The sequence below is a fragment of the Diachasma alloeum genome, unplaced genomic scaffold, assembly GCF_001412515.2.
Source record: "Diachasma alloeum isolate Michigan unplaced genomic scaffold, Dall2.0 Dall_scaffold_00521, whole genome shotgun sequence".
Classification (NCBI taxonomy): Eukaryota; Metazoa; Arthropoda; class Insecta; order Hymenoptera; family Braconidae; genus Diachasma; species Diachasma alloeum.
The window spans coordinates 29,866-96,489 of NW_021680653.1; the positions used below are offsets into that span (position 1 = coordinate 29,866).

Consider the following 66,624-nt stretch of genomic DNA (forward strand, 5'->3'; position numbering starts at 1 on the left):
CTCAAAAGGGGAGGAACCGTTTTATTTCGAGATTACGGACTTTACGATATGGCTCAGTTGAGATTCAAACCTGGGCATAAGATTGCAGATAACTTTTACATGAGACAAGATGGAACAAGGTAATGAGATATTTTCAGTAGTAATACCACGAGACCTCCAAAATTATCGGATATTTCCCGATTGTTTTGTTGCGTATCAACGAGACGGAGCAGTTTTGCAGATTAAAATTTTTGTGCAAAACTTACCCCGATAGTTGATACGCAGGAAAACATGAGGAAAATGTTCGATTAATTTTGGAGGTCGAGTGGTATTCGATGGATTATTTTTGGTAATCGGATCCTTCCCAAACCGACTCATTTTGACTTTCTTGATGACTTCCTTTCACTCCACAGGATAATATTTGGCAGTTATTTGGTTAGAGAAACAATTGCAGAGCTAGAGGGAAATTCTCAAAAGCTAGGGAGAAATAACTGTTATAATTTTAATTGGGAAGTACTTCATGTTATTCAATACTGAACTCTGATTGGCCCAGGGAAGGCCAGATCCGATTACCAAAAATAATCACTTGTAATACTACAAGAGCTTCAAAATTATCGGGTATTTTCCGATAGGTTCGTTTGTATGCAGGGAACCTTGAGGAAAATGCCCGATTAATTTTGAAGCTCGTGTGGTATTCGGGGGATTATTTTTCCAATCCAAATGTCGGGCAATATAATTGGACCATGAGACGAAACTCACAATTGAGAAACGAAAATTGTATAATTAACACAACGACACAATTGAATTCATTGTGTCAGTTCGACGAGGGGTTAATTCGACTGCATGATGTTTTGTTTTTTATATAGCAACTACCAGGGAAAATTATCAGTTGAAAACCCTGTAGCTTGTACCACGATGTCGAATGGGCTAATTATATTGCCCGATATTTCGGTTGGAAAAATAATCAACTGAATTTTTTAAACATTCAATCAACAGTTATACTGACAAATTGTTTTATCGTGAATTCTTAGAAGTTACTATTTCGCAACATCAGAAGTCGCAGGAATATTCAAAACATGTGGATTTGAAGTGGTAACTTGTACATACGTTCAAAGACGAACGATAAATCTGAAGGAGAAAATCGATGTACCGAGAATCTTCGTTCAAGCAACGTTCAAGAAGCCCTGAAAATCCTATCATAGATAGAAGTATGTAGTAATTTAATTCATTCGAAAAATAGCCAAGTGATAATAGAAGATGAGTCAGCTCAATCTCCAGTTGAGTTTCTAACGAATATCTGCAAATTCAACCTTTAACTGATCGCATCTCTTCACCTTACGTAGTTCGTCGCGTAGAAAGAGAATCCTCCTCCCAATATTTTACGATTTCATGAAAAAAACGTTGGAAAACATAATTCGTTACGCATTTACAGATAATTTTGAATCTCCAATGGATAGTCAATGGGGAAGAGAGAAACTATTGTCAAATAAACCAAAAACTTGATCTCATTAGGTGCAAAATTTTCAGTTTTTTTGGGTTTTCAAAAGTTGTTAATAATTTATTGTCAAAAGGCTGGACCAAAATAAACGGTTAATGTGTTCAATATATTTGCAAGTAGAAATACCATTTTTTATGAATTTTTCACTCACGAAGTTTTTGTGTGAAACGAACCAATCGAAAAACGGCGATGATTTCCTAATTGTGCGGCCACTCATGGGTTGATGAAGATATACTATTTTTTTTCACAACTAACGAAATCTTCCCCTTTTCCAGACAATGAATCTCAACTTAAGATTGTATTATCACATTTTATTTACTAAGCTATTTTTTGTATTTTATTATAAAAAACATTGAAGTGATGATTTCATAGTTCAGCTGAGAAACTTTGATGTTATACTACAACAATGTCTTTCGCTCCTATCTGATTTAATATTAGTAACAAATCAAGAGTAATTCAAAATGTTGAAATATTCGAATCTAAGTTGGTCGTCTATTCATTCCAGATTGGTTCGTTTTGAATGTTCTGAAAGCAAACTTGATGGAATGGCAACAACAGAAAACTGCAATATCCTGAGTATGTATTCATTTCTTTAAGTTAAAAAATATCTTAGGGATGAAAAATAATGAAGTAATGTGATGATTTCATAGTTCAACTGACGAACATTGATGTACACACGTAGCAATGTCTTTCGCTCCTATCTGATATATTTTTTAGCTAATATGTATTTGTCATCACTATCCAATAACTATCAAAATATCTGATTTAAGAATCCTTTGTTCCAGAATGGAGGGAATCCTCATGATTGAACAACTTCAATACTGCTATTGACTTTGCCACGCATTCAATGGTAATTTTGATTTTTTATTGAAACAACGGGATTAATAATTTAGGCATTCGCTTTTTCTTGGGACGGAATTCTCACATACAGAGTTTCAGTTTTTGAATGAATATTCATACTATTGTGTCGCCTGAATATAATTATTTATGGGAAAAGTCCTATCCATCACCGCTCAGGCAATGATCTGTACTAATACTTAAAATGACTAAAAAATTTCGTTTGTAGAATATTTTCAGATACTTTTAGAAAAATTGAATGGTTGATTTCTGGCTTAGAAGCAAGCAAATCTCATTGACTGGTTTTATAAAAATAGTAGAAAGGAAGGAAATAGCAACTCCCTTGGGAAATTAAAAAATGTCGTGGTCCAATGTGTTGAGTCTGTTCTATCTTAACAACGATCATGGATTCCACCGCGTTACTGCAGAATGATTCTCTGATCTATTTTTTTTTCTTTTCAAATGATGATTTCATAGTTCAACTGACGAACATTGATGTACACACGTAGCAATGTCTTTCGCTCCTATCTGATATATCTTTTAGCTCATACATATTTATTACTATCCAATAAGTATCAAGATATCTGATTAAAGAATTCTTTGTTCCAGAATGGGTGGAATTTTCATGATTGAACAACTTCAATGCTGCTATTGACTTCGCCACGCCTTCAATGGTAATTTCAATTTTTTATTGAAACGAAGGGATTTATAATTTCGAGATTAGCTTTTTCCTGAGACGGAATTCTCATATTCAGAGTTGCAGTTTTTGTATGAATATTACTATTCTCATTATTGTTCCGTCTCAATGTAAGCGTTTAGGGGAAAAGGCCTATCCATCACCGCTCAGACAATGATCTGTATTAATACTTAAAATGACTGAAAAATTTCGTATGTAGAATTTTTTCGAGATACTTTTAGAAAAATTAAATGTTTGATTTTTGGCTCAGGAGCAAGCAAATATCACATTAATTAATTTTATAAAAATGGTGGAGGGGAAGGGAATAACAACTTCCTTGGGAAATTAAAAAATGGCGTCCAATCTGATGAGCCTGTTCTGTCTTAACAAAGATGATAGACTCGACTCATTATGTTCTACCGCATTGCTACAGAATGATTTCCTCATTTTTTTTTTTGTTTTTCAATTGATGATTTCATAGTTCAACTGACGAACATTGATGTACACACGTAGCAATGTCTTTCGCTCCTATCTGATAAATTCGAAAAAATATTGGTTTAATCATTTAAATCTTTGAACTGTTTTGTAATCCACTCTAATTATTTCCAGGAATGCATTCATCTGTCAGTGGGTGAATTTTTCTAAATGTACAGTTACGAAAGAAGCAACTGAAACTGAAGGTATTTATCATTTTATTCAATATTTTTGTATTGAATTAATAATTACTATTCGTTGGGTATGTCACCTTCTTTAATTATGTGTTTATTTGAAAACTTAGTGAACTTGGGATAAAATTTGAAGAGATCTTCATGAAAAAGGATTAACCTCATAATTACTCATTCAGAAGATGCATGGTTAACAGAATGACATATACACAGAGCTATTACACGTTTACTTATTCTTGGAATATCTGCAATGATGCATTACTAGTATTGAATCCATATGTGTAAAATTCAATGTTTCGTCACTACCACTGAGTTGAAATCACAAATTCAGATTCACATTTTCCCAAACTATTGCAAATCCAATTGAACGTAATTCATTTTCAGACGCTGATCGGTGACACTGGCCTAATCACGTTCACCAATTGAATACAGGTGATTATTCTGTAAATATTCAAACTGTTTCAAAAATCTAATGTAGGGTGAACAGGTCAATTGTTGGACGGTGAAGGGAAATTCTAGTTTCGTGGTAGGATCTAAATTTTAATAACAAAACAAAGAATACAGTGGACTCTGGTTAGAGTCGACTGTTTTACGGGATAGGGGAAGCGAATTCGACTCTATTTCCCTGCCCCCACTACGCGCTCTCGCCGAGCCCGACTTCCGAGAACTGGGAACGATAAAATGAAAAATACTATTTCTTTTCTCTCTCAATTCAACACTTTATTTTAATGATAAACTTTAGTTCACAGCTTCAACTATAATAGCAATATTCATATAGATTCAGACGATTTTTTTATTATCAATATTTTTAATTTCATTGACTATATTTGATCACAGAAGCTTTGTACCTAACATTCCATAGAACAGATATTTCTTCTGGAGTTAACGAACCATGTGAATTAAAAATGTTACAGTCGTTTTCTTTACCTCGCTTCATTATTTTATTTAATCCAATTTCGAATTAATTTTATGCCAACAAAACGAGATCCTCCCCCCATGACAGCCAGAAGTGGACTAAATTTTTTGATCGACAATTCAAATGCAGAATATTTTATTTTTCGTCTTTACTCGAATCGGAAGACAATAGCAATTTGAAGAAAATATTGGAGTGTTTACTCTCCGGCTTGCGTGGGGACAGAGTGGGGGAAGCGCTCGAGCGGCGAGAAAAAAAAATGGAGGGAAGTTTGACACTAACCAATATGCCTCTAACCAGAGTCCACTGTAATTAAATTAAGAAATAGTTGAATGCAACTGAAACCCCTAATTTCTGGACGATTGAGCCATATTTTTTTTATAATTTATTAAATGTCCATCAATAGAAACAAGTAGGGTAGAACTCCTGTTCGGTAGAAGCCATGTAACTGTTTCTTCATGTGTTTTTAGGCTTTTTTTCTACCAATTCCATTGATAATAAGCTTCCGAATGGATCCGTAGCAATTCCAATTTCAAAAATTAGAATTGGCAATTCCACGGATGCGTCACGCCTTTTTGTATTTCTTTTTATTATCTTTTTCGCCACAAAATCTTTGATAAATATTCATTTATTATGAAACCGACTAATATTTAACAATATGATATAAAATAGAAATGAGCATAATTTAATGTTGAACGACTTTTTTAATTATTCAGACGTGAAAATCATCGATAAAGTGACGATGTGTCATTTTTTAGAAAAAAACGATTTTTAGATAAATGGCTTTATGCCACGATGTACTGCACCGATCGACCAAAATTTTGTACAGAAATGAGACCCGATAATACTGATTAGTAGCCAGAATATTCAAACTTCTACGCGGATTACGGGACGTCAAATCCATTATGAGATGAAAAAATTGAAAAACGTGAATATCTCGGAAACTTTATATGGATGGGTATTCATATTATGATTGATTTCGATAGGTGCCAACAAGACGAGTATTTTGAAAAAAAAATTGAAATCGGACTAGTATTTTAGGAGATATTGAGCAAAACAGTTTTTCACAAAAAGTGGAATATCTTCTAAATCACTTGTTCGATTTCGCCTACTCACGAACTCATAATGTAATGTCATAAGAGCTATAATCTCACCGAATTTCAATATCCTATCTCAATTTTTTCGGTAGTTATCGTGTATACATCAATTTTATCATAAAAATGACAAATGTCAATTATTATCAAACTGTCCCTAGTTTCGTATGGATATTATGGCTTGATTTGATAAATATTATCACAAGAGACACCTTGACGTGACAAAAATTAAATTAGGTCGCGTAGTTTTTGAGATATTGAGGAAAAACGATTTTTGAGAAATTGCTGTATCTCAAAAACTACTTGACTAATTGCACTGAAACAGCGCCCAGAGCTGCTCCCAAATGATAGTAATTATGTGTCAAAATTTCAGATTTATAGCTGCAACTTAACTTGTTTTTGCTTCCGAATGGAAGCATTGTAATCGTGCTGTTTTCACATTCACAGTCAATGTCCATCGCCACCTTTCCGGTGGTCAATTTTTGGAAAATTGAGTAATTAATTGGCTAAACTTATTCCAAAAAATCTGAAATTTTGTCAGATTATAAACCTTAACAAGGACTATGTGCAAAAGTTTCACCCGATTGATCAAATAGTTTTTCAGAAAAAGCTATTCGTTTTTAAATCGTTTTTCGCTAATATCTTCGAAGCTAGTCAACCGATTAAAATTTTTTTTTTCAAAATATTCGTTTCGATGCCTTCTATCCGAATCAATCAAAACATATACCCGTTCATACAAAGTTTTCGAGATATTTCCATTTTTCCGTTTTTTCATTAAAAAAATCCTTATAATCACTCTAGCTTGTGCAAAAATTGAGATATCAACTTGAAATTTGTACAGAATCTTCCTCTCGTGATAACAATACTTCCTATTGAAAATGAACTTAATCGCATAGGTAGTTTCCAAGATATTCGACTTTCTCTGAAAACCTTTCATGTGCAATAGCTTAAAAACTACGCAACCGATTTCAATTTTTTTTTTTCAAAATATTTGTTTCAATGCCTTCTATCCCATTCGGAAGCTTACTACCAATGGAATTGGTAGAAATGAAAGAAAGAAAAAGAGTTATAACACATAAAGTAACGGTCAAATGGCTTCGGCCAAAAAGGCTCGAACCCCGGCTTGTTTTTGTTGAGATTTATAAAAAAAAAATGCGAAAAATCTGCACGCACATGCGGACATACATTCACACATTTTCTAAAAACATCATATCTTCACGTTTCATGACATTCTACATGATTTACAAACAAAATTAGAAGATCGTAAAAATGACCAATTCAAGGCTTCCATTCGGAAGCAAAATTAATTGATCACATGATTATACACAAGTAATATTATTGAAAGGTCAAATAATCAGTAAAATTTTCATTTCATTTATGGAATATTCAATCAATACAAGTTGAAATCGTCCAGAAACAAATCCCCGTCCAGAAATTGACCTGTTTACCTTATGGAACCTTTACTGATGAAATATGCAACTGAATCTATCATGATTATTCAATTATTAGCTCTAACTGATATACTTATATCATTAATGATTATACCATAGGGGCGCAACTATTGAAAGTGATAAACATGAGTTAATTTACTGTTTCAGATCAAGGTGTTGCGTGCTGATGTTCATGTTCATCCGAAAATTTTTTGAATTCAATGAATTTGATAATAAAGAAAAGTTTTTATTGTTAAAAAAACTTGAAACACTAATTTTTATTTACTTGAATTTTCTATTATATTTGTTGATTTTCAATACTTTGTACATGTTATATCGTTTTTCAATACACAAAATAGCATATTTCTGACCTAGGAAAGTAAATTAAAGAAGTCATGTACACAAATGGTGTTAAGTCTCGGCATAGGCGCAGCTTTCCCTCCCGTAAAGCCTTGCGCCCGCGCGGGGTAAAATAGTATATTTCGTAACGAGTGCAAAAAAGTGTTTAATCTAAAAAACTAAAGCTTAAACTAAAAAACATTTTTTCACGAGTTACGAACAATATTTTTCATCACAATGTGGCGGAAATTGGACTTTTAGGCACGCGGAGCGTGCCGAAAAGTTCACTTTTCGTCACAGCGTGATGAAAAAAGTATTAATTGATTTTATTTGTAAGTTGAGATTTGCATTCTAATTTCCTACTTGATCTTTCAACGGAAGAATACTGTTCGATGTCACGGTGGCTTGGTTACTGACCCCTGCTAACCAATACTTTAATGACTGAACAATGGTTTTGCTTTTGGTTCAAGTCAAAAAGCGAGTATGGTTGAAAAATGTCTGTCAGAAATTGGGGGTGGAAAAATTGTGTAAACAAAGCTAAAAGAAGGGATCTTTGCAATGACCGCGGAGGCCCTCGTTCCGTAGATTTCCCATCATTGTAAAATTTAATAAAGCGAATCTCCGACAAACAGCTTCGGAGTAACATTTAACATGTGATCGGTGCGTAATCGTTTTTCTGGGTCTTTCTCCTCCGCTTACGCAAGTTTGTATTATCAAGCAATTAATTGACAAAAATAACTGATATTTCTGAATTTGATTTAAACAATAGAGGAATTTTTTCTACCGTAACAGTTATAATGCCGATTATTTGTTAATAGTTTATCACTGGAATCCTTTTTTTTCGCAAACCTGAAAAAATGAATAAATAATGAATTTCAAAAATGCTTGATTTGTTAACAGGAGACCACACTAATATTTTGAAATCGCAAGTGCCTTTACCTATCGCGCTGAGTTTACTTCTTCAATTTTAATGTAGCGATAAGCAGAGGTTCGAGCTTTTTTGGTAGAAGCCTCCTGACTGTTTCTTTATGTGTTATGGCTTTTTTTGAGCCATAACACATAAAGAAACTGAACAATAGGTTCAGCTGTTGAGCTTCCGGTGCTAATGGAACCATTGGTACTAATGGAATTGTACCAATTCTATATTAAGAAAATGGAAACACTAATTCCGTTCACATTAGATATCACCAATATTGCAAAAAAAATCTGCCTGCTGATTCGAAAACAATACATCCCAATATATCTTTACAATACAATATATCTTTTTCATCCCGGCGGATGCAAAGTACACATTTCCCTCCCGCTTAGTGTAATTCCGCATGTGAGCACGACTCCTTTATTTTACCTCCTTAGGTTAAAAATATACTATTCTCGAGAATTTGAAATGGTTTCCATGTATATCACATAAAGATTCGTCACTCCATTAGATTGGAATCTTTTTTTATCAAAAGATTCCAATCTAATGGAGTGACAAATCTTTCTTATCTCGATTTTATTTTGACTTATCGCACGTACAAGGAATTTAGGAAAAATCGGAGATATCTCGACAACTTTGTACGAACCATATTTTGATTTAGATGGAAGACATCGAGACGAGTATTTCGAAAAAAATGAACCGGTCAAGTAGTTTTCGAGATATTGACCAAAATAGTTTTATACAAAAAATTGAACATCTTAGGAACTATTGGACTGATCTGGCTGAAATTGTGCCCCGAACTTGAGCATAATAGTGCCAACTATGGGTCAAAATTTCACATCCACATCAATGAATTTTCCCTTATTAATGTGATATTTTCTAAAAAGTGATAACCCAAAAACCGAACTATCAGACTTGGACTGTATGACATTTTCTAAAAATATAATTTCTTCATGTTTCATAACATTCTACATCATTTCCAGGCAAAATTAGAGACTATCAATATCCGACGAATACAATGCTTCCATTCGGAAGCAATCTGTATACAAATATAGCTGAATTTTCTTAATGTTTACTTTTTCATCACGCTGTGACAAAAAGTGAACTTTTCGGCACGCTCCGCGCACCTAAAAGTCCAATTTCCTCCACATTGTGATGAAAAATATTGTTCGTAACTCGTGAAAAAATGTTTTTTAGCTCGTGGGATTATATCACGCGCCTTCGGCTCGTGACATAAACCTCCCACTTGCCACAAAAAAACACTTTTTTGCATTCGTTACGAAATATACTATTTCAGTTTTTAGATTTTTTTTCTCAACATTAGCTGAAAAACTCGAAAAACAAATTTTTTATCATTTACTTACATTCATTTTATAGTTAAAACTGAAGTGTGGAAACTTATCAACACCATGGATAAAGGCCCCTGCGGTTTCTAAAATTCAGTGCGATCTGCCCTTAATTTTATAGAATTAATTATTTTAAGCATGGATAGCAATCGGATAGAGCAGGAAGTCTGCTGTATTCTTCATTTAAGTATGTGATTGATCAGGTGAACGATTGTTGAGCTCTGCTACTCCTAACAGCACCACGCATGGAATTTCAACCGGAAAGTTCCAAAATATTACTACCGGGAGAATTTTCAACGGACTATGCTCAATTTTGAAAGACCTCAATCGGGAAAGGGACTCCTATATTCCTGATGGATATATCCAGAGGATATGAGGATAGAAAATAAACTATGAAATAGTTTTAAAAATAATAGTTTTAGAATAATTTATGAGAATGCAATAACTTAAGTTATTTAGAATTTTTTTCGTAAATTCATAGATAAACCTTCACCAGTCATTATGCGCGCATGCCATTTTCTCTCAAGTAATGCTAGTCAACCTATAGGTCGTCTCTGGAGTGCGAGTGAGATACTAAAAAGAGCGCGCATACTGACGGGTTAAGGGGTCTCCTCAGTAGCGTAAAACGGTGATAGGCGCGCGGGTGAGTGGAGCGTAAAATGGTTAAGTTAGTGAGGTTATTTTCGAGAGAGACGAAACATCAAACATGGCGTGCGTTGGATAGTGACAGACATCACGCCAGTTATTTTTATCGTTAATTTATTCAACAAATTACTGGCAAAACTCGATGAGACTTCATTCCCTTATTTTTGAGAGTTTAATATAAATTAATATAGCTTCCTTTGTAGGCTAGCACATTGTCAACAGGGTGAGGGGTAAGGGACAAAATTTCGTTCTTAAAACCCATGTATAAGCAGAAATTCGAATGATTAATTGAAAACGAATGAAACAATAAAACTACTCAGAGTTTTATTACAATTTTCCTTTTACCATTTTTGATTATTATATTACATATTCAATTCGCTAGCACATTGTCGTTTTGTGGCGAAAATTACTGAGGAGACCCCTTAACCACTTCGGCCACCGTCCTCGGTACTTGGGGGCCTATTCTCGAAATATTTCCGTGCACGGTAGTGGCTTCGTAGACGAATTGCGTATAGGAATCATATAGGCGTTCCGTCAACGGAGTCGATTCCGCGCACGAAAATATTTCGAGAATAGGCCCCTTGGCTGTTTCTCTGTACCTATATTATAAAAATCCACATCGATTTCTGGGGATAAAAATTTAGTACTGAAAGTGAAAACACCAAAATTAAGGGTCGCAACATTCAGAGTCACGAGATGAAGGGTCACAAAGGTCAGATTAAGGGTCCAAATAAAGGACATGGCGGTCCAAAACCAAGGGTAAAAAACTAAGGATCACAAGGGTCCCAATATCTGTCTATTATAGTAAAAATCCAAGTCGACTTTTGGTGATGAAAATTTGCTGCTTAAAATTAAGACTCCAAAATTTAGGGTTAGAAATGAAGGGTCAAAATAAGGGTCACGAGAGTTAGATTAAGGGTCACAAGGGTCAGAAGAAGGATCATGGGGGTTGGCGAGCGGAGCGAGCAGGGGGCGGAGCCCCCTAGTATTTTATAAATTTAGAATTCCATCACGTTCGCATGAACTCAACAAAATCAATTTTGGTTGGTTCAAAATAGACAATTCTTGAGCGAAGAAAATCGGCTGATAAGAAACTTACGGATTGATACTATCACATAGACGTTTCAATTTTTTTTGCTCACTGGATGCGCCTGATTTTGAACCAAAAAATGTATGAATTCAAAGTTTCTAAAAAAAGTTTTTCTTCTGACATTACTGTCGCTGAGCATTGTCGATTATCAAATACTACCGCTTTGCTAGAAGGAAACAAAACATAACCCTCTATTGGTTGTCTACCGACCAATCACGATGACCCCCTAACACAGTGAAATCTCCGGCGTCTCTACCCGGTACCGGCCAATAACGATCCTCGTAAAATGCCAAACCCAGCCAATCCCATCTCCCAAATGTGTAACAATACCATCTACTGGAAGTTATTAGATTGAGCCCCGACTATATTATTACAACTTTATGTTCATTTGATTAAAACCTGTCAAATAATTGCGTGTTTTTTTCCATTGTTGTTCCTTGCTCCACTGCAATCGTGACTCACTCGTCACACCCTTGCACTACAAACCCCCGCAGTCACCATACTGCGTAAAAAAAGCACGGACAATCGACAGTGACGAATAAATAAAAAAATAACAGGGAAGGGAATGAGTTACATGGATACATTTGACGTTTAACGTTATCACGGAGATTGTAGACAGGTGTGTTCCAGTATTGCAAGCGATACGAGGGTGATACGCCGTCATTGTAGACCCTAGTCATATGATCCAATGTGCAAGGTGTTTCTTTCATTCTCACTAACACCATTACCGTCATTATCGTAGAGACAACGTTGGGGGTCTAAGAACTTTCTTGCTGGAGTGAAGAACGAATCGAGCAATTTATTGTCACTATGTCGTTCTTCGGAGTCAATGTCAATCCGTTCTCGACCCCTGTGGGTCAGAGAATTGGTAAGTACATAAATAATAATTAGATAAATGATTGAATTCTTTGGAACAATCGCCTCTTCCAAAAAGTCAATTTTATTTTGTTTCTCATCCACTGAATTTTTTGAAGAACAAGCAACCGATGGAAGTTTACCGAGTGAAAATTGGGCCCTCAATATGGAAATATGTGATATAATAAATGAAACCGAAGATGGACCGAGAGATGCTATAAAAGCGATAAAACGAAGATTAACTCAAGCAGCTGGGAAAAACTACACCATTGTCATGTACACACTGACTGTGAGTAATCACTGAGTCACTCTTCTCTTCAATTATTACCTCGTTAATATTCATAATGAAAGATAAATCGTGGAATGTCATGAGCTGATTTATCTCATTCTGTTCATTGAATATGAATTCACGTTAGACCTTTTATTTTAGGAAATTCTCCAGTTATGAAAATAAATTATCGACATATTTTCCTAAAATTATTCGTTTCCGAAGTCATTAGATAATCAAGAAAAATTCTGAAGCATTATGTTTGAGTAGTATTCTAATGAACGTGCGTTAGAATTCAGAGTGTCCAAAAACTTAACACATTCCATATACAATTACAATGGAATAAACCTGAACTTTTCTGATATTTAATATCTGAGAATTATTCAAGTGAATGATCCCGGTATTTCGTGATATTTCAGCAATGTCTTGTTAATTATATGTGAATAATTTACTGTGAGTGTTGTAGAAAAATGGGAAATTTCATTCGTCTACAAGTAGGTTATTAATATTTAGCTGTGCTCATAAAATTGACCAACTCCAATTTCCCTACTTTATACTAATGTCCAGCAAGATCTTGCAAACTCAATGACTTCATCTAGGGAAAAAATCGTATAGGGATGTTCTATTGGACAGTCTTATAGGGCAATTCTATAGGGAACTCTATAGTTTGTTGTATGATATCCGGATAATTTCTATACACTGTTAATACAGAGGAACTCGTATAAGATGTCTATAAGAGTTGACACTTCGGAATTTTCACCGAATTTTCAAAAAAAAAAATGCAAAACTTGCATTTTCAAAATGATGTAACTTTTTTTTCTCATCTTTTTTTTCAGTAAATCTTAGAATGAAAACAAGTATTTTGAGCCGTCATACAAGTTGAGTTTCGTCCTGGATCCATTTGACTTTTAATTTTTTCTCCTCGAAATTCTGCGAATTTGGTCAAAACACCGCAAAACAATTTCGATTATGTACCAAAAAAATATGTAACATACAAGTATACATTTAAATTCATTTCATACTGTTTATAATCAAAGTCAATCAACGCCATTTTAGAGTAGGTTAACCAAATTCGTGGAATTTCAAGACTAAAAAATTGAAAACAAAATAGATCTAAGACGAAACCCAACTTCTATGACGGCTCAAAATACTTGTTTTGATTACAAGAGTTACTGAAAAAAAGATGAGAAAAATAAAACGTTACATAATTTTGAAAATTCGGTATTATGACTACCTAGGGGTTGGCAAAAAATACTCAAAATATTCTTATAGATGGTAGAAAATCGGAAATTTTGACGAGTCATAAATCTAAATCGGATAAATAGAATTGGAATTATTGAAAAAAAAAAAAAAGAAATAACGAAAAAATCATATCTCCGAAATCGGCTGTTAAAAAAATCTGAAAAAAATTGAGAGATAGTTTTTTTAGTCCCCCAATCGTAGAAAAAATCGAGATTAATTTCCAAGCGGGTGAGGGTCAGCCGTTGACTCATTTGACATGGAATACCTCATATAAATGTCCTATGAAACATCTCTATGCGATTTTTTCATACGTGTTCCCTAGAATTCTGGGAATTTTGTATTGAAAAATACGAATAGAAGTTTTGAACGGTGCACTATTCTTCAGTTTTAATTGTAATGATTTATTTCAGGTACTAGAGACATGTGTGAAAAATTGTGGCAAACGTTTTCATAGCTTGGCGTGTTCAAGAGAATTCGCTGGGGATTTGGTGAAACTCATTGGACCAAAGAACGAACCGCCTACTGCAGTGCAGGAAAAAGTATTGAGCTTGATTCAGACGTGGGCTGATGCTTTCCGCCATCAGCCTCATACGCAGGGGGTAGTGCAAGTTTATCAGGAGTTGAAAGCCAAGGGAATTCAATTCCCCATGACTGATTTGGATGCCATGGCGCCTATACTCACGCCTGAGAGGGTGAATAAAATTTTACTGTTTAATCCGTATTCTTCATGAACTTTGAACAAATTGTGGGTTATTCATGAATTTATTCATATGATCTGTATGTTGTGGACTATAAATTTCTCGCGAAATTTCGAAGAAATTTTTTAATTTCGTAATTTCAACGTTTACCAATTCATGGGAATTCGATATTTATTCTGACAACTTTGGGTACTAATTCTTCACCACACAATGTGTATTGAGATAAGAAACATATTTATCTTATGTTTCATGCTCAGAATTGGCTGTGACAACAGTCGACATTTAGGAAACCTGAGACGCAATATGAACAAATTCATTATAACTTCCGCGTTTCCAAATATTTTTATATACATTTTTTAAATACATTCAGTTTCCTCACCACAACGATTAACGACCCCACTGCTTTTAGCCCTGATAGATGAAACCCAAAGTTAACTCTCGGTCATCTCTGGGTTTATGGAAAAAACCCAGCGAAGAAAGAGAGAAACTCTGGGAAATTTCCATCAAGCCAGAGTTAACCCAGAGTTAACTCTGGGTTTGATTCATCAGGGAAGTCATAGTTGTGTAAAAATTTCAGGAGCCCTGAATCAGTTTTGACACTGTAAAGTATTGATCACATATTTGTTCAATAATTCCAATTATGCAAAGGCTGTAAAAGCTAATTTCTTATAGATTTATTGAGTGATTCCAATGAATCTCGAGTGTATTATCATTTTGAGCTTTCGAGTATTTAAACCATTCTTTCTTTCACGTCTAGAGTGTTCCAGAGGTAACAACAGCTGCTCCTCTCCCCCAAGAGCGTCCAGCCTCTGCTACAGACTCAGCAGCAATTCCCATTCCGCCCACAGTGCAACCCCAAGTGACATCTCCAATTCGTCTCAAAGATCAGCATATTGCTAAACTACGAAGTGAACTCGAAGTTGTACAAGGAAACATGCGAGTTCTAGCTGAGATGATTCAACACTTGACTGAGCAGTGTCAGAATAATCAGCAGCCAGAGCAGGCTGATCTCGATTTACTCCACCAACTGTACTCTACATGTCGAGCCATGCAGGAACGAGTTGTGGAGCTCGTTGGAAAACTTGTTGACGATGAAATGACTGCTGAGCTGCTCCGCATAAACGACGAGCTAAATAATTTGTTCTTGAGATATTCGAGATTCACGAAGAATAAAGCTATACCTCCAGCTAGCGCTATTCTGGCTCAGGCCATTGGACATCCGCCAACAGGTAGTGAAATAACAGGAAAAAGGTCTGAACCCTCGCTTATCGATCTGGGGGACGCCGAAATTGCAGCCGGGCTTGATAAGCAAGTGTCAGAATTGGGTGAGCAAGGATAAATTCAGTGAATATTAATGACTTAAGAATATGCAAATTGTCAAATGATGCATGAAATTATTGAGGATATTATCATGGAAATATTTCGCCGCGAACAATTTCAGGGAAAAACGTCAAGAGAACGATTTTCTCCCAAACTCACTAGTTCTCTAGATGAATGCATAATTGAGCGGAGGAAAGACAACATCTAAACAAGCATGAAAGTGTGTGGGATTACGTGTTCTCTTTCCGTTCATAGTATTTTAGGAATCAAATACAAGTCATGCAATATTTATATTATGAAATAAGAATAATATGAAATAAAATTCTCAAATTTAATAGTAAAAACGGATAGAAGGGTCCAAGTTGAATGTAAAATCTGCGACGAATATCTGTGTGTTCATCTTGAAAACCAAGGATTCGGAGAGATCATGTTAAGAGATATTTTCTCTAGCTGCAGAACAGGCCTCTTAATATTTGCTCGTGAAATCTGTGCGATATAATTACCACATCATTACACGGATGAAAAATTTTAGGTAGAGGGATTGAGGTTGAGGAATTTCCATATAGAAAATATCGCGATAGAATACGCTGTAGGAAAAATCAAATCTCATTCATTTTTCTTATGAAATATTTTCCATTAAACATTTTTGTTGAAAAAAAACGCACAAAAGAAACACATTTTTCCAATAGAATCTGCGAAAAATTAATAGAGTTTACAATAGAGGTCATATAGAAATTTAATAGTATTTTCTAGCGAATACGATAAATTATCCAATTAAATTTGTTCGTACGGGTATTAATTACAAACATGATACATCAACTTTGCCAATCTTATGATTTGACTACTTCACTTGGAAGCATCGTGAATTTAAATTTTTCTCTCTACTTTAATTAATTCTATCAATACCATGGAGGTTTCTCTCTAAGTCTCTGGATTACATCATTCTTCACTAAGAGATTTTTTAAAATTTAAATTCACTTAAAGATTAATTTTTCAAATAATTTGGAATAGAAATTAAAGGCGATGACACTAGGACTAAAACAAAGGACAAAGACCACCCTGATAACGACGAATTCGACATGTTTGCCCAGTCTCGTAATGCAACATATGAAACAACGAAGAACAGGTAAATACAATTACTTTTTTCACACGTTTTTGGTATTGATAATTTCTTCCAATAACGACTGATTTGATCGGAAAATGCTGAAAGATCTTTTTCTGTATTGCTTCTCACGATTCCTCATCTGGGAATTAGTATTACATACTTCCCAAACTAGGAAACTTGGAAATCATTGTAAACAAATCTTGTCCCGGGGCTGTTGCGATGGGGTTCTTTGCTCGTGTGGTTAGCCAGTTCTCGCCTTCGGCTCGCCAACTCCACACGAATAAAAAATCCCATTGTAACAACCCGGAAAAATACTATTTTGAACCTGACGTAATATTCTACAAGATGAATTCTTTACTATTTCCTTTGTGTATCAGTCGTTATCGGAATGATTTCCTATCTAACAACGTTCAACTCCTAAAAAGACGAAAATTGTCTGAATTGTAATTTTTTAACGTTCCAGTGGAAGTAGATACGAAGATAACATGGAGGAATTGGATAGTAGTATAAGTACAGCACTAAAGAACCGTAATCTAAACCTTGGAGCATCTGGAGCCTCAAATTCTGTAGATTCTGATGTTGCTGCCCCCGTTGGAGCAAGAACTGTTTTGGTAAGTGAATAATTCATAATTTTATGTTTCCAAAATTTCAGACTTTCATAATCACTATCATACTGTGATATCGTTCTTGCTTTCACCTGTTAATACTTTCCATCACCACTTCTGCAAAAGAGAAATATTTTTATTATTTTCAATAGCCATCAGAAATAGGGGTGAGTGAGGTAAATTCGTCATTTTAAGATTATTCATATCTTCATCACTGAAGAATTCAACAAATTGAAGTTCCTTCATAGAATTTTGTGGTCGATTTTAGAAACCCCATTATCTCAAGAACAAGACATAACACACGAAAAAAATTAATCGAAAAACCTAGCGAAATCGCTAGAAAATTCTATTGGATTTCAATTGAACTTTCTATTAGTTTTTGGCCGATTCTATTGAAATGTTCAATAGAAAAGATTCAATCGAAAGTCAATAGAATTCGATTTTTCTATATAAATTATTCTCTTGGGATATTTTCTATAGTATTTCCTCGGGTCAAATTTTCCAAGTTTTTTCATTCTATTTTTTTTTCCTTCTCATTAAGAAAATCAAACTTAGAAAAACTTGGAAAATTTGAGCCGAGAAAATTCTATAGAAAATATCTCAATAGAATAAGTTTTACCGAAAAATTGAATTCTATTGACTTTTTCTATTGAATACTTTCTATTGAACATTTCCATAGAATCGGCCAAAAACTAATAAAAAGTTCAATGGAAATCCAATTCGAATTGTCTAACGATTTCGCTAGGTTTTTTTATTAAATTTGTTTTTCCGTGATTTCCCAAAGTAATTTTAGGAGACCTATTTTATAACTGACAAAATTTGTTATAAATAAATATCCGTATACTTTGCATTGAAAGCACTCATTACTGAAATCATTTTCCAGTAAAGGTTCCTTTTTAATGCGAAAGTGATTAAAACTAGAATGTCGTAATATAATGATCCAGAGTGTGTTAAATTTTTTATTATGTTTTTATATCATCTCTTGGAAGCCAAAAATTTCATTTCATTTTACCCCACTCTCCCCTGATATGTCCGTTTAGAATGGTGAAACGTCATACGTTCAAAATGAGTGACTTCACTAGAAAATACCGAGATACGTGTTGGAGAAATGTCGAACAAAAATGCCTCATGGCATTTTCTCCTAAAAGCCCTCCCTATTGACATAATACCATATGCAACAGAATGTGAAGAACTCATTTGTTCTGTATCGTTGCATCACTCCCCTTTCGATCTGCTAAATTTGCTCTTTTGTTTTGTTGACTTATTCATTATTTGTTTTTTTTTTAATTTCACAACGAACAAAAAAATGTATATAGCCAAATCGAGAGTCAGAGTTCACAGAAATGGCAGCTTGGCTCGATAATACAGTGAGTATCGTCAATTATGATTTTTTTTATTCAACTTTGGTTGAGTCTAATCATTTTTCATTACATGTTTGTTCTCGTTTCTCTCCGTCCACAAAGAACAATTGATTTATCTTCAAAGCAAAACCTGCAAGTCATTCATTGTTATTTTGTGCCCATTTAGATTATGAAGTGGTCAAAGAATCAAATGTCATGGAGTCGAGAATGCACTTGACGATTATTGAGCAAATTAATACAATCAACAGGTTCAGAATTGTTTTTTGCTATTTTTACCTCAAATTATTAATTTCCAGAATATTCGCAAAATGGTTTATAAGACATCAATTTCTATATACTTTGGGAGGAAGGGGTCTAGGAAAATCAATCAAGAGTTGTTTCTTTTTTGTCTCTTGACATTTCTCCTTCCTGCAACCTCAGATATTCACTGCTTTTTTTTCATTCACTATTATCCATCAAGTGTTTATTCCCGTTCCCCCTCGAACCATACAGAACAATTCCATCTATCTCAAGGAAAAAAAAACCGTAAGTCATTGATTGTTACTTGGTTGCACATTCACAGACAGCCAAAGAACACACTGGAGATCAAGAATCCTTGACATCATCAGAATTCGAGAGATTTTTGGCGGAACGCGCAGCAGCCGCTGACGCATTGCCAAATTTACCAACAGTTACAACTGCCCCAAGTACAACAACAACTGGAAATACAAATATTCAACGACAAATTAATAAAGATCAAGACAAATCATTATTTGCCCTCTAAACAATGCAATTTTATTTATCCGTCTATTGACTATTGTTACAAGTTTAAAAAAAAATATTATTTATATATTTTGAGAGAGAGAGAGAGAGAGAGAGAGAGAGAGAGAGAGAGAGAAAGGGAGGAAAAAAAATTGTTGCTTTCTGCTTTTACGTACTTATCAATTTTATTGTAATGCGCCCTATGACTAAAAACCAAATTAAATTATGAAAACAACTATGAAGGAAAAGTTAGTCTAATCATGAATCGATCAGTCTTAAATGATGAATTCTCTGTAATGTCATTACTATGAATAATCTAAGAGAATGAAATCTTTACACTTACCTAAAAAACCCTGGAAACAGGGGCAACACCCCAAAACTTAGTGGATAGATATAATACAAAATGGAAGAGCATTGTTTTTAAGTGTAACTGCTATGATTAATTAATTGTATATAAAAGAGTCTGCTGGACTACTTTTTATATAACTCAGTCCACTTATACCAATGCATAGCATATATCTCAGTAATGAAGTGGTAAAAGGATAAATGATAGTAAAATTCACAATGTACTTGATGATGATTCTGCAAATATACCTAAAACTGGTAGATTTGGAACGAAATTTCGAGAGACCTATTTAAAAGATCTTAGAAGTTCAAATCCAGTGGATTTTGAGATGTTGGCAAAAGAATCTAAACTGCAAATTCAAATTTTCAAATTATCACCTTTTACAATTTCGCTACCGAGTTTATTTCACGTGGAGTATATTTCAAAACCATTGTAACGTTTTGATTAATTAATTCGTATTTCAAAATTGTTGAAAAACATGGTAAAATGGAAAATTATTGTAGAAAAATAAATATAATATTATATTGAATACAAGAAACCGATATTTTATCATTAATTTATTGCTCAAATAGTGACATAGTGATCAACTATGTTTACCATCCTATCCCCCACAGTTTTGAATCTATTATTAGCCACTGAGGGCAAAGAATTTCGAAAAGGAAAATGTTATATAAGGGAGCAAAAAGTTGTAGGAGTGAGAAACGAAGAAAAAAAGTCAGAATTTCGAGGTCTGCGGCATTTTATTAGACTTTGTACCGTGGGAAACAAGGTTTTTCTTAATGGACATGCGGGCCAAATGAAACTTCACATACACTTACTACTACATGTACCGGATAGAGAATAAGACCATAGGATCCCAACGATTCTAGAACCTTATCAATCGTGTGTTTTACGCTTGCGTCAGAAAAACTCAAATTTTCACGCTCTAGTATAAACAGTTATTTTCGGGAAATTCTTTAATTGTTTATTATATACTCTGGTGTTTCATATAAAACATGTATACAGTGTCGAAAGGGCCAAGTAAAATTGTCGCCAAAACTCGGAGAGGTAAATTGAGAAAAAATGAAATACCAAAAAATGTTAAAGTGCAGTTGACGAAGAATTAGTGATAACAGCGTAGTGATTCGGGTGATTTTTCATGGTTTATTGCAGGAATTAATCAGAATTTGGAGAGACTCGAGACGTTGAGAGATTTAACAAGGAAGGCTGATCCTGCTGAGGAGGAAATCAACGGTGACGAAATTCCCCGGTGAGTTTTCGGAACTTATCGTAACCATAACCTCAAATTTTCAAAGTTTTTTCGTTCTAGAGGATTAATTAACAAGTTTTGAATGGTGACATTACTTAATTTATGTTTTTTATCGTAGACAAGCACCAAAACCTGTATTCAATGTGAATGGCAGATCGAAATTGTGCTCCACGAGGCAACACAGGATACAGGAGGTTATCACACCTCAGCACGAGGAGCTCATTAAATTTGTGTATGAGTGTAAGTTCAAATGATTTTTCAATAGTGAAGCAGTGGAAATAACTAGTTTATATATTTTCTCTTTAATTATTTCATTTTTCTTTTCATTTACACATTTTGAAATTTGTACAGAAGTCATACTCCAATTTTACTCATTTTTTTTTAACTTTAAACTGAAAGTTGTAGTTTTGTCAATGCACAAGTCTGTAACTCTTTTCTGTTTCATGACTGAATTCTGTAATGATCATTTTTTTTGTAAATATCTTGAGAATTTTCGGCGTTTTTTTGTTAACCTGGTATAATGCTAGAGCTATATCTAGAAGTCCTCAATTATACAATTTCATTCATTCGACATTGAATCAAGAATTATCCATTTATATTCATTCACCAGCTTGGAGCCAAGTGGATGGTAATCGCAGTAGGAAAGAGATAACAGAGCAACCTCACGAGTTGGAGGGCTCCTCGAGCCTATACTACAACGATGGTGAGCCTAACGGTATTCTACAAGGTAATAATTACTCATTCACTCAGTAAACGATAACGAATTAAAATGAAAATGATTAAAAGTTATTTATTCTGGTTTTCGCAGACTTTAAACCGTTCGACCTCGAGTCATGGTGGGGTAAAAGGTTGTTCAATAACATCACAAAGTCTCTGTGAGAATTAAACAACAGGGAGAGCCATAGAAACTCAAAAATAAGTCTTCGTGCATTTTTTTCAAAATATGCCACAAGGACATCCTCGAAAGAACAATTGTTTTTTTTACCAGACTATTAATGAGAAATGATAGTGATTATGTAATTGATGTGTGCTCCAGTTGCATGATAGCACAAACGAGAGATTTTTTTATATATATATTTGAATAATTGTAAGATTACATCCGTTGCTGTATTGTTAGTAAATGAGTAATCATTATTATTATTTCTTCTGTTATGTTGACGATATCAATATGATAAATGAATCGAATCGAATTACATCTGGGGATTGCAGTTCTGAAATTATCTCGTGTAAAAATTTACTTGAGGATCAATCCTTCAAGTCATAAAAAAATAGCTTTTGACATTTATTCTTAAAACCAATGGTTTTTTAAATGACTGAATAATTTTGAAAATATCTTTGGTGATACAGAGAAAAATACAAGAAACCTTTGTGAAAAATTTCATGGCCTATAACGGAGGCCTGAAATTTTCTTCCGAACCTACTCTTTAACGAGATATCTCCTATTTTATACCAGTTCACTGCTGAAATATCATCGATTTAAAATGCGAAATGGTTCCAATTAGCTACCATACCTAATAAAAAATTACTTATCAAATTCAATTGTCATCAAGTCTGTAAAAGCTGCGCAGTTATAAAAACGAAAAAAAATAGAAAAACAAATTTTTTTAGTATATCTTTGTAGACTGAATATTTTTAAGATTGTTGTTATATCGTTGAGAGCATCGAGCGGAAATCTCGATGAATGAAAAATAAACTTACCACGTGAGGAGAATTAATTGCGATTGACTCGCAACGCAAGAAAAACCATTCATTATTGTAGTCCATACTTAGTGCAATATATTTACTATAAAACAGCAAGAGATGTCAATTTATCACTAATTCATGGAGTTTCATTCGGTTAGATTCTCCAAAAAGTCAAATGAAAAGTCCCCCAGTTGTTATTTCAATATAAATATATCTTTGTACGCTGGAAAAAAGTGTCTTACTATACTTTTTGAGTCTGTGAAATGATTTTGCTAGTTTTGATTTAAATTATTTGATTGGCTAATTTTTTTTACTGGATGTGAATGTCATTATCCTATCATAATAATCTGTAGTCATTTGCGAACGACAGGGTGGGGGAATGAGCTGAGGTGTAGTTTTGTTTATAGGTTAGGTATGAAAAAACCTTTTGGTTTATTGTTAACAATGACCTTTGATCTTTAAATTGGATAGATTTTTCTTCAATATTTCATTGAATTAGGTGCCGAGGAATGACAAATAGGTCGTCTCGATGAGAAAGAAACGTAGAAAATATCGTGAAAATGAACGCAGTTATTGGGATGTGCACATTCTGTGAGGTGCATGGACCGAGGGTCATATTTACGACGCAAACTTACAAAACTTACGACAAAGATGATAAAGAGAGCAGGAAGTTGAAGTTTTATGGACCCAGAGAGATTCTAGAGGAGACTGACAGGAGAAGGTTGACAGGTGCTGGAGGTCAGAGGAAGGAGTGCGATGGATGTGAGAGCCTAGGGAATGTTAAGTACTTGAGCAATGATCATGAGAGCAGAACGTCATTCGTGTCTGCCAGACAGCCACTGACTGCGGACGTTACTAATCTGCTTGCACATGCTTGCATCAGGTATTTTCACGATGTTTCAAGAATTCTGATGAGGTTTTTAAACACAGAATGAAGGACAAGAGGGGGAAAATGACAACGACATTTCAGTAAGAGTTCTTCATTCATTTATTCATGTTGATGATTTATTTTGATTTTTTTAGAAGCTTGAGCTGCGAACTTCATCTGGGAAAAAATGGAGTTTGTTATTTTGGGGATGAGGCGCGAGGTCATGTGCTTAGTCATGCCTTTACTCTGAAAGATGCACAGGTAAAAGCTTCTATCGATTTGAAAATGGAAAGTGACAGAACAATGGAAGTATGGAGATGATCAGAAGAAAATCTGTCAACATGTCCTGTAAATAGCTTGAGAACTGTTGGATTTAGAAAAACTTTCTTTACCTTGAAGAATTTATTCGAATTTATCTCTTTCCACACTGCGAGAAAAAAGAGAGAAAAAAAAGATATTCTTAAACAAGTTTTGTTTGAATAACAAAAATTGCAAGTGGCAAATTACCGCGTTCAAAATTGTTTCGTTTTAATTTTAAGAACGAAATATTGGGATTAAGGAGCGGATGTCGTCACGCGAGAAGGTATATTTTCGATTACATGTCAAAATGACACATGTAAATGTTAACTCAAACAAATTCAATACACATTTATCACAATTTCAACACACTCTTGGAAATCAATAAATATTTGTCTTCTGCATGAGAATTCATTTAATGAAAAATCAAAATAATATGAACAACAAGACAGTAAATTTTCTTAATAAATGAGAACATATAAATCAGTAAATCGGAACATTCAATAAATTGATATCAAATTACAGTTAAACTAATCACAACAAAATAATATCTCATACTATACAACCCTTCACAGTTTCTTTGAAATCAACTCCCAATACTCATAATCACAAAAAATATCATCAAAACAATACTAATTCGAATCCCAACGAACGCGCTGCCCAAGTGTCCAACAATAAAAATAAATACGATGAAGAACTACAACACGTTAGAATAAATCAACGATATAAACCTCTCAATCGTCTTTGTGTCTAATCAAGCCACAAATTCAAATATTGCTGGCTTGAGCAGTTACTAATCCCTCAATTATTATCACAAGTAGGGATTATTGAGGTGACACAAAACTTCAAATACACACACACACACTACTACACACGTGTTAAATTTGTATAGGAGAGAGTGGAGCAAAATGAAGCAGTCGAAAAACAACTGGTTAACGCAATTCAAGCAAAACAATTTTTTTTTATTAAATACTTTTTTTTATTAGTTTTTGTTTATTAACTTTTTTAGTCTTGGGAGTATTAATGAGAGTAATAATTTTCCATTCTACTGAAAAATATTAAGAATTATAATTATTATGATTATTTTGAATTATTGAGATGTTTTGACGGGAGAAGATTTTGTCAATGGATTAATTGAAAAGAAAATGAAACAGCAAAATTCAAAGTCCAGAGCAAGGCCCAGGGGGAGACTCAGAGGGTGGAAAAGAAAAATGTGAAGCTGAATTTCAATTTTCGGTGAAAAAAGAAAAGTGTAATCGGCCTAATCTAATGATTGAATTGTAATCAATTTAATTATAAGACAAATAAAAAATTATCGTTCTCATCCGTACTCCCGATAGTAAAAAAAGTTGATAAACAAAAGTTAATAAAAAAATTTTTTTTTGCTTGAATTGTGTCAAATAGTCGTTTTTCGGCTGTTTCATTCTGCCCCACCCTCTCCTACGTTAAATTGTCAACTGTTGAAAATGCATGTATTAAATCTGTGTTGAAATTTACGTGTGTTATTTTGACTGGTAACCGTATTTTCAGGATGAAAACATCTCTCATAAAGTTAAGTTAAATCATCAAGAAATATGTCATGTTTTGATATGTAAATGTTTTTTTTCATGTTCAAGGAAAATTCTGTAATTTTTTCGGGTGACAGCAGAACATACAAAACCAACTTTTCTAACGTTGCAAAAAAATTAATCGCAAGAGTCTCGGCAGAAATCAATAAACTAATTTTTCCTTATACACGGGCTCTTGTAAAATTTATGTTCAAATTGATAATTCACCTACTAAAAGACTCTAAAAGTAGAAATAAAAACAAGCAGGAGTTCGAGCCTTTTTGGCTGAAGCCATCTGACCGTTACTTTATGTGTTATAACTCTTTTTCTTTCTTTCATTTCTACTAATTCCATTGGTAGTAAGCTTCCGAATGGGATAGAAGGCATTCGGATAAAAGGCATCAAAACAAATATTTTGAAAAAAAAATTGAAATGGGTTGCGTAGTTTTTAAGCTATTGCACATAAAATGTTTTCAGAGAAAGTCAAATATCTCGGAAACTACTCATGCGATTGAGCTCATTCTCAATAGGAAGGATTGTTATCATGAGAGGAAGATTCTGTCCAAATTTCAAGTTGATATCTCAATTTTGTACAAGCTAGAGTGATTACCAGGATTTTTATGAAAAAACAGAAAAATGGAAATATCTCGAAAACTTTGTATGAACGGGTATATATGTTTTGATTGATTCGGATAGAAGGCATCGAAACGAATATTTTGAAAAAAAAAATTTTAATCGGTTGACTAGCTTCGAAGATATTAGCGAAAAACTATTTAAAAACGAATAGCTTTTTCTGAAAAACTATTTGATCAATCGGGTGAAACTTTTGCACATAGTTAGTCCTTGTTAAGGTTTATAATCTGACAAAATTTCAGATTTTTTGGAATAAGTTTAGCCAATTAATTACTCAATTTTCCAAAAATTGACCACCGGAAAGGTGGCGATGGACATTGACATGGACAGACATGGTCGCCAAACTTCGTATTTTTACGTTTCAGACCATTCTACATCATTTCCAATCAAAATTAGAGAATGTGAAAACAGCACGATTACAATGCTTCCATTCGGAAGCAATAGAAGGTAATGTGTAAAATCATACTGAATCCAATGGCCATAGAAAAATCTGGGGTACCCGGGCAAAAAGAGGAAATATTTGAATGATTCTATCCCATATAAGTGCATGTTAGCGCATGCATTTGGTGCATTTTGTCTATTTTATTTCTAAATAATGAACATGGGTTGGTGGATTGAAATTTGTATCAAAGTGAAGGGAATATCTTCATCTCTCAGTTAAAAAATAAATAAAAATTTTTCTAAGTACTTGCGATTTTGGATATGTTTATCCTTAAGAATTAATTGCTTGTATTTGAGTATTGGATAGCTTGAACGAATAATTACTCTTTCTTTGTCTCATAAAACACACCTTCATCGGGAGACAATCTTGTGTGGTAGTGTAGTATTCTGCCGCTGCACTCCTTTCCATTTTTGATCTCAAACATTCTTCGAATGTTCAGCACGAGATTTTTTATTCTTGATAATTTGTGACTTTTTTTGACCAAATAAGAGTTGTTTGAGAACATGTTTTTGTTTCTCCCCGTGCACTATTTATAAAATAGTTTGAAAATTAAGTGTGGCCCCCTTTTCTCTTCTAATTTTGAAATTCAACGTAAATACAATTAAATGAATTCCTTCTAGGCTAGAGGTATACGAAGATCATGCAGTTTCATTGTTTTTATGAAGGACAAACAATTCTTGCTCAATATGTGGCCTTTTTTTGTGGATAATCTTCGGCAAGTTATTAAAGAGCTTCAGGACTTTGCTGAGAAGAAGTATAATGCTGATGAGAAAGCTAATCCCCAAAGAGCTGCCAGACTATCCTCAGCGAATGGGGGACTACATGCTAAGCGAGAAACTGCCAGAGGCATGCCTAGGGGTTTGCCAGAAATTACTAATGAGAAACACATTTTCGTTAGGTGATTCTGATTTTCAATTTTAATATCAAATCTGCGTCCTTGTGGCGATTTGTGATTTCTTATAAAGTGGTGATTCCGGTAAATGTATCTATGCTCGTTCAGATGCCCTGTCACTATGCTCGTTCAGATGCCGGGAGCTATCACATTTTAATCATTTTGACAGTCCCAAAAGTCTATCAAGAGTGACATACGATTGAAGTTATTATTTTAGACACCAAGGAACAATGATTTATTGAAGAATAAGAGAGAAAAATCCTATTTACATCAACTTGTGCTGCGACAGAGTGAATTCTTCAGCCGCAAATTAAGAAACAATTTTTAAATGTTGATATCTCCGTTATAATAGTAAAATGAGATTAAAAATCCCTTGAGATGGTAGAAGATGGTTAACAAAACAATAAAATTGCATAAATTATAGTAATATCTTAATATTTCACGGAAATTTCGGCAATTAAAAGAATAGATACAATGGAAATGGCAGTGATCTTATGCTCGTTTTGCAACCAACTGTCAACTGGTAACGGACTAAGCGGATGGAAAAATCATTTGAAAGATTGAACTGTTCAATTGAAATGTAATTTTGTGCCTCGAGATATTGTTTAATGTTGTATTATTTCAAAAAGGATAGAGTGACAGCTCAAAAAGTGGCTCTCTTTAATTTTATAATCTTTACAATCGATTGCCCCTATTAAAACAAAAATCATAATCAAGAAGAATAACGGCCAATTTTTTTCTATACTATCTACCTTCTCATAAACGAAAAGTCTCCATTAAAAGGGATAACGGCCGGTAAAACCTAGAAATTGGACGGCCTCAAAAGCATAGAACATAGAACCAAATAGGATGCTCATATTGTAATTAGTTCGGATATAACCTTTCCATATAATTCAAATCACGAGACGAGCGAGCGTAGGGACATTAATTATCATCATTAATATAAGTGAATTCTAATCCTGAAATTTTTACTGTCTGATATGTAATTTAAAGCATCGCATCTTTACATTCATTTCAATAGAAATATTGGACTAATGAGTTAACCTTAGCTACACGAGCCGAGGATCATTTACCTTAAAGGAGAAATTATCAAGAGGCTGTTCATGTAGATGAAGTTTTAAAGCTGCAAATTAGCGTCTTTATATTCTCTCCTAATATCACTCTGCCTAATTCCACCTCTAAATATTGCATTGGAAGTTATTATCAGAATTTATTACTGGACAATTTATTAGTTTAGTCTATCCCAGTGCCGAAGCATCAGTTCTAATTCATTTCAGGACGTTTCATCACAAATAGGAATAGGGTGAACTGTACCAGTGTTCGAACGAATAAGAATCGTCAAATACCAATGATCGAAAGACCAAGATTCATTAATACGGGAAATTTTCAGCAGGTCTCATTGAACTCTTGAACATTAATATTCATATTAATCGTTCAATATTCATATTGGTTTTTAAAAAAGTCCCATTTCATTGCATTGAGCATTTATTCTACGATAAATATATACATTATTTCAACCACTGGGCGAGTTCTGACACTGTTGCTTTTACCCTATCTATACATATTATCGCGACAAAAAAGTACATGATCAGAACTATGAAAAAACAAAATATCATCATATTTTCGAGTACATCATAATCATTGCAGAGATAAGAAATATGTATTACAATAATAGTATTGCTACAGTCAGTAGTAGTAAACTAATAGACGATACACTGTTGCAGCAAATATGTTTCCAGTATACAAATATGTTTGAATGCATAATGACAATGATTAGTGGTCATTACAAAAATTGAATAGACACGATAAACAAAGATCACTGCAATAAATTGCATCGTATGAATATATTCCAATGAAATAAAAATGATAGTGAATCAGACAAGTAAATGATAATTCAGCGACTAACAATTACAACCCGTTATTGCCAAAAATTCCGAGTCTCAATTAATGGAGCTGTGCCAGAAAATAAAATTTTACAATATAACATGTGAAATCCCCCAATCAATAATAATTATGACCCGTCAAGCGCGAACATTCAAAAAATCTGATAAACAATTCTTTATGTTCTACACACACTAAGAATATATTTTCAAGTATAGATTGAAATTCGATGGAAAGAACACACGAAAATTCTAAGAGAATTAGAATTTAGAGAGAAAAAATTTCCGCTTCACCCAGCCGGGAATCGAACCCGGGTCTCCCAGATACGCGCCGGGCACTCTTACCGACTAAGCTACCGGGACACACAAAGGGCCCACTTTGTCGCTATGGAGTTATCTGTACTGCGATACTCTTAATAATATTACGCACATTTTAAGGGGAGATTACTATGAGTTTCAAAAATCGTGGGCTTTTGGAGTGAGATTTCTTATGAATTGAAGATCGAAACGAATAATTAGCGCAAAAATATTAATTATTTATTGTTATTTGCCCCACAGACGCTTAAAATGTTAAAAATAGTCCAGAGCCTACAATTTGTGAGCTACAGAGGGTTTTTTTCAAAATCTTTGAAAAAATGTATACAATAACAATTACGAGTTAGTTTTTTGAAACTCGAATCCTACACGGCTAATTTAGTTTTTGTTTAATATAAAAATTTGTGTCATTCATGTAAAATAGGCAGAAAAATTATCGCTAAAATATTTGAAATATATTCTTGATTCTTTCAGAAACATTTTTCGGGCTATTTTACATGAGTAGTGCAATTTGTTATTCCAAAAATTACGAACTTAGCTGTGTAGGAGTTGAATTTCAAAAAACTAATTCGTAATTGTTATTGCACACATTTTTTCAAAATTTTTTGAAAAGAAAATAAATCTCTGTAGCTTAAAAATTGGAGGCCCGGGACTATTTTTAACATTTTAAGCGTCTGCGGGCAAACCAGCAATAAACAATTTTTTTGCACTCATTATTCGCTTTTAGACATATATAATCGATCTTCAATGTATGATAAATCTCATGCCAATAGGCTGCAACTTTGAAAACTCATAGTAGTCTCCCCTTAAGTGGAAACGGAACCCTTGCGTTTATATGAATCTTCAGAATTGTGTTTTCTCCTGCAATTATTATTTTTTATTCATTAAACTACTTCATTGACTCAACAATGCGATAATCGAGTCGATAAAGTAATTTCATAGATAGAAATTAATAATTGTAGGAGAAAACACAATTCTAAGATTTGATGTAGACAAAGGGGTTCCGTCTCCCCTTAACCCTAGTCTGGTCACCAAACGCGACCTTGCGACTTGGTCACCTCCGCGGGGATTCGCCGCCGTGTTATTTAAGCTTTAGCGTTGCCGAATTCACTCTACACTACCCGGGCGCGTTTAACGAGTTTCCAGCAACGTCGCCTCATGGGCAATTTGATTTAACATGGGAAAAAATAATTCATCTGTCTGAAATAATTGGTTTTCTTTAGGAATTTTGGGAAATATATTGTTCTGAAAACTATTATAATTTTTTAGACACTTCAATTGACAAAGTCATTTTTTTTTCAATTTTTCCGGTTAGCCAGTCAATTGTAATTAAAGAAAAATGACGCGCGATGGGGTTTTCCTTATAGGGTGACCAATCCAGAGTTAAGGCAAAAATGACCATGAGAGTGAATGTTGCAGAAACAAAAACGTCAATATCTTTGAAAGTAGAATCGACAAAGTGGTTCCTTTTCATGCGGACGTTCACAAATAATGCTGTAATAAATTGTCCACACGGAGAGAAAAATACACCATAATTCCGTGAGAGTCCCTCCAAAAATTGGTGTGCTACTCACTAATGCTGGGACATAACAGGGGGTCACCAGAAAATTCGTATGTGGCACCCTAAGTTTTACGGGCATCGCGCGAGTAGTGGCGCAAGTCCCTCTAAAAATTGGGGTGCCACATTCGAATTTTTCGATGACCCCCTGTTATGTCCCAGCATCGATGAGTAGCACACTAATTTTTGAAACATTTTTTTCTCAGTGCATGTGATGAATATTTGTGATGAAATGACCAGTAACATCATAAACCTGTAATAAGTAGAGGTGATAGTACTTTCCATGAATGCATGATTAGCAGAACTATAAATTGCAAAATGTAATTAAACCTGAACAATTTCTTGATTTAGAATCCACATGTGGCTGGTCTGGATCTTAAGTGCAGGTGCTCGACACTTCGTTGAGTCCTCAGCAACACTCGACAGTGCACTATCAGGATTTCTCATCAGATATCAAGATTTTACTGAAAATCCCGAATTTTCTGAGATCTCAAAGAAAAAATTTGTTACTACGATTCTACGAGAAATTTCACAGCAAATGTCGAGGGAACACTTCAGACAACTTCTGTTTGCGTGTCTCACTGGGATTCAGATCGTTGTGAGAGGTCCAGATAGCCAGGCACGAGAGATTCTTTATGCTTTGAGCTCTCTGATTCCAAAGTCCTGCAGGAGGATCCAAATCGGCGCAGAGGAATATAAAGACATTAAAGAATGCAATTTCCTGGGTAAAAAAATTATTATCTAATGTAGAGATCATTTTACAAATATTTTGAAAAATATTGAAAGACCCGCTATGATTCAGAGATTTCTCTTCTGTGGATTAAATGTAATGTTGAATAGCGAATTATGGAATTCATAGAGAGCTATTCTGCGTATAGATCACAAAAAACTCTCGGTCTCCTCACATATCTTACTTTTCTCATTTCGTTAAATTTCTTTTGGCTGATTTTATAGATTTTATAATTTAATGACTTCCAGTGATTTCATGAAGCTTAATATTTATTTTTTTTATAATGAGGATTGGTAGAAAAATTCTGTGAGCATATTGGGAATCAGCAAAGTAAAGTCTTCCTAATGCGGGTAGAGTAAACAGGTCAATTTCTAGACGGGGGTTAATTTCTGGACGATTTCAACTCGCATTGAATATTCCATAAATAAAATGAAAATTGCACTGATTATTTCACCTTTAACTAATATTACACGGGTATAATCATGTGATCAATGATTTTTTCAATTGATCGACATTTAATAAATAAAGAAAATATGGCTCAGATGTCCAGGAATTAGGGGTTTTGGCTGCATTCAACTATTTCTTAATTTAATTATTCTTTGTTTCGTTATTTTGACTTCAGATAATTTTTCTGCTAATTAAAGTATTCTTGAAGGTATGGAAGCCGTCATATCCCCATGTAGGTGATTCTTTTATTTTAGATCCTACCACGAAACTTGAATTTCTCTTAACCATCCAGCAATTGGCCTGTTCATCCTAGTTTCGTCCGTTAAGGAAGGCAGGGGTGAAATTTTGTCGGATTGTGTTATGCAAATATTTTGAGAATAAATTATTTCAAGGAAATATGTTGACAGATCTTCTCCGTACTTCAATTTGCCAAAAAGATATTTTGGAATTTTCTGTCTGAATCCATCATTATTAAAATACTTGAGACTTGGTTGGCTTCCGGATGGATGCCGCGTTGCGTTTCAACATTGCGCCGACGTTTCGCAAACATTGCAGTCTGCATCTTCAGGGCTATGAGCTCCGATTCTGAGCTCCGATGTGTGGGGGCAGTCCTTATATACCTTCCCTTGTGGTGGTGGGGGAAGGGGAGGAGGGGGTCAGCCAATCATCTTTTTAATTGATCAGCTGGTCAATTCAAAAACCGGGAGGACGGTTTTCCAAATGGGGTTCACTTGATATCCTCTGTCCCTGTTGAGGTTGTTAGGGTTTTTATGGATCTCCAAACCCTCTCGGTATTTCCTTTCGAAATACCCTTGAGACTTGGCCAGCATTTTGGCTTGGTCGTAGTGGATAGTATGTCCAGTATCCATCCAGTGTTCAGCCAGGGCAGACTGTTCTAAGTGACCGTATTTGGAGCACCGCTGGTGTTCTTTGATCCGTGTACTGATCTTCCTCCCGGTTTCTCCAATGTACACTTTCCCGCATGAGCAAGGGATCTCGTACACTCCTGGTGTACTCAAGGCTGGTCTTGGATCCTTCGCGCTCGGCAGCATCTGTCCGATCTTCTTTGGGGGTTGGAAGATCGTTCGGATGTTATGTTTACCGAGTACTCTGCTGATGCGTTCTGTTGTGCCTCTCAGATAGGGGAGGAGGGCCATTTTAGGTCTTTCCTGGTTTTCCTCAGGAACAGTCTCCTCTTGGAGAGATGAGAGCTTGCTCTGTAGCTTTTGCTTGACCTTTCGAATTTGTTGGATGTTATACCCATTCGTGGTCAGAGCTGTCTCAAGATGTTCAACTTCACTGTCAACGTTTGAGGGTTGAGAAATTGTAAGTGCTCTATACATGAGAGAGCTGATAACGGAGTGTTTCTGGGAGGGGTGGTGATGGGAGGTAGCATTGAGATACCTGCCTGTGTGTGTTGGCTTGCGATATACTTGGTGGCCCAGAGTGCCATCCTCGTTGCGCCGAACCAGAACATCCAGAAAAGGAAGACATCTGTCCTGCTCAATTTCCATGGTGAACTTGATGCTCGTGTGCTGATTGTTCAAGAACTCCAGGAATTGAGTTAGACCAGTCTTCCCATGTGGCCAGATGACAAAGGTATCGTCCACATATCTGAACCACACAGAAGGTTTCTGAGGTGCTGACTTCAATACTTCGTTCTCAAAGTGTTCCATGAATATATTTGCAATAATCGGGGAGATGGGAGAACCCATTGCTGCTCCTGATTTTTGCTCATAGAATTCTCCTTCGAACTGAAAGTATGTAGAAGTCAGGCAGTGCTCAATTAAGGGAAGGAATTGGGAATAAATGTTATTGGAATTCTTGATGATTTCCAAGGTTTTTGAGATTGGGACGTTAGTGAAGAGTGATTCTACATCGAAACTAACTAAGATATCATCTGGAGAAGTCCGAAGATTTCTAAGTTTGTTGACGAAATCTAGTGAGTTCTGAATGTATGAACCGTTCAGGCCAGTCAACTTTTGGAGTGGTTTCGTGAGAAACTTGGCCAGCTGGTAAGTTGGCGCTCCAATGTTACTGACAATGGGACGGAGAGGAACAGACTATTTATGGATTTTGGGGAGTCCTTAGAGTCTAGGAGGGAAGGATTCTTTAGGAGTGAGGAATTTCGTCAAGTCAGCGGAGAGACCAGCCTTCTTCAGGAGATCAACAGTTTTTCGCTCAATTGTACGAGTAGGATCCTTCCTGAGCTTGACGTAAACTCTGGAGTCACCCAACATCGCACTGAGCTTACCGGAGTAGTCGTCCTTATCCATAACCACCGTGGCATTGCCTTTGTCTGCCGGAAGAATGATCAAATCATTATTTTCCTTTAGACTACGCAGTGCAAGGCGTTCCTCCCTGGTGATATTGTCACTAGGGGGGGTGGCCTTGTGGAGGATGTTGGACAACTTTCTCCGGATCTCGTTGCTGGTCTCCTGAGGAAGATGGTAAATCGCTGTCTCGGTGCGACTGATGATTTCCTCGGTGGGGATCTTTTTGGGGGCAACAGCGAAGTTGTGTCCTTTTGCCAACACAGATACTTGTGCTTCACTAAGCTCATATGTGCTCAGATTCTTCACAGTGTGAGTGAGGGTCGGGACTTTCTCCTGGGGGATCAACTTCCTGAACTTACCCCTCTGACTCTCAGTTCTCATCTCAGCTGTTCGGACTGCTTGTTCATTGGTAACACGATCAAGAGTCTCCCACAGCTGAGGTTCCAACTTCTGAGCCAGAAGCAGGTGAAGATCGAGGAGTTGTTTGGAGACTAAAATACTTGAGACTTTATTTCCAATTAATCACTTGAATTATCAACTTTTTATTTATCCACAGGTGTTGATACTCTCGTAGCCGTTCCAGTCCCGTCTCCCCATATCTGCAGACTCGACATAATCCCTGACGAGCACAAAACCACACACCCACGATCTCCAATTCTGAGGTGGACAGGAGAATTGCCCCAAAAATTGCCAACACTTGTGACTAAACTCGAAAAATATATTTACAATGAGAAACTCGAGCACAATGTATTACGAGCACAATTTATTGCTCTCCAGGAGGAATGGGCGAAGTAAGGCATATTCTTTAACATCACAATTATTATACAATTTCAACGATGAATCATAACATAATTAATTTATCATTTTTTGTTCTTTTCAATATGTTATCTAGTATCGCTAAAATTGTGCATGCAATGCGAGGACGCGGCCACCAGGGCGATCTCTCTGGTCTCATCATGAGTTTAGGTGCTGACAAACACGATCTAGGACTGATTGATTCTTGGTCGATGGGTCTTCCCTCAAATCCTGCGTGAACTGATGAATATATATAAATTTTTTTCGTTTCTATTCATTCTTTTTTTTTAATTTGGTTGTAATTATTTATTGAAGAAAAATATGATTTAAGAATTGAGAAGGCAAATTGTGCGAGCTTGTTAATACTTTTTCTCACGTTGATGCACACGTTGGAACTCTTGATTAAAGTTGGTTTTAAAAAATTTCAAGTCACATTTTTATTGGGAAAAAATGGCAACCTATTCACTTATTGTTCTTTAATTATTCATTAATTATTCTTCTCATGCGATAGGACATCAGCAGCTGCCTTCACCGCTGTAAAAAAGATTAATGATTCATACGTTATTACAAAAATCACAATGAAGTGGTAAAAAAAAGAGGAATGAGAAATAAATTTCCTAATTATGTCGCAAATACCTTCAAAAGTAACAGATGTAGGAAAGTTTGTCAGGAGACATTTTTTGCAAGAAAGTTAGATGTCTCGACATTGCAGACCTCTTCATTCCAGAGGTATTTGCGAAATAATAAGTTCAACATTTTCGAACATCTATTATCCTGTTTTTTGCAACTTCGTTGAAGAAATAAAAATTATAAAAGATAACATTAAACTTACCGGCATCACGGGCATTTGTCATGATGTTATCGACCTGTGGCTGGTATTGAATGAATTTTGGTCTGATGAAACGATGGTAAATGATGAGGGATCCATTGTAATCTATTGGGGCCATCAGCCAGACGTAGAAAACACACTGGATGAAAAAATGTATCCATTTATAAACAAATGCTGTTAATCAAAAGATGATTTAAAATAACAGAAATGAATGAGAAAAAATGGTCCGATGGTGGATTGGTAAGGTAGAAATCTCTAGAAAACAATCCTCCTATGATTATGCGAAGGAATTGAATTTGAATTCAATTCAACATCAAATAATTCATGACAATTCTCTTTCATTGAAATTTCTCATTTTAAGCGAAGCGATCATTTATATTTCAATGACGACTTGATTTTGAAAACTCATGGCAAAGCCTGTAATATAGTAAGAGCTAAAATCATAATCATAAGTAAAAAACAAATTTCAACTTTCTATCTCAATTGTTTCAAGCATTATCGTGTAAACATCGATTTTATCACAAAAATGAAAAATATCAATTACTAAAGGACTCCCCCTAGTTAGCTAGGTATATTATGGCCCAATTCGATAGATATTATCATAAGGAATATTTTGACGGCAAAAAAAGTTCATTTAATGTAGTAGTTTTTGAGATATTGAGAAAAAAATTTTGCAGAATCGTGGCATCTCAAAAAGTAATGGACCGAAATTGAATTGAATTGAAATTTCGCACAGATGTGTTCCTAAACAATACCAGTTGTGAGTCAAAATTGCAGATTTGTACCTATCACTTTAGTCCTTTTTGCTTCCGAATGGAAGCATTGTTTTTGACCGTTTTTTCGATTTTATAATTTTGATTACAAATGATCGAGAATGTTATGAAACGTGAAGAAATGATGTTTTTAGGGTCATGTCTGTATGTATGTATTCGACAACTTGGGTTTTTGGTGATTAATTTTTAGAAAATTCAACATAAATATGTTGAAATTTGTAGACAAAAATCTGAAATTTTGGCTCATAGTAGCTGTTATTGAGCTCAACTTTGGCGCGCTGTTTTAGCCCGACCAGTCTAGTACTTCCTGAGATATAACAACTTAATTAAATTTCGTTCTTCCTCAATATCTCAAAAACTACTGCACCGATTTCAAATTTTTTTCTTTAAATACTCGTCTCGATGGCCTCTCTGTAAGTGATTTAGAATATATAGACTCTTTAATACACAGCTTGGCGATACTGCCGTTTTTCCGTTGTTAATGAAAAATTTTGTTCGCACGATAACTTGAGCAAAAAAAGAGATAGCAAATTGAAATCTGGTATCATTATAGTTGATACAATATCAAGGTTGGTATTCTGGATGAGCTCAACCGGCCGAGCAATTTTGGAGATATTTAATCTTTTCTATAAATCTATTTAATTAAAAGATTGAATATCTTTCTGTAGACACTCTGTAGCATGTGGTTACAGTTGTATGCCTGTCATAAAGACAGGGAATTGCTACGAATCCATTCGGAAGCTTATTACCAATGGATTTGGTTGAAAAAAATAGACTAATAACGCAAGAAGTAATGGTCACATGCCTTCTGTCGAATAGGCTCGAATCCCTGCTTGTTTTGTGAAAATTTATAAAAAATTTCCCAGAATTTTGCACACATATACGGACGTACGCACAGACATTTTCTAAAAACATCATATCTCGACGTTTCATGATATTCTAAATAATTTGCAATCGAAATTCGAGAATCAAAAAATCGACTGATTACAAGCTTCCATCCGGAAGTAAACAATAATGCTCAGGTGCCCCAACGCCATATGTTACCTTGAACAGCCAATAAACAGGGAACCACCCAACGATGAAATCTGAGAAGAATTCAATAATCGTGAATACAGCGAATACAACCCAGTAAGTCAACCATTTCGTATCATCATCCTTCTTTGGTGTCTCCAATGCTTTCATTGAGCAATAAGCTGGGTAGAAAAATCCAATGATATTGCAGACAAGTTGTTGACCAAGTCCAAACACCAAGTACAGTGCCAGCAACGCAACAGATGCTTTACAGAAGATTGTATCCGTAAAATAAATATCGCCACATTTCCGATATTTTTGGTCATTAATGTAAAACGTAGAAAACAACGAAATGATGACATAACTAATTATTACATACCTCCTAAGATGTAAAGCCTGTCAACACCTGTTTTAGCCTCTGCCATTGCGAATAATTTAGTCCAGGGTTTACTCTCGTCCCTCAATGCCTTCTCCACTGTTTCTTTCGTCGCCATTATACGAGCCATATTTTTAAAAATTTCCTTATTTTTTCAAGTGATTGATTACGTGCGATAAGAGTATGAGTAAGTGATAGTGACTTTAGCCGGAGGAGGAAATACCACACCGGTAGACGAGTCTGGCGACCGTTGAGTTTTGATGGGTCAAGGTTATGTTGCCAATCACAAAGTTTCCGTGATTTTCAAATTAGGGACAATTGTACGCACGCGCGAGGCTCTCCATTGTATTTTGGCGCCACTGACACTATCGCCTTCTTCAATTTGAATTGGTAGCAAATAACTTCATGAAATAGATATTATATTGCGGTAATCAGAATGAAATCTAAAGTTTTTATTGTTCATGACAATGTTTTCCCCGATGATGTTCAATTAATCGATTGATTCCAGGTAGGGTTTTCTCATTATCTTGAGGAGAAAAGATGTGTTTGGTAGAACCGAATATTCCAAGCTTCTCGTAGGTGGTTTGGAAGCGTTACAGATGGTATATATATAAAAATGAAGCGGATGCGCTGAGACCTACAGGTAGTCATTTTCGCCAGAAGATGAAGACAAAATTCAGCGTGATAAATCATGAGTGCAAACCATTTCGATGGGACGTAATTCTGATTCTGGTGATTCATTTTGCAAGCAATACGATAGAAATGACGAGGAATTGCACATGAGTCGACAATGAATTTCTCTCATTATTTTCTGGCTATTTTCAAAGGAAGAGGTCTAAACCTCTTCCTCTGATAAAAAAGATGTATTAGAAAAAAATTTCCTAAAGAATTAAGGACTATAAAAAAAATATGTGGGAATTCTGCGCTAAATATTTCATTGGCCACTGAAAATTTTGTGTTCTTGCGGTATTAAAAAAAAAATGTGATCCAAAATTAATACAAACCATTTATGAGAAACACAATTCTGTTACTGATGATTTATTTAGGCTTTTTTCGTACATGTCTTTTTAATTTCAGGTGTGATACTCCATTTCTTCAAGCGTATTTCTGTAAAGATCCGAACAAATGAATAAATTACTAACGTGGCATATTTTCTCCGTTCTATGGGAAAAGGGTACGTACATTTCACCGATTTGCATTTTTTCAGATGTGAGGGCTAATTTTCTGATATTTCGAATGGTAGTCGCTGCTGCGATCTGTACTTCAGGATCTTCAGACCCAACAAGACGTAATACATGCTGAAAACATTATATAATGGATTTAGTTAATCTAGTAATAGGCGGAGGTGAGTACAGCACAACCTTATTTATCCGACCTTCAATCAACCAAACTCCCGCGTTATCCGAGGCACCGAAAAATCTCGAATAAAACGAATGGAGTCGCATAAAATTGTTACAATACGTTTTGTGCACTCTTTAGCTGCGAGCTGAAATTAACAGTTGGCCTTCAACAATCAATGAACGAACATTGCCATGCTACAAAAAAGGAACAAAGTCGTAGTCGCCACTAAATTTCATTGTACCCTTTCAAATATATACAAAATTATTAAGATTTTCGAATTTTTTATTTCTTCCGTGTTATCCGAGTTTTTGCTTATCCCAGGTACCCTTTCCCCTACATTGCCTTAGATAAACAAGACTGTACTGTACAACAATTTGAAATTTGCTGCAAAAATGACGTTTATAAATTTTCCCAAGGCTCTGTCTTCCAAATATACAGAATGTCGCAAAACTTATGGGATATATGATGACGATAGCTCGGGAGGAGGGATATTATTCAGAGACGAAAAGTCTGATGGATGTCTTCTCTTTGGCGTTTTGCTAATAAGTTGAATTGAGACAGAAACTCAAACAATCAAAAATAGGAAATATGATCTGGTAAATTATGTTCGAAGTGGGGAAATTATCTAGATTTGTAAACTCATCTGCTTCACAAAATTTCATTTTATCAAATTTCTAATTTAATAATTTGAATAAATTCTGGTTTTCTTCATTGTTAAAATTTAGTTCTAACATTATTTCAACAATTTACCCGAATCCAATCCCAAGCCATTTCCCAAAGATAGGCTTAAAATAGGAGACATTCTTAAAAATGTGATGATTTTAGGCAGCGTCTAGCCACAGCGTCTAAGGTATCTTATCCGTTACTTTTTTTACCTTACATCTAAGGTATTTGTTGCCTTATATCTACCGTGAGGTATTTTTTCCCTTAGCTGCAAGGCCATCCACTTTTTCCCGTAGATGTAAGGTATTGCCGTATATCTAGATAATTTTTTGAGTTTGAATACCCACGGTATGTAGCAACTTTTGCCGTAGCCACAAGGTGTTTTGCCCCCATCCGTTCTTTCAATAGATATAAGGTAATTCGGTTTATTCGGGGCTCAATTCAATTTAGTTTCATCTGGAATTCAAATTTGGATTCAGAACACTCCCCTACTAATCAGAAGGCGTATTCAATAGCGCGTTATTGATTTGGTTTCTCTTTAATTAAATGACGCTGAAACTGGCGAAAGATAGGCACGACTTTTGGCGCGGACTGTACCCTGAGTGCAGGGGCCCTTTTTTTAAATAAAATTTTAAATTATGTTGAAAAAACGATTGAAATTTATTTTCTAAACAATTCTTTTTTATGCATTGATTTTCGAACTAAAAAATTAATTAATTCAATAAATTAATTAATTTATTCACCCACGCGGTTTTTTTATCTGTGGAAAATAGACGCATGTATCCGGAGGGATGAAAATTTAGGGGGGGTGAGGGGGAGGGGTCCGATATTACATTTTTATAAAATTTATCCCTCTGGATACATGCGGCTGTCTTCAACCCCCCGGAGAAACCGCACGATCATGTATTTCCCCCGAAATTCATTTTTTTTTAATTATAAAAAATCAGCGCATGTTTCCGGAGGGGTAAATTTTATAACAATATAGTCTCAGACCCCTCTCCCTCACCCCCCTAAATTTTCACCCCTCCGGATACATGCGGCTGTCTTCAACCCCCAAGCGATTTTGTCACCAATTTTCTCAGTAACGCACCCCTCCAATTCTTACCTTTATAACTCCACAAGTGTGCATGGTAACACAATTCAGTGGTTCTTTACTCAAGTGATAGAAAGCGATGCAAACACCCTTGAGCACATCTTTATGTTTACTATTCGCGTAATTGACTAGAGGTGCAACCGCATTCAAACGTCCAAATTCGTAATTATTTCGACCCCATTCACAACAAAACGCGATTGCCAGGGTGAGGTAAGCCCTTAAATGTTCGTCTTCCTGTAAATATGATTTCACTATTATTTCCAAAGAATTGTTAACTGCGAAAACTGAAGATTCAAAGTTAAAATTATCGTCAGGATTCGATGAAGGAAGTAAAATTCTACAAACGATAAATATTTTTTAATAATTTTTTTCATTACCGAGGAGGCAATAAAATTATTTTCGTGTCACGGGACCTGAAATAGTATATTATGTCATCAGGCGATAAAAGTATTATCTGGCGAATGTGGGTTTATAATCACATTCGCAAGATAATGCTTTTATCGCCGAAAACCGGGCCCAATGACATAATAGTACATTACATGCCTGAGCCTTGGAAAACAGATCACCGTCTCCCACGTGCAAGATTGCCTTCCGAACCGAAGGTGAGGATGGCCAGCCTACGTGCTCTGATCGTGCGGTGATCTGTTTTCCAAGGCTCGGGCATGTAATGTACTATATCCTTCAAAATTGCAAAAGGAAAAACACTGGAGAAATTTATATGAATTATCGCCCTTCTGTAATTATGTAATTATCATTATGTGATTATCATTATGTGATTATCTTCATAATCAATCATTTCAGAAGAAATTACTGAGAAACCATTCTTGTAAGGAAATCCTGTGCTACAAAAAAGTTCTCTCAATAATTTCTCTGGAGATCATTTGTTTCTCGAGTACATTACTGTTAAGTTATCAAGTTATTGTGGAATAGTTACGGTATTGACGAGGCTTGCAAGCTTTTCCACAACCCCATGATCCGTAAGAATGCCCAGATTCTCAGGATCCACTGCGATTTCAGCAATAGCAGCGCAAACAGCAGCAAGGACTTCAGTGTCATCAGTTTCTAATAACGTAACCGTTAATTCCAGACCTCCCACGAAGGCTCGGACCATTTCCGGTGAATCTTTAGCGCGTTTTATGCAGGGAACCAGAGCCCAACAGGCATTCCTTTTGACTACGTTGCTGGGGTGCTTCAATAGGGACCAGACTAAGCGAACCCCATCCAGGGAGTGTGATGGGTCGTTTATTACATCCATACATTGTTCATCTTCAGCGCATTCCTTTATTACCAAGGGTAGGTTCTCCAGGAGAGGCTCGTATGTGCAACTCAATAATCTAATCTAATTAATCATCCAAAGAATTCGAAAACAATTAGGTAGTAATTAAGCATGAAGGAGAGATGAAATTGACAGGCGGTGTATAATTTACACTCCTAATATTTTTTCTGAACTAAAAGAGTTAAAAAGGCAATGTGAAGAGACGGAAGAGACGAGAAAACGGATCCTAAGGGTCGAATGTATTTATAACGGTCAGGCGGATAATATAGTCCATACGCAATACCCCCTTCCCGTGGTCACTAAGAGGTCGATGGAATTTTATCATTGGATTTTATGTTTTTGGGGGTGAGGAATCCGAATATGTTATTTATTTTGTCCTCCCGTCGCGCAATCATTTGTTATAAACAAATAAGTCCCCATTTTTAGCGAATAAATGTTCTTCTGGGAAAACCAAGAGAGATACAGAAAAATTATTCAAGCAATAGTTATTCCTCTTTATTTCACCAATAAAATGATTTTTGATTCGTCGAAATCGATTCAATACTTCCCGAGATACAGTCTAAAGAGTGAGCGCGGGTGGATAGACTGCGCGGACGACGGGTGAGTATGGGCGCGGAGCAGTGTATCTAAACGAATAACGTTTGTGTTTGCATACTGCACTGCGCTGAATAAATTTTATAAACATATGATGTTCAACAATGTGTAAATCGTGTTCAGTGCCTTCCTTTACCATGTTTCGATCTATGGTTTCAATGAATTTTCATGTAATTGACTCATTATTTATCATTTTTTCTTTTCAGATATCTTCATCTTCAATATGAAGGGGTCTTCTATTCATCCGATAACAGGAATTATACATTATCATTATAAGTTGCTGGCGACATTTTTACGTTGTCCTCTCGAAACATGGAATGCGTTTTGTCCCTTACCCGACATGAAGAGTATGAGAGAAAATAGAAATAATCGGCAGATTACAGATATTATTCCTTTCTACAGTAATCTAATGCAATACAGAATGTACAAACCAATGATATTCACTCAGATACTCTGCTCCGCGCCCATACTCACCCGTCGTCCGCGCAGTCTATCCACCCGCGCTCACTCTTTATCCTGTATCTCGGGAAGTATTGGATCGATTTCGACGAGTCAGAAATCATTTTATTGGTGAAAGAAAGAGGAGTAACTTTTGTTGAAACAATTTTTTTGTATCTCTTTGTTTTCCCGGAAGAACATTTAGTCACTAAAAATGGGGACTAATTTGTTTATAACAAATGATTGCGCGACGGGAGGACGAAATAAACAACATATTCGGATTCCTCACCCCCAAAAACAAAATCCAATAATAAAATTCCATCGACCTCGAGGCATCTGTCGATAATGGCAGTTTTTTATATGACGTTACAATACGTAAGGACGTCAAAAACTTCATAGCGTCACATTTCGGGATTGGATGATGTGGAATGCACCGATACCATAACAAAAATTGTAGACTTGAAACTGCAAAATTAAGTTCAATTTTACACTTATGTATGATTTCTAATGATTACGGAAATCACCTGATTCCTTTATTTCTATTGATCGCGTATGAAAAAATGCTATAGGATTTCCTATAGAATTTCCTATCAGATTTATGACCACTGTGACCAATTGGTTTCGAGTCTCAATTTTGTGTGTTACTTTATATAGAAAATCCTATAGTGAATTCTATAGGAAATGTTCGAATTCAGAACATTGATTTCGAAACATTCGAACATTGAATGGAGGATTCGAACATTTCCTATAGGATTTCCTGTAGGTTTTGTTCATACGTGATTTCCAATGATTTCCAGAAATCTTTAGAAATCACCACTGAAAATGGAAATCACTTGATTTCCAGTAATTTCCATTGATTTTTTCCTTGATTTCCAGTCGAGTGATCCAATGATTTCCTAAGTGACCAGCCCCTTGGTTCCCGGTAATTCGTGATCTTTAGGATCACTTTTCTGGTTTTTTCTGTTTGAATCTTCAATTTTAAGAACGTTCGACTCTGCGGGTTCAAACAAGGCAAACAGATGTTCCCGTTTGACTTGTTTGACCTTTCTAATTTCGAATAATTTTAATTTTTCAATAATTTTATAGGTTTATTAGCTTACAATGTAAGTGGATGCAATGCGGTTGAATAGAATAGATGGGATTTTACCTTTCCGGCAAGTTAGAGCGATGTAAAGTACCATTAACAAAGCTTGGGAAAAGGGAGGTTTTCATTCTTACCGTTCTCGAATCAATCCACGATTAATCCGATGGAAGTCATTTTTATGAAATAACTTACACTTATGAAGGCATTTTCAATAGTATACTAACTCATACAGCGATATTTTTCAAATTTTATGCTGTTTTTGCCTTGGGTGCCCTTATGTCATTTGCGCTCATTTTCAAATTAAAAAAATGAGCAATCGATTAATTTTTTCAAAGATAAATTAGCCGCTTTTTCCCAAACAATAATTCTATTAATTAGCTCGGGAATGAGGAACTCCATGAGACAATGTCGAAAGGACTCTGAAAATTTGACACGAAAAATAGTTTTTTTGTCTCACACTCATTTTCGAATCCCGGTAGCTTGGCGCAGTGGGTAAGTTCGTTGCCTCACATGCGAAAGGTTCCGAGTTCAAATCCCGGCCGGGTAGAATGGTGCGATCTAACCATTCATAGTCTTGATCATCATCGCAGTATACCCTCACCGGGTCGAAGCGATGTAAAATAACGATTAAAAAAAAAAACACTCATTTTCGAGATATGTCATGATCAAGCGAATGAAACCATTCGATTTTTATTGAAAAAATGGGCGATTTGAACGTCATTAATTACAACTAGGGGGTTTACGCCCCTCGCTCGCTCCGCTCGCCAACCCCCATATGACCCTCATTGTGATCCTATTATACCCCTCGTGACGCTTATTTTGACCCTTCATTTCTGACCCTTAATTTTGGAGTCTTAATTTCGAGCACCAAATTTTCACCACCAAAAAGAATTTTTACAATATAGAGAGATATTATAACCCGCATTTTACCGCTGTGACCCTTAGTTTCTGACTCCCATGACTCTTATTTGGACCCGTAATGTGACCTTCATGACCTTTATTTTAACCCTGGTGAGCCTTAGTTTTTGACCCTCATGTCCCTTATTTGGACCCTTAATCTGATCCTTGTGACATTTATTTAGACCCTTGTTACGCTTATTTGGGCCCTTAATCTGACCCTCAAACTTGCGACCTTTAATCTGACCCACATGACCCGTAATCTTGTGACCCTTAATCTGGCCCACATGACCCATAATCTGACCGTTGTTAGATTAAAGGTTACTCTTATTCTGACCCTTGTGACTTTTATTTTGATCCTCATAACCCTTGTGACCCTTAATTTCGGAGCTTTAATTTCGAGTACCAAAGTATTATCACCAGATGTCGATTTGGATTTTTATAATAATAGAGAGAAACTAATATTTACCAATTTAGGAAGTCCATTATTAATTCTCAGAACTGCTCTATTTGCAGGATCAACACAGCACTCGGCTAACGCTCCGACAACATGTGCTAGAACTTCCTCATCTTCATTTTCCTCAAGCAGTGGGACTAGTGATGCAACTAATCCATTCTGATTGAATCTCGATACATTCTCTGGACTAATTGCACATTTCCAAATGGCTCCAGTGACTGCAGCTAGTAATCTTTTATTTGAACGTACTTGTTCACTTTGGACGAGGCGACAGAGAGGGTCCAACCCTCCGGCCTGCCTCACCATATCTCTGGTTAATTTATTGGAGGCACATTTGAAAATTGCTAAAGCACAGTTCTCTTCCAATTTGATCCGATCTCTCTGAGCTTTGAGGGCGTTCTTGTTTTCTGGTGGATGTTCTTCTTCAGCAGTTCCGTTCTCGTGGTTTATTTTTGGGGGATGAGGGTCGTGGGAGGGTTTCCCATTTGTTATCGACTCACCGGTTCGAAGGTGACGAACAATCTCTGAGATTATTCCCATTTGTTCAAATGCTAAACGAAATACTTTCTGCAAACGAACGAAGAGAGAAAAATAAAAATATCTCAGTGAGGTTGAGACTTTTGCACTAAACAGTGTCACTTAGATGGTTTGGCACTTATCTGAATCTCAAAGTATTTTTACCCTATGCGAAATCTCTTGTAGGGTTGGCCATAAAATAGAGATCGGTTTTTGTTCAATCTAATTTTTTCGTTTCGCTCAATGATACCTACTGACGCGCAAGACGTGACAACAGCGAGAGTCGCCCAATTGGCATGAAATATTTAGATTCTCGGGGAACTCAAATCTCGGTATGAACACTCTAGATTTCTCCATTTGAATTTCTTTAGCTTACGGAAGACAAATCGTACAGTGATGGGGTGAAAATTTAGAGGGGGGGGGGTCCAAAAAATGTGTGACGCAATGTGTCATAAGGCTCCCATTCGGCGTCGCGTTCCACCCTGTTTCGCACATAATTTTCAATTAATTTATGAGACGGGAGGTCACACTTTCCTTAAAGTGATTTTTGCGAAGGCAGATGGAATTGTTTAAACGAATTGGGAATTATAGCAGCATCAATAGGTAATATAATAGGTGGGATATCACTATACCTTCAGTACAAATTGCTATTGAATGTATCCTAAACATACAATGGTAATGTAATATATGAGATTTGACTTCTATAGTTAATTATACAGTATAGCTAGAGTAATTCAGACAGAGTGGACCAGATTTTTCCCTTAAATACACATGGAGATAGAAAATCGGGAAAAAATTACAAAAAAGCTCGCGTCATCGTCTGATGGGCAGCTTGTTAAAACTAATACTTGTGAGTCGTTGCGAGGAAAGTTCAGTAGACTCTCGTTATAGTCGCACTTCCTTTAATATAAATTTTTACTCCCTTTAGGAGATTACTATAATCTGATTCAAATATTATGTCAGAGCGACCCGAGGCGAGATAAAATTTGATGATTCACTTGATACAAGATTTTTAATATTCAGAAATCCAGAAGGAAATAGAGAATGAGTGAAAATTGAAAATTCGAAAGAACCATCAAATTGTCGAAGAAAATTTTCCAGGAAGATGAAGGATCTTCCTTGAATCAGTATCCTCTCTTGAAAATTTTTTTATAGAAAAAAAAGTGAGTCTAGAGTTCTACAGACCAGATCTGCACATTGTTGAACAGCTCCCATAATAGGCACAACGAGTTCAATATGCGCCGATTGTAGAAATCTACTCATAAAAAAAACAACTCCATGTTTACGAAGTTCTTCTTTAATTTTTGGGCTGCTGCTCAATGCATCCAGGACTTTAGCACATGCAATTGCAACTGCAACGTGCTGTCGCTCGCTTTCGTTTGATTGTTCAGCGTTGCGACGCAGAACATTGTCAGGTACATCCATTGCATCCAACTTGAAATGATAAATTAATTTTTTTAATAATTTACGGCAGAGAGAATTGTTGGATGAAACTTACGATCAATGCAATACCGTTCCGGACGCGAATCTGCTTCCTCGCTTTTCGCATCATCGCTACGCTGGCCATCGTCTCCGCAGCGAGAATCCTCACGTCTCTCGCGGGATGTTTCAGCATCTCGATGAGTGGGGAAACGATACCGAGGTCGATTAGGTAGCGACGAGTGTCAAAACAGTTTCCCATTCGCGATAAAACTGCGAGAGAACCTAATTGACATTTTACGTCTTTGGTTTCTAGGAGATTCACCAGAACTTCCAAGCCACCCATCTCGCGAATGGATCGTTGAATTGGCTAGGAATTAATTCAGCTTGAATAATGATCGTGAAAATTCACTTCATGGTGATTTCTTTTCAATGGCAAAGGTTTTTTTACAGACAATTTTTAGTTTTATCTCTCAAATTATGGGCGAAACATATTAGTAGCGAAGCGGTAAATGGTTCAAGTTGACTTGGCTCATCGCTGAATTTTCGAGAAATATCTCTGAATCTAACGCAGTTGGCGAAAACTTTATAAACACCTTTTTTGTAAAGCGAATTGAGGGTTACAAAAAAGGTCTGTTTGAAACGTATATATACGCTATATATCTATCAGTGAAACGATCGGTCCTACACTGAGAGAAAAACGACAAAGTTCTCAAACAAGTCTTACTTGTGCCAAGAAAATAGTGTTTTTTGAAAATTATCAAAAAAGGATTTTTTTGTGGCGAATATGGAGAGAGTGCGGCGGAATGAGAAATTTTTGTCGCAAAAATAGACTTAGTAGTTAAAAAAAAAATGCATTCTCTGTATACGCAAGAAATGTCATTTCTAGCACTACTACTTCGTTATTCGATACTCCTCGAAACTATGGTATGTCTTTCATAATTGTCTCTGATATTTCACTGAATTTGAGATATACTTTCACGTGATACTACCATTTCATACACGTGCGATCTTCTCAATTGCCAGATTTCAACTAACTTTTCGGGGGTTTCGCGATCCCCTGACCGCTCAACCGAAATTTCTTTGTTTTATGCGAAACAAGAGATCGTAGTTTTTAGTTTCGGCTATCTCATAGACGCAGGAAACAAATGAACTCTTAAATGAAACAATAATAATGATATCTGTTGTGAATTGGTAAACTAGGATAAGGGCAAATCGCTTCCCAACAATGGTCTGCTACTATCCACGAGGGGATTTAGCGAAAAAACAAAAATTGACCCCAGTACGAAGAAAAAGTAAGAAAGATAAGTGCAGTGCATTAACTTGTTGGAAGATATGTTGACTTATCTTCCGAAGTGGAACCGATGGGAAAAGGATAAGTTGACTTATCTTTCTGGTACATTGGTGACCCTCATGTCTGGTTTCCGCACCTAACCCTCGTAACCCTTCCTTTGACCCTTTCACCTAATTCCAGCGAACCTTAATTTTTACTTTCATTCCGGTTTCTTTGTTCAGACCCTTATCTAATTTTTCGATTTTACACCCGAGTGTTTAGATTTATAAAACCCCAGTGTTTGAATTTTAAGGGTCGTCTTTCAAGGGGTCACGTGACCAAATTCACTTTTACTATTTACAGCCAAAACAATTCCTTCATTTTGATAAAACCCAATTTCCGACCTGTAGTCATGACTCCCGTATGTCAGAAATTGGCTTTCATGAAAATCAGGGAATTATGTTGGCTGTAATTAGTAAAGGTGACTTGGGTCACGTGACCCTTGTGAAGACGGCCCTTAAATCTGGTTGAATGATAAATTTCAAACAGTTTCGGTTTTATTGGAAAAAAAAAATTATAGAAACAATGCAATTTTCTAGTTTTTAAAAATTATGGAATTGAACACAAACAAATATATCGAAACAAAATAGTTAAAAGGCAAGAGTACTGGATATTTAAACGCCGTAAGCCCACCATATTAAAAGGGTGTGTGCGGGACAANCCACCATATTAAAAGGGTGTATGCGGGGCAAAATGGGTATTTCGGGAACTTGTAGGATTGAGTGGGGGTAAAATAGGTATTTCGGAAACTTGTACGATTGAATGGGGGCAAAATGGAGTTTTCGGGAACTTGTACGATTCAATAGGGTCTTAATCGGTAGTTATTAACCTTATATGATTCAATGGGGGCAGAATGGGTATTTTCTGAACTCATACGAATCAATTGGAAGAAAATGGGTATTTCTTGAATTTGTACGGTCGCATAGAGGGCAAAAATTATATGATAATTATTTTGAATAATTGTATGAGGTTTACGAGGGCCACAAGGGAAAAATTGCGTTTCACGAGAATAAAACGTCACAAGGCTCGCGAGGGGAACATTAAATTCACGAAGATCAAATGTCATGAGGCTCACGAGGCCCACAAGGCGAAAATTGAATTTCATGAGAATCAAACATCACCAGGCTCATGAGGGCCACGAGGGGAAAATTAAATTTCACGAGGGCCAAACATCACGAAGCTCACGAAGCTCACGACTCTCACGAGGGCCACGAGGGGAAAATTAATTTTCACTGTATCAAACGTCACGAGACTCACGAGGGGAAAATTAAATTTCAAACGCCTCGTCCCACTCGTATCGAAATATAGTATTTTTCCTCCTGGCCTTCGTAAGCCCCGTGACCTTTGATCCTGCTGGGTGCCCTCAAAATTTCTAACATGTAAAATACTGTATACTATATTTTATACATTTTTTACGTATTATAGTTATTTGCATTCGTCGCAGACTTTCAAGTTTTACTTGCTCCCCCCCCCTCCTTGATAGGGATAAAGACAAGAAATCTCCAGTGTGGCCCTCGTGAGCCTCGTGACGTTTGCTCCTCGTGAAATATAATGTTCCCCTCATGACCCTCGTGAAATTTAATTTTCCCCTTGGAACCCTCGTGAAATTCAATTTTCTCTTTGTGGCCCTTAATTAAATGACTTTTGGTATATCATCGCACACCTGAGAAACTGAGAACAAATCGGGCCCAACCCATTTTTCCCCATACATTGAACGAGGCCCTTCTTTTTCGTGTATTTGGTTTCCGTTTGAGGTTTCCGTTTAACGTGTGAGGCATGACGGGTTGGGGCCGATTTCTTTCTAGTTTTTCAGGTGTGCCCATCATATATCAAGAGCCGTTCAATAGTTATTTTCATCCATTGCAGATTTCCAAGTTTAACTCGGGTCCCCCTCTCCCCCTAAATAAGGTGTAAAGTCCCAAAATATCAATTTTGTCCCGATTCAATGATGCATGTTCAGGAAAGAGCCATTTTACTCCCATTCAATCCTACAATTTTTCCAAATACCCATTTTGCTCCTATTCAATCCTACAAGTTGCCGAAAGACCCATTTTGCTCCTATTCGATCGTACAAGCTCAAGAAATATCTATTTCGCCCCTATTAAATCTCACAAGTCTAAAAAATACCCATTTTGCCCCCTTCCAATCGTATAAATTCTGGAAATACCCATTTTGCCTCTATGAAATATCAGAACTTCACAAAATACCCACATTGCCCCGATTCAACTGTGCAAGTTCTCGAAACACCCATTTTGCCCTCATTCAATCGTACGAATTCTCGAAATACCCATTTTACCCCTATTAAATAATGTAAGTTCAGGAAATACCGATTTTTTCCCTATTGTATCGTATAAGTTCAGGACATATCCATTTTGCCCCCAGTCAATCGTACATGTTCCCGCAATAATCACTTTGCCGCCATTGAATCGTGTAAGCTCAAGAAAACCCCATTTTGCCCCCACCGAGTTCCCCCACAAACTGAATTTTTTTGTTTAAAAAATAAGCCCTTGAGTAGTTTTCATCGTCCAACCAAGACCACAGTTCGAGATGAAACATGGAGAAATAGAATAAACATGATCCATGTATTTGGGGACATATTGTTTACTTCTGTTCCATAGGGTCATAAGGATACAATGAACTTCTTTTGCGTTTTGTTCAAAGAATCGGTCAATTGACTATCATCGTTACTTAGAGCACCAGGAGATAAGTCAACATATATCCAGTTGATTGAGTCATCGAAAAAGATAAGTTGACTTATCTTTCCCGAAAATCTAGTCACTAAGGATAAGTGCAGAATTTTTACTCAAATTACATCCTGCGTGCGTGATACTGGTACCTAAAAAAAAGACCCAATAAAAAGGGAAAAATGTAGCGCCAATACCCTCGAAACCCTATTCACAAAGGCAGCAAAAGTTTTTCAGCTCTCCTGTAAAATTTATTTTTTTGCACTTATCCTAGTTTACCAATTCACGGCAGATATGATAACAATCTTGTAACTTAGGGATAAAATATTTATTAATAAATTTTCCTCTATATGAGATATTTTCATCCTGAAAAGGCACCGTCTGGTGTGAATTATCTGTCTCCTAAGTCAAATATTTCGTTGTTGTCGAGAGCAGAACAATTATTCATGCTTGAGATTTTCAAATTCGAACCAAACAAATTCTTTTCTGGCCATTTTCAACCAGCGATTTTATGGCCCAAACAAGATTTGTTTGACACCGTGTTTGTTTTTCTCTCAGTGTACCGACAATCCTCGAGCACCATCGGGAACCTTCGGTTGAGCGGTCAGGGGATCGCGAAACCCCCGAAAAGTTAGTTGAAATCTGGCAATTGAGAAGATCGCACGTGTATGAAATGGTAGTATCACGTGAAAGTATATCTCAAGTGCAGTGAATTATCAGAGACAATTATCAAAGACATTCAATAGTTACTAGGTGTATGACTTAAGTTAATTAATTATTAAGTTTAATTAATTAATTCTCGGCCACTAGATTAAGTTGATTAGAACACCTATTTGAATTAAATAATTTTTTCGTGTCACGGGACCTGAAAAACACAATTTTCGACACCAATTGACGTTTTGCAGGTCCTTCGACACGAAAATTAATATACACACCTCGCCATGGAAAACATATCACCCTACCCCACGTGCTTGCCATCCTCGCCTTCGGCTCGGAAGGCAATCTTGCACGTGGGATGCAATTTTGGACGGTGATCTGTTTTTCAAGGCTTGGGCATGTAATGTACTGTTCCGCAATAAAGAGCGTTTTGAAGCGTCATCTGTGAGCTATCAAACCACTCAAGTCCGATTGTGGTCCGATTAACACAACCTCAAAAAACAGTAAATAAAAATGTTACTCGACAAGCAGCAATTGAGGCACTCCCTTCTTTTCACCTTCCAACTTGGAAAAACGGCTGCAGAAGCACAAGAATAGTATATTTCAGGGCGAGTGCCATGAGGTTTTTTTACTCGCGTGGTTGACCAGTCCTCGCCTTTGGCTCAGACGCCAACTCCACGCGAGTAAAAAATCCCATGGCACTAGCTGTGAACGATATTTTTCCGTAGTAATTTTCACTTTTACGAGTTTGGAGAAGGGTCAATACCAATTCCCGCACGAGGAAAAGTGAAGATCAGTACGGAAAATTATTTGTTCGGGCTTAGGAGAGAGTGTTGTATCTTATATATAGCACATGTAAAAAGTGGTTCAAAAAATTTGGGGATGGAAATTTTGATCTCCAGGATAAGAACGTCCTCGGCAGCCGAAAAAAGTTGAGGACGAGGAGTTGGACAACCTACTCAATGAAAATCCCTGCCAAATACATCAGGAGCTTGCTGATACTCCCGGAGTGACTCAATCAGCTATTTCGAGGCGTTTAAAAAGAATTGGGAGGATACAGAAGGAAGGTCCTTGGGTGCCCTATCATCTTACCTCAGAAAACAAAAGTCGACGCAGTCGACGCTGACCAGATTCAAACAAAAAGACTTTTTACATAAAAATTGTGACTGGGGATAAAAAGTAGATATTTTACGACAATCCTAAGAGGCGAAAGTCGTGGGAATATCCGGAGGAACCGTCAACGAGTACTGCAAAACCGAACATTCACGGGAAAAAATTGTTGTGTATTTGGTGGAATTCCAAAGGTGTAATCTATTATGAGTTACTCGAACAGGGGGAAACCGTCACTGCTAAGCGTTATCAGGACCACTGGTGAAATTGAGTGATGCTATTGAGGAAAAGAGGCCTTTAACTGGTAGTGGTACGAGGCAAGTAATTTTTCTACGGGACAACGCGCGGCCACACACAGCAAAAGAAACCCTGAAAGTTATCTCCACGTTGGGGTGGGAAATTCTCCCACATGCGGCGTATTCTCCAGATCTTGCGCTTTCTGATTATCACCTTTTTCGGGCGCTACAACATCACCTGATGAATACCCAGTTCCAATCTCCTGAAGAAGTCCAGCAGAGCATTGATGACTTCATCCAGTTAAAACCTCCATCTTCTTTTCCAGCCGGAATCCGACAATTGCCGGATAGATGGGGGAAATGCATGCAAAGTGACGGCGATTATTTTCAAGATTAGATCTGTATTCATTTTTTTATAAATAAATGTCAAAATTGTCGAAAAAGGCCGAGAATTAAGTCATACATCATAATATTCAACAATTCAGTACATCAACCTCTGTAGGTATTAATATTTAAGACACTCAACAAACTAGTTCAACCAAAGTGTAAATATTACGGTTAACGAAGTGGTTCGATTCCACTAAAATATAGTGACGGTTTATGAATCAGTGTTCTAATTAATTTTCGGCCTATCCTGGAACAACACCTCCCACATCTACCCTACATTTAGATCCTCACCAAACAACGTCTCGACAAAAATTCGACTATCGACCTTAGATTTCGAGATATTCTCGCCTTAGATTTGCCTTAGATTCGCCTTAGATTTGGAGATGATACTATGAATATCTCGAAATTCTATGAATATATCGAAATTTTCTATGCACTATATATAGTCAAATAGTCAAAATCGATTTAAACCGTTTTACCGCTTCGCTACTAATGTTATTCGTTATTTTGCCATTTTCAGCTTGTAAAGCAAGCGCCTTTGTAGCAAATTCTATTGGACTTCTGTTGGAAATTTATTTTTCTTTACGCTGTGCGAAAAAGCAACTTTTTAGGCACGCTTCGCGAAAAAAAATTTTTACTCGCGTGGTTGACCAGTCCTCGCCTTTGGCGCACGCTTCGCGTGCCTAAAACGTCCCTTTTCCACACATTGTAATGAAAAATATCGTTCGATACTCGTGGGAAAAGTATTTTTTGGCTCGTGGGAGGTTTATAGCACAAGTCGAAGGCGAGTGATATAATCCCAAAACTCTTTTCCGTACTCGTAACGAAATTTACTATTTTGACACTACTGCTACTGCTATTTCCTACGTTCACCCCGTATCGAAAAGTGCTTTTCATTTACTCGTAAATAAAAAAATATTGTTCGACACATGTGAGATGGGAATTTTCTCGAGTGTGAAGTTGCACGAGCTGAAAATTTCCGTCTCACTCGTATCGAACTATACGATTACGTTTATTTAGTTTAGAACATGTCCAATAGAAACTATTTCATGCAAAAAATGAATAGAATTTCATTGTTCCATACAACTCATTCTATTGAGATATTTTCTATAAGAATTCCTGGACATTTCCAGTTTTTTAATAATAGTCAGGTAAAAATTAACAACAATAAATAGAAAATTTCGGCCGAGGATTTTCTATAGAAAATATCTGAGTAGAATTAGTTTTAACATTTTCTATTGCATATTAATATTGACGAAAAAATGCACAGAAAAACTGCTGAATTTGTCAATAGAATCGGCAAAGAACTAATAAAATTTTCAATAGAAGTCCAGTAAAAAAAATTTCGAGCAATGTGTTAACCTTTTCAACTGCAATTATCTGTAAGTGAAGTTACAAAAACCTTTCGATAATTCCTCTCTATCATTTGCAAATTCTTCAATTTTCTTTCCACAATTGTCATTCTCCCTGGTTCCTTGTTACGTTACCTTGCTGTCGAGTTCATAATTCTTCAACAAACACAGGGCAACTGTCGTGGCTGTTTGATTGCCGGCCTTCGTATACTTGATCAACTTCTGAAGATGCCAAAACTCTGAAGGAACTTCTGGCGATTCCTCCTTGACATAATTCGTCTCGTCATCACTTCCAGATTCGAGTTCATCATCAGAGCTCTCTTCCTCTGCAGTCTCATCGATAATCCGATGCTTCGGACCCTCAGGCTCTCCTCCAATAGAACCAATAATATTAGCCGAAGTGGTTGAGGTGGGTGCTTGCAGTGAAGACGTACTCCCCTTTTTCGGGCCCTTTGTCATTTGAGATTTTTTGGAACTATTCCGTTTGTTATTATTACCCGGCATCATGCAAAGTCTGTTAACCCTTTGGATTTTGAAATACAATTGACTCCCTCCAACTCTGGATTGTTAAAAGTGGAGTTAAACGACTCGCCTGAGTGAGTTGGTTTCCATAACTTCCATCGTGAAACAGTGTCAACAGTTTTACAATAGAAACCATGGAAACCTGAAATTTTCCGACGATTGAAGAGTTTTACAGTCACTACACTCACCTCATACAGTGCTTTGAAGTGCGCCTTGATTATCCTCTTTCCACTTGATGAGCTCAATTTAGTGGAGAGTTAGAAAGACTCAATAGTATCGATCAAACGAACAGGTGACTGTGACTCCATCCGGTGGAGCCTGTCTTTTCCATTCATAATGTGTAGAGCACGTGAAACGAGAACATATCAATACATTTTATCAATTTTAATTTTTACCGCCCTTTTTTTCATGGGATTTATTTTTTCAAATGGATTTATTGGAGTTGGAGACATCAAATTTGTAAGTAGGCATAAATTTTTACTATCTAAGAATCATTTTGCATAGTAACAAAATATTTCATGATGCACTGAAGGAGTTATCTTTTGTGCTTTTTTTGGGAAAGGTTCGACAGAATAGATCAAGCAATAAAGATTTAAGAAAACATTAGAGATATTGGAATTGGATGTCAATTGCGTACTAGCGGCGCAGTACATTTGACAGAGAAATGTTGTAAAAGATAAAATAAAATAGTTCTAAAAAATAGTTTCATTGTTAAAATATTAATTTGTCAATTATAGTTTATCACAATTTGAAAATTGAAACAATATATTTTAATTTATTTATGAAGGATAATTTAACCCCTCAGCGACGAGACCTTTTTGTAATCAAGTTTGTTATAAAATTGACAGTTAATTCTTTATTTAGATTTAATTGTTAATTCTTGCAGTTTCATCGTAGCGCGGGAGTCTTGTAAAGGCTGACTGTGGGTGCGTTTCGGAATCAACTACCGTAGCTGCAGTAAAGCGAAATTAGATAGGGTTACAGTACTGCTACTGCTACTAAGTCGATTGCGAAACGCGCCCTGTATCTGGTCAGGTTCTCTCCTCATTGAGACTCTCCCTCGGTCTAATCGTAAAAACTCGAAAGGGTATACGAGAGAAAAAAAATAGAAGTGTAACTGATGTTCAACATCGCTACTACGTAATACCGCGTCTATGTTCAATTGAAGATATATGTGTATACATGTTCATTCATAATGCATGCTTATATTTGTATAATTTTGATTCACAATTCCATTGTTAGAGAGGAGTTGAGACTTCAAAGTCAGCTAACACCATGAAACACTCAACAGAACGTCAAAATACACCTGCGAAAAAGCTTATTTTAGTATGGAAGTACGGCTTGACACTCGAAAATCGTCACATCCATCGTTTCAATCCCTCGAAAAGGTAAAAACTGTTAAAAAATTTTGCCGCGTTTGGTTCTTTAATGGTGCAACACTGAAGTGGCAAAGCGTGACTTAAGAATTTAATTATTGAAATCTTATTGAATAAAAACTTATTCTGGAAAATGATGATTACTGAAAGAAATATTCAAAAATTTACTTTATAGTTGGAGGAATGTTAAGGATGGTTATCCAAAATCGCAAGTATTAAAAAACAAGATTTTTTTTTTCAACTGAGAGATGGATTTATTCCCTTTATCTTGATCAAAATTCCAATCCACCAACCCACGTTTATTATTTAGAAATGGAATGGACAAAATGCATCGAACGCATGCGCTAACATGCGCTTATAAGGGATAGAATCTTTCAAATATTTCCCCTTTTTGTGCGGGTACCCCAAATTTTTTTCTGGCCATCGATTCAGTATAGTTTTACACATTACCTTCTATTTTTATTTCTATTTTTAGTCTTATAGTAGGTGAATTATACATTTCAACATAAATCCTATAAGAGCTCGTGTATAAGGAAAAATTTGTTCATTTATTTCTGGCGAGACTGTCGCCATTATTTTTTTTTTAACATCAAAGAAGTTAGTTCCATATGTTCTGCTATCAACTCCTTGCATTCTCCAGAATAAACCGATTAACACCTTTGTTATTGTTATAAAATAAGGGAAGGGTTATAAGTTCGTTGTTCTGAAAAACCCGAAAAAACAGAAATTTTTTGTGAAATCTATAAAAAAACCCGGAATTTTCGAGGTTTCAAGATTTTAGAACTTAAGACGTGTCCACTTCCAAAAATTAAAGTAAATCAAATGTATGCCTTTCACAAAAAAATGAAAAATGAAAAACATTTTTGAGTCATAAGAGAGTTGATCTTTTAGAGAGTGGATCCCTGATTTCAAATTAAAAACTTCACATGCAAACTTAATTTCCTTTGATACTACTTACTTTTCAAGATATTCTCCATGGGAAAATTGTCCTCTTACATCCTGTGAGCTGACATACAGTGATGAAGACTCAGATATGGCAGACGCCGTACTATTTCACCTTCAACGAATGACAAAGAAAGATGCTACAAAAATTTCGAAGTGGTCGCGGAAAAGTCGAAATCAAAAACAAATTTGGGTTTTTCTAACAGATGAATCTCCAATGCATACGACATTCTACCCAGCGTACAACGGATTATTCAACTGGTCTATGACTTATCGATCCAATAGTGATGTCTGGGTGCCCTATGGTCGCACAATCAGAAACTCAGCCTTTCCAGAAGCTAACAGCACTGATCAACCTCGGAAAATTACTGGTTATCTTCCAGAAATTCCTAAAAAACATGAATTAGTTGCAATAATGGGGAGCAATTGCGCAAAAACTAAAGCAAGTAATCGATGGAAATATGTTAAGATACTTTCAAATCTCTTTAAAAAATCTGAACAAAATTTAGACATCTTCGGAGCATGTTTAGGGGGTAACAGAACTGCTTGTCCAGGCCATTTCTATCAAGATTGTCCTGTGTTAAATAATTATAAATTTTATTTAGCGTTTGAGAATTCAAACTGCAGAGAATACTTGACAGAAAAAGTATTTTGGAATGCTTATTCCAAATTTTCTGTACCGGTGATTATGGGGGCTCCGAAGCGGGACTGCCAGAGACTATTGCCTCCTCATTCGTACATTCATGTCGAAGACTTCGATTCACCAGAGGATTTATTTAATTATTTAAGGTATATTGATGAGGATGATGAGAAATATGTAAAATATCATACTTGGAGGAGGGAGTGGAGGGTTCTCAATGAACACGGATATTTTGGATCTGAGCCGAAGCATTACTGTCGTTTGTGTCAGGCATTGTGGCTCAATAAATCCACAACAAAATATTATGTAAATCCGAGTGACTATTGGAGCCAAAAAGACTGCATCCTGAGTCCTGATTCTACTTGATTATTCGTCTCAAATAAACTAAAGCATGTAGAAGAGTACACAAGGACGAATTCAGTATCCAAACGGTAAAGAACAGAACATTGAGTTTCTGAAAAACAAGTAAAAATTCGGAATGAGACTATTATTATAGAAGAATGCGAAATGCAAATCTGCCTGGTTATGAAATGTATAAATATATCTCGCATAATAAACCCGCACTATCTGTTCTAAAGTCTGGCGTGGGCGCTATATGACTGCAATTGAATGAAGCTGACTGATGAAAAATCGTAAACTCATACATAATGAAAGCGAAAAAATGATATGACATGTCAGTGACGGTCATGTGACAGGGATAATCTTGACAATCTCTCGTCACGTGACCAAAAACGTGACATTTTTACGATGTGACCATCACATTCCATCTAATTAGTGACACCCCAGGTATAGAGATCAGTGACTCCAATACATGTTCCAGGTTCTCTTGGGTTCCCCGCATAGTCTACAGCTCATGTCTTTATATCCCTTGTGTCCTGCGCGTCCTACGTTCCCGCACCGCATCCAAGCCCACCTTGTCTTATTCCCCCACGTCACCCCTTTTAACCCCCAATATCTTTCCTTCAGGTCCGGTCTATCCAAATTCTCAGAGCACGGGTTGAAAGTGGATTTACGTATCCTGCAGTTATCCTTCTCACGTTCCATCTTATCCCCCCTCCAAATATTTTTTCAACTTCTCCTGGAACGCTTTCCATTCCACTTCCTCACTCTTCAAGATCTCTATGAATTCCGCTCCCCCCCATTCTTTCAGAACGTCTCTCAATTCTTTACCCCATACAGATGGATTACCGTTTCCCAGAGCCCTAAGTTCTTTCTGTAAATAGACCCTAACTAGCCTTCCCTTCTTTAGTCTATTCACCACGCCTAGGAAGGACACTACTCTTCTCCTGATTTCCCTCATCGTCAATCCTTTCCTACCACTCTCTGCTCCCCATAGGTACCCTGGGGTGGTTCTATATAGAGACCTCATACCCATTTTCACTACCCTTCCATGCACCTTCTCTAACATTTCTCTCGAAGCCAGTCCCCATATTTCCGTTCCGTACAGGGCCCCTGATTTGCCTAGCACATTCATAACGTACATTCGGCTATTCAGAGTGTTCAACCCTGTCCTTGTAGTCACCCCCCAAGCTGCGTTCACTGCTCTTGTACCCTTCCCCGCATTCTTACGAATATGTTCTCCATATGTATTCATCGATGAGAACCCAGTAACCTAAGTATTTGAAAGTGTTCACCACTTCCACCTCCTTCCCACTTATTTTCCATTTTTCCCCTCTTTTTCTTCAGCCTTCTCCCCTGAAAACCAGATCATTGGTACTAATTAATTTAAAGAAAAAGAAAAAAATGAAAAATTGTAGGTATGGTTATCGAAAATTGTTTGTCGATCTCAGAAAGAAGTGCAAAGTGCATTACTTCAATTCTTATCTTTCAATTGAAAAAAAAACTCAAAAGAACCAAACCGATTAGTAAAGTAAAAATCATTAGTTTTTGAACTGATTCCATCTAATGCAATGGTGTGGTATGAACATTGCGTGATTTGATATCGTAGTTGTGGATGTGGGGGAATGTATGAAATGCATCAAGTAGAGCATGGCCGCGGTCTTTCGTCGTGGGATCGCCAGGCAGCTGTCTAGTGTTACCAAAGCTCTCAGGAGTAGTGAAGAAGTGAGGACGATGGAGGAACCAGGCGAGTGTTTTGTGGGAAAATCAGATCATCACGCTGGAATACACGTCGATTCGCGGAAGGAGCCCTGTCGAGCTGAAAAGTTTGGATCAAGGCTGAGAGGTGAGTTGGTGACTCGTGATTTACAGCTGTGTGTATCGGTGTAGATTATTGTTGCGTATTCCCGGCGCGCATGCGATCTTACTCTGGTTGGATAGGTGTCACTGTTTGATACCCGGGATCCGTTCAAATTCTCATTTTAACGATTTTTTTGCACTTTCTTGTATCAAAGTCGGCAATAACTTATAGCAGGAGCCAAATGCGAGGGCTACAATCACATTTATGAGCCAAACAATTTTTTTTTCGGTATGAGTGAGAAAAATGGATTCAGAATATTTTACCCATCCTTTAATTACATTCAAATTACCTTATGTTGAGAATCTGTGAAAGGAAATGAAAATAGAAATTAAAACATATAGGTTAAAATTTTAGTTTCTCATGAAATTTGTTCTTGTATGCATTCAGAAAACAAACAAACCTCCTCTAATCGTAGTCAAAGGTTGAAAAAGAAGCAATGTAATTGCCCACAATTTAAACTGGCTTTAAATGATACGTATATTTTTGTTACGTATATGTTTGCGTAGCCTCTGCTCGTTTATATATCCAAAAATGATTTCGTTTAAAATAATGTTTTCTTTGTATGCTAAATCTTAAAATATAACCTGACGAACACAACATTAGTGTGTAATTCAAGTCACATTCCATACGTTAAGAGAAAAATCGACATAATATCACAAAAATCATTTCTTGAGCGACAAACATCACATACATATACATATTTGATCAATTGATGGTAGGTTTCAGAGAAGAAATCGGTGCTCTTCGGGCTAAGAAGGAAGTTACTGAATGAAAAGATGATTTTTTTTTCGAAATGAGATAATGCCCCTTCAAAGACAAGAATAGTTTGAGAGAGGGAAAAGATATTGCTTTCTCTCGAACTCAATGCGATTGAGCGTAAGCGACGGTTATGTTTTTAATACGAGATCGGCCGCGTGTGCTGCGCATGCGCCTTCTCATCTCCTCACGTCGTGGCCTTCGGTTTTAGTCGTACGCTTGCGCTTATTAGAGATTTTCGAGATATTTCGAGATCCATTTCCTTTCTCCTTTTTACGATAGGATCTGGAGGTTCTCCTCTGCATAAACTCTATTCATTCAATATGAAAGTCTCTGATTCATGATTCACTAAATCGAACTTTTAATCTTTTTAGTCATTTTCTCATCTTCTGACAAGAAAAAACCGATTTCTTGTAGCAAGAAATTCTCACTTTATCGTGAAATGTTCATTTTCACGTCATGAATACTTCACCGAAATCTGACATTGTCTGACACATTATCCGAAATTCTTATCCCAAGAAATTTATCCTCAAGTGATGAGATGTTTGACGCAAGAAATTAGTTTTATGATATTATGACGATATTTCTCTCAGTGCACGAATTTTGGGTGCAAAAATTGAATTATTCATGTAATGTTTTCTAAAATTCTTTTCTTCTTTTTTCGCAGCTTCCCTGCCGAAATGGACCAACGAAAATAAACGAACTGTTTGGTTCAAAGTAGATCGCTCAGATTCCTCCTGGATTCCGCACTTGGTGAACGAAGGATTTTACTTTCATCATGCTAAAGAAAATTACGTTACCCTGTATCGATGTTTATCCCCAGATGTGTCAGTTCCACCTTACGCCCACACAAATTTGGGGGTGGGAGCTTTTGTAGTGAATGAGGAGACGAATGAGGTTCTCGTGATCAAGGAAAAGCACACGAGTCTTCCAGTTAATCGTTGGAAATTGCCTGGAGGCTATGTAGAACCAGGTAAATTCCATTGTTATTTGAAGTTTATTATCTTGTCCTAGGGGGCTACGCCCCCTGCTGGCTCCGCCCGCCAACGCTCATATGACCTCATGATCCATATTCTGACCCTTGCGACTCTTAATATGACCTTCGTGACCCTTACCCTTAATTTGCTCCGGCGACTCTTTTTCTGATCCTCATGGCCCTTATTTTGACCCTTGTGATCCTAAATTTTGGATTCTTAATTTCGAGTACCAAATATTTCTGTCGTGAATTGGTAAACTAGGATAAGTGCAAAAAAACAAATTTTACAGGAGAGCTGAAAAACTGTTGCTGCCTTTGTGAATAGGGTTTCGAGGGTATTGGCGCTACATTTTTCCCTTTTTATTGGGTCTTTTTTTTAGGTACCAGTATCACGCACGCAGGATGCAATTTGAGTAAAAATTCTGCACTTATCCTTAGTGACTAGATTTTCGGGAAAGATAAGTCAACTTATCTTTTTCGATGACTCAATCAACTGGATATATGTTGACTTATCTCCTGGTGCTCTAAGTAACGATGATAGTCAATTGACCGATTCTTTGAACAAAACGCAAAAGAAGTTCATTGTATCCTGATGACCCTATGGAACAGAAGTAAACAATATGTCCCCAAATACATGGATCATGTTTATTCTATTTCTCCATGTTTCATCTCGAACTGTGGTCTTGGTTGGACGATGAAAACTACTCAAGGGCTTATTTTTTAAACAAAAAAATTCAGTTTGTGGGGGAACTCGGTGGGGGCAAAATGGGGTTTTCTTGAGCTTACACGATTCAATGGCGGCAAAGTGATTATTGCGGGAACATGTACGATTGACTGGGGGCAAAATGGATATGTCCTGAACTTATACGATACAATAGGGAAAAAATCGGTATTTCCTGAACTTACATTATTTAATAGGGGTAAAATGGGTATTTCGAGAATTCGTACGATTGAATGAGGGCAAAATGGGTGTTTCGAGAACTTGCACAGTTGAATGGGGGCAATGTGGGTATTTTGTGAAGTTCTAATATTTCATAGAGGCAAAATGGGTATTTCCAGAATTTATACGATTGGAAGGGGGCAAAATGGGTATTTTTTAGACTTGTGAGATTTAATAGGGGCGAAATAGATATTTCTTGAGCTTGTACGATCGAATAGGAGCAAAATGGGTCTTTCGGCAACTTGTAGGATTGAATAGGAGCAAAATGGGTATTTGGAAAAATTGTAGGATTGAATGGGAGTAAAATGGCTCTTTCCTGAACATGCATCATTGAATCGGGACAAAATTGATATTTTGGGACTTTACACCTTATTTAGGGGGAGAGGGGGACCCAAGTTAAACTTGGAAATCTGCAATGGATGAAAATAGCTATTGAACGGCTCTTGATATATGATGGGCCATCATTAATGGCACACCTGAAAAACTAGAAAGAAATCGGCCCCAACCCGTTATGCCTCATACGTTAAACGGAAACCTCAAACGGAAACCAAATACACGAAAAAGAAGGGCCTCGTTCAATGTATGGGGACAAATGGGTTGGGCCCGATTTGTTCTCAATTTCTCAGGTGTGGCATCATATACCAAAAGTCATTTAATTAAGGGCCACAAAGAGAAAATTGAATTTCACGAGGGTTCCAAGGGGAAAATTAAATTTCACGAGGGTCATGAGGGGAACATTATATTTCACGAGGAGCAAACGTCACGAGGCTCACGAGGGCCACACTGAAGGAGAAAATAATTTTCTCCTTCATTGCAGATTTCTTGTCTTTATCCCTATCAAGGAGGGGGGGGGGGGCAAGTAAAACTTGAAAGTCTGCGACGAATGCAAATAACTATAATACGTAAAAAATGTATAAAATATAGTATACAGTTTTTTACATGTTAGAAATTTTGAGGGCACCCAGCAGGATCAAAGGTCACGAGGCTTACGAAGGCCAGGAGGAAAAATAGTATATTTCGATACGAGTGGGACGAGGCGTTTGAAATTTAATTTTCCCCTCGTGAGTCTCGTGACGTTTGATACAGTGAAAATTAATTTTCCCCTCGTGGCCCTCGTGAGAGTCGTGAGCTTCATGAGCTTCGTGATGTTTGGCCCTCGTGAAATTTAATTTTCCCCTCGTGGCCCTCATGAGCCTGGTGATGTTTGATTCTCATGAAATTCAATTTTCGTCTTGTGGGCCTCGTGAGCCTCATGACATTTGATCTTCGTGAATTTAATGTTCCCCTCGCGAGCCTTGTGACGTTTCATTCTCGTGAAACTCAATTTTTCCCTTGTGGCCCTCGTAAACCTCGTGACATTTGTTCCTCGTGAACTATAACGTTCCCCTCATGACCCTTGTGGCGTTTTACCCTTGTGAAATTTAATTTTCCCCTTGGAACCCTCGTGAAATTTCAGTGTTCTCCTTGTGGCCCGTGTGAGCCTCGTGACGTTTGACCCTCAAGAAATTAAATTTTACCCACGTGGCTCTCGTAACAATTGACCCTCAAGAAATTAAATTTTTCCCTTGTAGCCCTCGTAAGCCTCGAGACGTTTGACGTAAATCCATTATTTCCACTCTCATAATTGTAAAAATTGATGTCAAATAGATGGTATAATACGTGACGTATAAAACGTATTTTACTTTACGTTTTATACATCTAAAAAAAAGTGACGTAAAATACATGGTATAATACGTGTAAAATACTAGGTATTTTACTTGACGTATTTTACGTGCCCAACCCTGAGAAGAATATGGCTACTAGCCGGATAGCTTAGTTTTGAGAGCACCTGATTCATAAAAGAATAATTTTATAACTCGAGAGGCAGTCATGTTCATAAATTGACACAATTATTCAAAATAATTATCATATAATTTTTGCCCTCTATGCGACCGTACAAATTCAAGAAATACCCATTTTCTTCCAATTGATTCGTATGAGTTCAGAAAATACCCATTCTGCCCCCATTGAATCATATAAGGTGAATAACTACCGATTAAGACCCTATTGAATCGTACAAGTTCCCGAAAACCCCATTTTGCCCCCATTCAATCGTACAAGTTTCCGAAATACCTATTTTACCCCCACTCAATCCTACAAGTTCCCGAAATACCCATTTTGCCCCG

General features: G+C 36.3%; 8 protein-coding genes and 4 non-coding genes across 16 annotated transcripts in view; 10 read left to right on the forward strand and 2 right to left on the reverse strand.

The window, feature by feature from the left end:
• Nucleotides 1-7,462, forward strand: part of LOC107042813 (methyltransferase-like protein 6) — a gene marked incomplete at its 5' end in the record, with an annotated part of 9,627 nt that extends 2,165 nt beyond the window's left edge. Inside the window, 8 exon segments of the mRNA XM_015264013.1 lie at nt 1-119; nt 1,011-1,187; nt 1,983-2,053; nt 2,263-2,327; nt 2,924-2,988; nt 3,600-3,670; nt 4,040-4,087; nt 7,261-7,462. The exon segment at nt 1-119 is cut by the window's left edge and continues 25 nt beyond it. Coding sequence (XP_015119499.1) covers nt 1-119; nt 1,011-1,167 — 276 coding nt within the window. The 3' untranslated portion in view covers nt 1,168-1,187; nt 1,983-2,053; nt 2,263-2,327; ... (2 more) ...; nt 4,040-4,087; nt 7,261-7,462.
• Nucleotides 1,827-1,912, forward strand: LOC114841456. The gene has a single exon (XR_003783121.1). It is a non-coding gene; the product is annotated as a small nucleolar RNA snR60/Z15/Z230/Z193/J17 (small nucleolar RNA).
• LOC114841457 lies at nt 2,103-2,190 on the forward strand. The gene has a single exon (XR_003783122.1). It is a non-coding gene; the product is annotated as a small nucleolar RNA snR60/Z15/Z230/Z193/J17 (small nucleolar RNA).
• Nucleotides 2,768-2,854, forward strand: LOC114841459. Its single transcript, XR_003783124.1, has one exon. It is a non-coding gene; the product is annotated as a small nucleolar RNA snR60/Z15/Z230/Z193/J17 (small nucleolar RNA).
• Nucleotides 3,448-3,533, forward strand: LOC114841458. The gene has a single exon (XR_003783123.1). It is a non-coding gene; the product is annotated as a small nucleolar RNA snR60/Z15/Z230/Z193/J17 (small nucleolar RNA).
• Nucleotides 7,463-11,744: 4,282 nt separating the features above from the next.
• LOC107042810 (TOM1-like protein 2) lies at nt 11,745-19,646 on the forward strand. 3 transcript variants are annotated; one of them, XM_015264009.1, is made up of 9 exons: nt 11,745-12,047; nt 12,171-12,296; nt 12,403-12,572; nt 14,204-14,485; nt 15,249-15,816; nt 16,823-16,937; nt 17,380-17,527; nt 18,838-18,888; nt 19,445-19,646. In XM_015264009.1, the coding sequence occupies exons 2-9, from the start codon at nt 12,239-12,241 to the stop codon at nt 19,643-19,645; spliced, it is 1,593 nt and encodes a 530-aa protein (XP_015119495.1). In that variant the 5' UTR covers nt 11,745-12,047; nt 12,171-12,238; the 3' UTR covers nt 19,646. The 3 variants fall into 3 exon arrangements, with proteins under 3 accessions (XP_015119495.1, XP_015119496.1, XP_015119497.1); XM_015264010.1 differs by having other exon boundaries at nt 11,745-12,296; XM_015264011.1 differs by lacking the exon at nt 18,838-18,888.
• Nucleotides 19,647-20,678: 1,032 nt separating this feature from the next.
• LOC107042797 (MAPK regulated corepressor interacting protein 2) lies at nt 20,679-23,011 on the forward strand. The gene is made up of 5 exons (XM_015263984.1): nt 20,679-21,016; nt 21,122-21,218; nt 21,337-21,458; nt 21,829-21,945; nt 22,027-23,011. Exons 1-5 carry the CDS (start codon nt 20,965-20,967, stop codon nt 22,095-22,097), a joined length of 459 nt encoding a protein of 152 aa, XP_015119470.1. The 5' UTR covers nt 20,679-20,964; the 3' UTR covers nt 22,098-23,011.
• A 254-nt stretch (nt 23,012-23,265) lies between these two features.
• On the forward strand, nt 23,266-36,003 carry LOC107042805 (folliculin). 2 transcript variants are annotated; one of them, XM_015264002.2, is made up of 7 exons: nt 23,266-23,313; nt 23,401-23,784; nt 23,925-24,030; nt 27,309-27,586; nt 31,685-32,058; nt 35,343-35,577; nt 35,679-36,003. In XM_015264002.2, exons 2-7 carry the CDS (start codon nt 23,462-23,464, stop codon nt 35,818-35,820), a joined length of 1,458 nt encoding a protein of 485 aa, XP_015119488.1. In that variant the 5' UTR covers nt 23,266-23,313; nt 23,401-23,461; the 3' UTR covers nt 35,821-36,003. The 2 variants fall into 2 exon arrangements, with proteins under 2 accessions (XP_015119488.1, XP_015119489.1); XM_015264003.2 differs by having other exon boundaries at nt 23,267-23,308.
• Nucleotides 35,491-38,854, reverse strand: LOC107042807 (receptor expression-enhancing protein 5). Of its 2 annotated transcripts, XR_003783120.1 has the most exons (5): nt 38,574-38,854; nt 38,228-38,460; nt 36,414-36,549; nt 35,948-36,115; nt 35,491-35,821 (listed from the first exon to the last, which is right to left on the reverse strand). XR_003783120.1 is itself a non-coding variant. In XM_029126444.1 (4 exons), exons 1-4 carry the CDS (start codon nt 38,698-38,700, stop codon nt 36,069-36,071), a joined length of 543 nt encoding a protein of 180 aa, XP_028982277.1. In that variant the 5' UTR covers nt 38,701-38,854; the 3' UTR covers nt 35,491-36,068. The 2 variants fall into 2 exon arrangements, 1 of the variants encoding a protein (XP_028982277.1); XM_029126444.1 differs by having other exon boundaries at nt 35,491-36,115.
• A 722-nt stretch (nt 38,855-39,576) lies between these two features.
• Nucleotides 39,577-56,614, reverse strand: LOC107042796 (armadillo repeat-containing protein gudu). The gene is made up of 8 exons (XM_015263983.1): nt 56,243-56,614; nt 48,428-48,718; nt 48,115-48,363; nt 46,426-46,980; nt 42,602-43,006; nt 41,680-41,901; nt 39,753-39,868; nt 39,577-39,677 (listed from the first exon to the last, which is right to left on the reverse strand). The coding sequence occupies exons 1-8, from the start codon at nt 56,612-56,614 to the stop codon at nt 39,644-39,646; spliced, it is 2,244 nt and encodes a 747-aa protein (XP_015119469.1). The 3' UTR covers nt 39,577-39,643.
• Nucleotides 56,615-57,904: 1,290 nt separating this feature from the next.
• Nucleotides 57,905-59,953, forward strand: LOC107042785 (alpha-(1,3)-fucosyltransferase 6). The gene is made up of 2 exons (XM_015263971.1): nt 57,905-58,017; nt 58,972-59,953. Exons 1-2 carry the CDS (start codon nt 57,905-57,907, stop codon nt 59,951-59,953), a joined length of 1,095 nt encoding a protein of 364 aa, XP_015119457.1.
• A 1,521-nt stretch (nt 59,954-61,474) lies between these two features.
• The window catches only part of LOC107042788 (nudix hydrolase 6), a 6,600-nt gene continuing 1,450 nt past the window's right edge, over nt 61,475-66,624 (forward strand). The window contains exons 1-2 of the mRNA XM_015263974.2: nt 61,475-61,772; nt 63,211-63,516. Of these exons, the coding sequence (XP_015119460.1) occupies nt 61,577-61,772; nt 63,211-63,516 (502 nt within the window). The 5' untranslated portion in view covers nt 61,475-61,576. The remainder of the gene's footprint in view (nt 61,773-63,210; nt 63,517-66,624) is intronic.

What these genes read in the sequence shown, in the direction of transcription:
- LOC107042810 (XM_015264010.1), top strand. Translation starts at nt 12,239, where the DNA reads ATGTCGTTCTTCGGAGTCAATGTCAATCCGTTCTCGACCCCTGTGGGT. An exon ending in CCCTGTGGGTCAGAGAATTG is followed by an intron (nt 12,297 to 12,402) that starts GTAAGTACATAA and finishes AATTTTTTGAAG; the next exon opens with AACAAGCAACCGATGGAAGT. An exon ending in CTATACTCACGCCTGAGAGG is followed by an intron (nt 14,486 to 15,248) that starts GTGAATAAAATT and finishes TTTCACGTCTAG; the next exon opens with AGTGTTCCAGAGGTAACAAC.
- LOC107042797 (XM_015263984.1), top strand. Translation starts at nt 20,965, where the DNA reads ATGTATACAGTGTCGAAAGGGCCAAGTAAAATTGTCGCCAAAACTCGG. An exon ending in TGTCGCCAAAACTCGGAGAG is followed by an intron (nt 21,017 to 21,121) that starts GTAAATTGAGAA and finishes GGTTTATTGCAG; the next exon opens with GAATTAATCAGAATTTGGAG. An exon ending in CATTAAATTTGTGTATGAGT is followed by an intron (nt 21,459 to 21,828) that starts GTAAGTTCAAAT and finishes TTCATTCACCAG; the next exon opens with CTTGGAGCCAAGTGGATGGT.
- LOC107042805 (XM_015264002.2), top strand. Translation starts at nt 23,462, where the DNA reads ATGAACGCAGTTATTGGGATGTGCACATTCTGTGAGGTGCATGGACCG. An exon ending in TTACTCTGAAAGATGCACAG is followed by an intron (nt 24,031 to 27,308) that starts GTAAAAGCTTCT and finishes AATTCCTTCTAG; the next exon opens with GCTAGAGGTATACGAAGATC. An exon ending in TAAAGAATGCAATTTCCTGG is followed by an intron (nt 32,059 to 35,342) that starts GTAAAAAAATTA and finishes ATTTATCCACAG; the next exon opens with GTGTTGATACTCTCGTAGCC.
- LOC107042807 (XM_029126444.1), bottom strand. Translation starts at nt 38,700, where the DNA reads ATGGCTCGTATAATGGCGACGAAAGAAACAGTGGAGAAGGCATTGAGG. An exon ending in CAGGCTTTACATCTTAGGAG is followed by an intron (nt 38,461 to 38,573) that starts GTATGTAATAAT and finishes TCTTCTGTAAAG; the next exon opens with CATCTGTTGCGTTGCTGGCA. An exon ending in CTGTTTATTGGCTGTTCAAG is followed by an intron (nt 36,550 to 38,227) that starts GTAACATATGGC and finishes TTTTTCATCCAG; the next exon opens with TGTGTTTTCTACGTCTGGCT.
- LOC107042796 (XM_015263983.1), bottom strand. Translation starts at nt 56,614, where the DNA reads ATGATGCCGGGTAATAATAACAAACGGAATAGTTCCAAAAAATCTCAA. An exon ending in ATAATGGACTTCCTAAATTG is followed by an intron (nt 43,007 to 46,425) that starts GTAAATATTAGT and finishes ATGATTAATTAG; the next exon opens with ATTAGATTATTGAGTTGCAC. An exon ending in AAAATGCAAATCGGTGAAAT is followed by an intron (nt 39,678 to 39,752) that starts GTACGTACCCTT and finishes GGATCTTTACAG; the next exon opens with AAATACGCTTGAAGAAATGG.
- LOC107042785 (XM_015263971.1), top strand. Translation starts at nt 57,905, where the DNA reads ATGAAACACTCAACAGAACGTCAAAATACACCTGCGAAAAAGCTTATT. An exon ending in CGTTTCAATCCCTCGAAAAG is followed by an intron (nt 58,018 to 58,971) that starts GTAAAAACTGTT and finishes TTACTTTTCAAG; the next exon opens with ATATTCTCCATGGGAAAATT.